This window comes from Dryobates pubescens, chromosome Z, assembly GCF_014839835.1.
Source record: "Dryobates pubescens isolate bDryPub1 chromosome Z, bDryPub1.pri, whole genome shotgun sequence".
NCBI lineage: Eukaryota > Metazoa > Chordata > Aves > Piciformes > Picidae > Dryobates > Dryobates pubescens.
Window position 1 is genome coordinate 140,097,784 of NC_071657.1, and position 59,543 is coordinate 140,157,326.

A 59,543-nucleotide genomic window follows, 5' to 3' on the forward strand; every position below is an offset into this window, starting at 1 on the left:
GTAAGCAAGCAAGCACAAAGAAATGGACATTACTTTATTGCTTTTCTTACCTTGAAACTGCTTCCCTGGGGATGCTGGCACACAAATCCTGCCAGTAGCAACAAACACAGCAGTTTTCACACACAAATAGAATTAATCCGTCCAAAACTATAACACGAGTCAGGAGAGAAATAAAAGCCAGAAAACAGGTACCTAGACGCTATCAATTACAGCTAACCACATCAGATGCCATAATAAACATTAAGAATAGAATAGAATAGAATAGAATTAACCAGGTTGGAAGAGACCTTCGAGATCATCATGTCCAACCTATCATCCGACACCACCTAATCAACTAAACCATACAACCAAGCATCCTGTCAAGCCTCGCCCTGAACACCCCCAGCGTCAGCGACCCCACCACCTCCTCAGGCAGCCCATTCCAGTGGGCAATCACTCTCTCTGTGTAAAACTTCCTCCTAACCTCCAGCCTAAACCTCCCCTGACGCAGCCTGAGACTGTGTCCTCTTGTTCTGGTACTGGTTGACTGGGAGAAGAGACCAACCTCTGCCTGTCTACAAGCCCCCTTCAGGTAGTTGTAGAGAGCAATAAGGTCACCCCTGAGTCTCCTCTTCTCCAGACTAAGCAACCCCAGCTCCCTCAATCTCTCCTCATAGGGCTTGTGCTCCAAGCCCCTCACCAACCTTGTTGCCCTTTTCTGGACACGCTCCAGCAAGTCAACCTCCTTCCTAAACTGAGGGGCCCAGAACTGGACACAGTACTCAAGGTGCGGCCTAACCAGTGCAGTGTACAGGGGCAGAATGACCTCCCTGCTCCTGCTGGCCACACTGTTCCTGATGCAGGCCAGGATGCCACTGGCCCTCCTGGCTGCCTGGGCGCACTGCAGGCTCATGTTCAGCCTACCATCAACCAGCACCCCCAGGTCCCTCTCAGCCTGACTGAGAAACCTATGATACCCAGAGTATTCTTTTTCCTGAGGGGTACTTTCAATTCCCCACAATCAAAAAGGGATGCAACAAATAGTGTAGGAGCCACAAAACAAAATATTGCATAGGGTCATCATGTGGGTACCATCTTACCACAATGATTTTCCTAAGAACCCTCCACTTCAGGTAATATTTTGCAATGTTCTGTGGAAAAAACAGGTTAAGCAGGTCTGGAAGGAAATATTGCTTGCCTCTTCCATTGCTAGAGAGGTCTCACAATGACAACAAAGCCCTGACTGCTTCTCAAAGAAAAAATGGTTAACAACAGGAAAAACAAGTACAGAATTATCTGTCTCAAAGATGCTGAGTATGAAGGATAAATTATTAAAGTAATAAATAGGGGGGGGAAAGTATGTGATTTTCTACCCTTTTCTACCTTTTCTTGCCAGAGCCATTTTCCTGTTGTGGTTTTGTTTGTTTGTTTGTTTTGTTTTGGCTTTTTGTTATTTTTTTCTTTTCCTATGTACTTAACAGACTAACACATAACAAATCAGTTATATGCTTTCTCTTTTACTATCAAGAGACAGCACTCTAAAACACTATCAACAACCAACAAATCAAATAACCAAACCCAAAAAACCCAACAAAACAAAAAAAACCACCAACTCCCCAAACCCCAAAATTGAATAGCACCTCCACACAAATACAGTGGTAGATACATTCTTGATCTTTTGGTTTTTCTGCCCCCAAAGATCCTCTAACTTTGATCAGCTGGCTGTTACAGTTGGAAGTGGGAACTTTAGTCTAGTCCCTGAGAGCAAAGGCTGAAACTAAAATAAATCACCGTTGGATGTAAAAGGAAAATAATGGTAAGGTCTATATAATTAATTGGATTGCTAATGGAGATAGAGAGCAGAGGCAGAAACAGTTCTTTCTCTCTTTTCTTCTTTTGTCACTTCTGCTTGCAACTTCTTTTTCTCTCTTCTATAGCCTTCCCTGGTTTGACTACTGTGTGAAGTACCAGGAGGGAAGGAGGGATTGGGGAAGGAGGTGCATGGATCCCCTGGATCTGTCCAGCAGGGTCTGCGGGGTTTCTGTGTTGTTTATAAATTGTAACAGGATATATGTTGTACATCTATTGTATATTTTGTATATATTCATTGCATTTCATATTTCTTGATTGTAGTCTGCTTGTAAATAGAGCTTCATTTGCTTCCATCCCAAACTGAGCTGGTCTAGCAATTTTATTCTGGGGGTAATTTTTCTCAGAATGACTTGGAGAAAATCCACCACACTGGCAGTGACTCTAACAAAACATAATGAGTTTGAGGGTGTGAATCAGTGAGAATACCTCCTTTAAGCAACAATGCCAGCCAAGGTGCAGATGCTGACAAAGTGCAGCTACCAAAGGTTTGCACATGCAGCCACGCTTTCCTTTTTAATAGTCTCAATCATTCCAGCTAATGTTCCCAGTGCCTATTCATTTGGTGAAGTGGCCACAGACCTTGAGAATGAGGACTTTTATCACTTCATTAATTTCCACTTGTCTCCCAGGAGCATGTGCTCCTAAATAGGACAAAAAACATTTACAGCACAATGTGCTTCTGATACTCTCAGTTACAGAAGGCTGCCAAGACTCATTAACAGAAATGTGAATCAGGATGGCATCAATATCTTTATCAATGATCTGGATGAGGGGATTGAGTCCATCACCAGTAAATTTGCAGATGACACCAAGCTATGGGTAGGGTTGATCTGATAGAGGGTAGGAGGGCTTTGCAGAGGGACCTTGAGAGGCTGGACAGATGGGCAGAGTCCAAGAGCATGAAATTTAACACATCCAAGTGCCAGATTCTGCACATTGGCCACAACAACCCCATGCAGTGCTACAGGCTGGGGTCAGAGTGGCTGGAGAGTGGCCAGGCAGAAAGGAACTTGGGGGTACTGGTTGACAGCAGCTGAACATGAGCCAGCAGTGTGCCCAGATGGCCAAGAAGGCCAATGGCATCCTGGCCTGCATCAGAAGTAGTGTGGCCAGCAGGAGCAGGAAAGTCATTCTGCCCTGTACTCAGCACTGGTTAGGCCACACCTTGAGTACTGTGTCCAGTTCTGGGCCCCTCAGTTTAGGAAAGATGTTGACTTGCTGGAATATGTCCAGAGAAGGGCAACAAAGCTGGGGAGGGGTTTGGAGCACAGCCCTATGAGGAGAGGCTGAGGAAGCTGGGGTTATTTAGCCTGGAGAGGAGAAGGCTCAGGGGAGACCTTCTTGCTCTCTACAACTACCTGAAGGGAGATTGTAGCCAGGTGGGGATTGGTCTCTTCTCCCAAACAACCACCAACAGAACAAGAAGACACAGTCTCAAGCTGTGCCAGGGAAGGTTTAGGCTGGATGTTAGGAAGAAGTTCTTCCCAGAAAGAGAGATTGGCCATTGGAATACATAGAATACATAGAATAAACCAGGTTGGAAGAGACCTTCAAGATCATCACGTCCAACCCATCAACCACCTAAACAACTAACCCATGGCACCAAGCACCCCATCAAGTCTCCTCCTGAACACCTCCAGGGATGGTGACTCCACCACCTCTCCCGGTAGCCCATTCCAATGTGCAATCACATAGGGCTTATGTTCCAAACCCCTCAACAACTTCGTTGCTCTTCTCTGGACTCATTCCAGCAAGTCAATATCCTTCCTAAACTGAGGGGCCCAGAACTGGACACAGTACTCGAGGTGCAGCCTAACCAGTGCAGTGTACAGGGGCAGAATGACCTCCCTGCTCCTGCTGGCCACACTGTTCTTGATGCAGGCCAGGATGCCATTGGCCCTCTTGGCCATCTGGGCACACTGCAGGCTCATGTTCAGCCTACCGTCGACCAGCACCCCCAGGTCCCTCTCTACCTGGCTGCTCTCCAGCCACTCTGACCCCAGCCTGTAGCACTGCATGGGGTTGTTGTGGCCAATGTGCAGAACCCGGCACTTGGATGTGTTCAATTTCATGCCCATCTGCCCAGCCTGTCGAGATCCCTCTGCAGAGTCTCTCTACCCTCCAGCAGATCAACTCCTGTCCCCAGCTTGGTGTCGTCAGCAAATTTACTGATGATGGACTCAGTGCCCTCATCCAGATCATCAAATGTGCTGCCCAGGGAGGTGGTGGAGTCACCATCACTGGAAGTGTTTAAGAGGGGCTTGGATTAGGCACTTGGTGCCATGGTTTATTTGATCAGATGGTGCTGGGTGATAGGTTGGACTCGATGATCTCAAAGGTCTTTTCCAACCTGGTCTATTCTATTCTATTCTATTCTATTCTATTCTATTCTATTCTATTCTTCTGTTTTCTATTCTAATTCTAAAGACAACTGATTTTATGAAGCAGTGAGTTTCAGGAAAGGATCCGCCAGCTTCTGTGAGAACACCACATCTACGAATACTTCCTAAATCAGAAAACATAAGGTAACAAATGTAGAAAAGTTTTTTTTTAAACTTGTTTGAAGACAGCAAACCCCTGAAGACAGCTCCAGAAAGTTTTAAAGCTACAAAGCACTGACCAAAGGAAGGGATTCACGTTAATCAAATGCTTAGAAGTCAATAGGAGCAAATCAGAATGCAATTAATCAGCCTGTTGAGACCACCACTAAGGAAAAGAAGTTGGAGGCCACAGACTGTTTGGAATACTATTTCTGTTTTTCCTCTAACTTTAAGCTTGATGGGCCAGCCTTGAGTACAAGTTGGTTTGAATTCTGTGTCACCAACTTAAATTTAGACAATGAAAATCAGTGGGCAGATGTTCTGAGGCAGCCTGAGGCAGCCAGTGATGCATAGCTGACCACGTAGTTAATAACATATACCTAGCAGGTTTGACATAATTATCAGAGTACCTACTTGTATTTTCAGGCAATTTCTGACCTTCAGAATTTACTGCAGATTACTCTGTTAACTATCTGTCTTCGGATTAAGAAAAAACAGCACTACTACCAAAGCTAAGGAAATAATGTTCCTACTACAGCACCTCATTGTAGTGACAGGAACAAAATAAAGAATGCTTCATTTGCAGCAGATGTGACCTGTACAGCCTCTGATGATGAGCAGGCCAAGAACAGACACATCCACTTGTCATCAGTTTTTCTGTTCCCATAGGATAATGTGGAATAATCTGCCTAAAATCATTGCAAAAATGTTTGGCATTGCAAACAGAAATATGCCAATACTCATTTCATTGAGCCACAATGTTATACATAGTATAGGTGGTGCTTGGAAAAACTAACAATGCCACTTGGTATTTCTGGGCCATTTGAACAGACCCATTAACAAGCAAAACCCTGTAAAAACAGCTCAAGTTGCCCTTCACAGAATCACTGATTCCAAGAACACTTAATTAACAAAAATCTTTCCAGTAAAAGAAATTGCAGCAGGAACGGGCACTAAGAAATCGTAATGAGCAACACCAGAACTCTTGCTTAGAATGAGCACTGACAGAATTTGCCTTTCTGTGCAAACCATTACCTGCAGGTTTTTGCAGCCTCCAATGAACCTCCCCAAATCCCTCACTAGACAATTTGGAGCAGAAACTGCAACTCTAGTTACAACTGAGTACATGGTACAGACAATCAAATCATAACAAGCTGAGAACAAGAAGAGTGTTGCTCTACAACAAAGCAGCCAGCCACAGAGGGATCCAAGTCACACATTTCAAACATTCATTCCAGGACTGCCCTTCAATTTCTAAGAAACACGAATTCTGTCCCAGAGGAAGGTTCTGGTAACCACAGACTATAAAACTGAGCAGACAAGCACAGAGGAAACCAATCTATTTTAATTGCAGAAGCTTAAGAAATGCAGTTCAGTATACAGTTACACTGAAACCAAAGGCTACCTCTCTATATAATTAATATTACATTTTTTATTTCTTACCACAAAAAATTAACAGGATCTGTTACACTGAAAATCAGATCTGGCTAAATGTTTGAAGCAGCAATGAATATTTAATTCGTGGTTTAATTTCTGTGGTGACAGAGGTGGCTTTTTTTTTTTTAATGCACTTCTCTGTTTTATATTTTCAGAGTAGACAGGAAATGCTGTATCTCAGTTTGACAAAGGATACCATTGTTAAGTTTTGGTAAAAAAACCCAACAGCAATAGAAAGTAAAGAAACTAGATGTTTAAATATAAATTATTTTGGAACCCACTTAGCAAAATACAGGAAAAACTTGTATTAGAAAATATGTGTACTTAATGAACCCTTTGGGATTCAATGCTCAGCTTAGGATACCTGACTGAGACAAAAAACAAAGATCAACCAGGACAGTCTGCAGGCCAGAGAGCTAATTGGTGTGAACATCTCTGCACTGTCACTACTGCAAACATCCTCAGAATTGGAAGAGGCTGACGGGCCGTCTTTCAAGCTAAGTACCAGCATGAGAAACAGGGACCAGGGCAAAGAACATTTAAAGAACTAACATATTACTTTTATAAGAAGAAAACTCTCAAGAAAAGCTACTTTTGATATTTCTACAGTCAAATCTAAAGCTTTTCACAATGCACCACCAAAACCAGAATTTTCTCTTGCATTTTCTCTTTCACACATTTTAGTATTCTAATTCCCTCTCATTTTAAAACAGGCCACTTTCTTCTAATGTCAAGCAAATTATACCTTTTGGTATGGGGAGCAGCCTTTATTACTAGCAACGAAAAAGAGTGAACACCATTTATATTAAAAAAGTGGTCAGCATAGCTCAACAGAGGCTGCAAAATTTGCCATGAATTATTCTACAAGCATTTAAAATTTTCAGTCCACAGTATCCATGTAAGACACTAAATATGAAGTAATGAACATCAAAACTCCATTATTTAGCTCACTCTTTGTTTAGAAAATATCTCATCTTCATTTCTGGTGCCTTATGCTCTAAATTCCCCAAGAGTTCCTTAATATATTAACAAAGTCCTCATCATCCATGATTCCAAAACTTAATCCTTCATAGTAATCTTCAAACTTGGCATAGGACACTTCATTGGGGCTGCTGCAGGATTCTCCTAATGTTTCTAGAAAGGATGATTTGATCTCTTCTTCTGTAGCTTTCCCTGGGAGAGTATATTTTTCCATTAAACACATTTTCCAGAATAGTGAATATATAGCATTTGATATAATTCAAGGCAAAAACCTTTCAAATTTCACCTTGCAAATATTTGTTTCTTGAACAAAGCCAATGATCTGACTTCAGATTTGTTATTGGCTCATTTAATACAAGCAGAAATTATCTTTTTTAAGTGACACATGATGACATTAAGTATCAACAGAAACATGAGGGAGGCCACAGTCAATTTCAATGAATTATGAGATCAGGAAGGTTTATTTCTTCAAATGACTGCAAACATGGAATAATGCATTTTTAAACTCAAATATTGGTAATTCAGAAGTTATCTTGTAACAAAGCATATTTTTAATGTAACAGAGGTGTAAAGCTCTAGGAAGACCTTAAGATGCACGTGTGCATTTCAAAAGCGTTCTACAATTTACGTGTGACTTAATCTCCAAATCTTGAGGATTTCCTAGCATTGAGAAAAAGTTTAAAAAAAAGAAGAAAAAAAAATAAAGAGGGGGAAGGCAGGGGTGGGCAGGGCAACAAAATACATCATTATAGCAGTGGAAAAAATTCCATATGTAATATCCCTATACCCCCATGATGTCTTTTCATGTGGTACCATTAAAAGCACTGGCAATGCAAAAAACATCCTCTCCTCTACAGGTAAAGCACAGGGGTCAGGACAGCAGGGATACTCATAATGACTGGTTTGGTATATGGCAATGCTATTTCAGAAACTGACATAGAAATACTTAAATTCCTTTTTTATTCAATGGCAGAAATGGAACGTTTTTGAGAATCCTGAAAAATAATGAAGATATCAACACAGCTTCTGTAAGAATGACAGTCCTGTCCCAGAAATAAATAAATAATTTATTCAGAAGTAACTTCAAGTGCTGAGTACATCAGCTGGAAACACTTCATTTTCATATCACTGTTTTCCATCCAAAGATGCAAGCAGCAGTGAAAACTACTAATACCATATGTGCCACTTGTAACTTGCAGACCAAAGCTGAGAAATAACTGCTTCAGCATAGTCCTACACAGGTAGGGAAAGAAATTACTCAACATGTGCAGCAGTTGCAGCTTGATAAAGCATGAAAATTGTGTATAAGAACTCCACTACTATTTTAAACCATGTTCCAGATAGACACATAATGGCTCATCAGAGGACAAGAAGTTCTTTTGAACAGCCCAAGCCCAAGCTGATATGAAAACTGTTTACACTTGCAACCAGTTTCTGGATCTTGTACCTCTGCTAACAAGATGACTTCAGTAGGTACAGGTATTTTTGTTCATTTTTATTTTATTCATGTGAATTACCTGCCAATACTAGAGGATGTTTCTTGGCACAGTAACATTTCCTGATATCAACCACAGGTACACTCCCAGTTTTGCTGAAATCTAGTTTTATATAAGCCTATAAGGAGACAAGAGTTTCATGTAAGGAAAAAGTGGAAAGCTGTAAAGATCAAATATACTTAACTACTTAGTCCATATTTTTAGATCATGTGCCATGGATTATGTCATCTTGCCTAGACTGAGGGGTGACCTCATTAATGTTTACAAATATGTGAAGGGTGAGCGTCAGGAGGACAGAGCCAGGCTCTGCTCAGTGATGTCCAGTGATAGGGCAAAGGGCAATGGGTGCAAGCTGGAGCATAGGTTCCACAGGAACCTAAGGGAAAAACTTTTTCACTGTGAGGGTGACAGAGCACTTGAATGGGCTGCCCCAGAGAGGTTATGGAGTCTCCTTCTCTGGAGACATTCAGAATCCACCTGGATGCACTCCTGTGTGACCTACCCTAGGTGATCCTGCTCTGACAGGGGAATTGGACTAGATGATCTTCCGAGGTCCCTTACAAACCCTAACATTCTGTGATTTTATGTAAAGCACCAGATACCAAAAAATAATTCCAGATTATAGAGTTTCATGATTATTTCATCTCAATAGCTCTCACATCAAAGGTGGTCACCTCATCAACTCAATAAAACAGTTTTCTCTCCAAAATTTCCAGCTTGCCCTTAGAATCTGAATTTAGGCTGCTTCCCTGATATCTAGTTGCCTCTCTACTGTCTGGTTTGCAATCGGTGTTTGGTACTGCAAACGCTTCCACTTTACATTACAGACATGAACAAATGGCATTTCAAATACCAGAAGTCTCATAAATATAATTATCAATTGTAGGTCTCAGAGGAGGAAAGTATCATAGTCTCCTGGTTTAGACACTGAGGGAAAGAAGCCTGCACCCAGCTATAGTGATCTGCCAAAATGAGGAACCAGACTTCTGGAAGGTGGCAGACGCTTTATACACTGGATTGACATGTAAGAATAGCACACACCTGCATAAACTCAAACTAATAAAGGAATTAATTTTTTAGTTTAAAACCAACTAATTCAACAATGGAACAGCATGCAGGCCTCTAATTTATGTTTATTTTAATAAATCTAAAAAGTCAACTACCAGATGCATAATTTCAGAAAAACAACCACCAGAACATGGTGAATAACGAATTCCAAAGTTAGACTGAAAGATTTGCTGATGACACCGAGTTGTGTAGTGCAGCAGACAGCTGGAGGGAAGGGATGCCATCCAGAGGGACCTTGACAGGCTGGAGAGGTGGGCACAAGCCAACCTCATGAGGTTCAACAAGAGTAAGTGCAGGGTCCTGCATCTGGGTTAAGGCAACCCCAGGCACAAATCCAGGCTGGGCAGTGACTGGTTGGAAAGCAGCCCTGAGGAGAGAGACTTGGGGGTGCTGGTGGATGAAAAGCTCAACATGAGCTCTCAATGTGCACTTGCAGCCTGGAAAGCCAATCAGATCCTGGGCTGCATCAAGAGAAGTGTGGCCATCAGGGCAAGGGAGGTGATTCTCCCCCTCTACTCGGCTCTGGTGAGACCCCACCTGGAGTACTGCATCCAGTTCTGGAGCCCCTATTACAAGAGGGATCTGGAGGTGCTGGACGGTGTCCAGAGAAGGGCCACGAGGATGAGCAGAGGGCTGGAGCACCTCTCCTATGAGGACAGACTGAAAGAGCTGGGGCTGTTCAGTCTGGAGAAGAGAAGGCTCCAAGGTGACCTTATTGTGGCCTTCCAGTATCTGAAGGGGGCCTACGAGAAGGCAGGGGAGGGACTGCTCAGGATTTCAGGTAGTGATAGGACTAGGGGGAATGGAATGAAGCTGGAGGTGGGGAGATTCAGGCTGGAGGTGAGGAGGAAGTTCTGCCCCATGAGAGTGGTGAAGCCCTGGAATGGGTTGTCCAGGGAGGTGGTTGAGGCCCCGTCCCAGGAGGTGTTTAAGACCAGGCTAGATGAGGCTCTGGCCAGCCTGATCGAGTGCGGGGTGTCCCTGCCCATGGCAGGGGGGTTGGAGCTAGATGATCCTTGCGGACCCTTCCAACCCTGACTGATACTAAGATATCTACACTTAATACATCTGTAACAAAACTTACCTTTCTTACAAATGCTTTCCTGTACTCATTCATTTCTCCAAATACAGCACGAGTAAATTCCCCATAGTCAACCTTATCACTTTTGCTCTCATCAAGAGCAAGCCATAAGGATTCAAAGTCCTGCAATTCAAACATATTTTCCCAATGTTCTTCACTCTACATCCCAGAATGAAACAATTGCTACAACAGGAAATTACAGCAGTCACACATGCAAAAAGCCCCACCAAAAAAACCACAAGCAAACAAACAAAACCCTCAAAACCAACTCCTAAATCCAAACTGACTCAAAGATTTGTCAAAATAATGCAAGTCATCATCAGCCACTGCTGGTCATAATTCACATAATTCACAGCTCTGGTAGCGGTGAGCTGCTTTTAAAATAAAATATATAAACCAAATAAAAATATAAGCAGATAAAAACAACTAAATTATTTTTTGAAAGAAGAAATGGACTGCAATCCCACTTGCTTCTTCATGATGTTGAGAGATTGAATACGTTTTATTTTTAATAATTTCACATAAAACTGAATGTAGAAATGCCAACATACCACAAGGGAAACACCCTCCAGCACCTCATCCTGCAGCCTGTTCCCCCACCAAAAAACCCTCACAAAGCCATCCAAAAAAGCCTTGCAAAGAACAGCTATAAAACTTTAGCTTTAGGTAAAGAAGAGATTCCATGAATTAAAGTAAGATAACACTCATTCTTACAGTTTCACCTAGACTTACCCCTTCAGGCACTTCCAAATGGAATACGTTTAGAGCTTCTTTAAAGGCTGCCCGAGAGAGAAAACCATTTCTATTCTTGTCTACTTGTCGGAAATAGCTTCCTAAGCCTGTTAGAACTTGAACTCCTCTTTTTCTTAGTGTCTCTCTGAGACTACCTGAGTATTGAGAGAAATAAAGGACACAATGTTTACCTGAAGGGAGCTACTTGCTATAGAGCTTATACAAAAAGCAAAGAAAAACACAACTACTTACAATACTGCTGGTTAAAATGACACACAGGCTTACATGTCTTTGATGAGAAAATGTCAGTTCAAAATGAAACGATCAGTTACTTGACATCTGAGTTGAAATCTTATAAAGCAGCAGCAACATTTAACAATACCTTTGAGGAGATCACAGAGGAAAAGAAGAATGGCTACCACATTCTACAAGCTCAGATGATAAAACTCTTTTCTTCTGCCAGAACTGATTCCGTGTGATTTAACACACAAAGTAACTGAGGAACACTACTATGGTAATAAAAGCATGGCATTCTGGGACACAGAGCTGTTTCTTCCCTGTACAAACATGTTAAATACATGTGGAAACGAGAACAAACAAAAGTAATGCTGCAATGGTTCCAAAGTCACATGCAGAGAACTATTTCTATGCTAAGAGAGACAGACTTATACAAATCTTTAGGTAACGGGTTTATTTCAGGGATACTTGAGTTTCTCAGCATACTCTGTTAATAGAAGTCATCTGCTATTATTCTGTCTTCAAATTACTTGTATTTACAATTATAAACCAAAACAGGGGGGAAGGTGAAACAAGGAGGTTCTTTCCAGTGAAGTTCAAATTCAGACTTATCTTAAAAGATGTCTTGAAGCACATATATATAACCTTCTACCAGGCCACATGAAAACATCTTAGATGTAGTAGATTTCTCAGGTAACTGAGAAATCAATTTGCATCTGTTATACAAAGGGGGTGGGGGAGGTAATTAATAACGGGAAGATTAAAAAAATTCCCCATTTATTAGTCCAATAATTTTTCTAAAAGTGAAGAATGTGTGAACAGATTTTAGTGACCAGTGTTTGCTGTCATTAACTAAACCAGGTTTACTTAATCACTGAATTATTGAGGCTGAAATAGACCTCTGAGATCAAGTCCAGCCTATGACCTAACACCAGCACATCAACCAGACCATAGCACTAAGCACCACATCCAATCTTTTCTCAAAGACCTTCACAATTATTCTGTACCATCGCCACAATCTTCAGTCAGACTGTTTAATATTTAAAGAAAGAGAGAGGAGAAAGTAATTTTTATGATTGATTTACGGTAGTGTCAGATTCTAACAATAATTTGGCAAATATCTAACTTTTGTTTATAGAAATAAAATCTTTACAACATAGCTATAATTTCTTGTGTTGAGCTGCAAAGATAGAGATACAAAAGTTAAAGTTAAATATGTTCTGGTAGACACAAACCTTGAATCTTCTTGAAAACTCCTCTGTCATCAGCCACTTGCTTTGAACACTCTTGCTTGAATTCCACAGAAGCAGCTCTAAAATAGTCAAAATTAATGTTGATTGGTAAAATTACAGGTAATATCACTGAATTCAAAACAACGGTAGTAAAAAACATATTGAACTTTGTATTTCATTCTTATACTACCAATTGCTTGAATTTGAGACGGCATAGGCAAAAGTCCTTGCTGCGTATCTGCAGAAAAATTCCTTTCTTGCAATAATCCATTAGCAGCTCCTCTACCAATTCACTAATCATGGACAATTCCTCCCGTGTGTAAAGTCTCCAGAAATTTGTTGTATTTCAAGACAGTTCTAATCTTCAGCTCAAGCCAATGGAAGAGTTTAGTAAAGCAATTACAATTAGCTACCAACATGAAAATAATTTGAAGTAGCTACAAATCTCTCTTTAGAAGAGAAAGAGCAAGGTGTAGACCCAAAGCTGCATCTGAGTATCTCAGTGATGATCTAGGAATTATGGTTAACTTTTGTATTTTGTCAGGCAAGTTCCCTTCTAAGAAGGGCTTTCCAGAAGCCCCTATCAGAAACTATTATAAAATAGTTGACAAAATTCTGTGGAAGCATCATTTGGGGTGAGGTAGGGGGAGGAACAACAACAATTGTTTTAATCAGAATAGGAAGGCAAATGGAAAAGAACTACTGTCAACTTTCAATGGCTTACTCACCAGGGCTTTGCCATGGAGCACTCATCCTACTTTCTGAGGCCATAGACCTACCTCTCTGCTGTCTCTTAAGACTTTTGATTTCCACTTTGAGTACCTGCCATTATGAAGTCCCTAAAAGCTTCCCTGTGTCTGTCATGGTTTAACCCCAGCCAGCCACTAAGCACCATGCAGACGCTCACTCAGACCTCCCTTCCCACAGTAGAGGAGATTCAGGTAAAAAGCAAAACTCAAGGGTTGAGATAAGAACAGTTTAATAATTGAAATAAAAAGAAATGTAATCATAGTTGTAATAATAATTGTAGTGAGAAGGAAGATAAAAAAAGAAAGACGTAAAATCCAATTAAAAAACCCAAGTGATGCACAGTGCAATTGCTCACCACCTGCTGACCCATGCTCAGCCAGTCCCAGAGAATGGATTGGCATCTCTGGACAACCCTCCCTGCCCGTCCCCATTCCAGTTTATGTATGAAGCATGGAATATCGTTTTGGCTAGTTCAGGTCAGCTGTCCTGGCTGTGATCCATCCCAGTCTCTTGTGCACCCCCTCACCATCAGAGAATGGAAAACTAAAAAATCCTGGTCAGGAAAAGCACTACTTAGCAACAACTATCAGTGTGCTATCAACATTATTCCCATACTAAATCCAAAACACAGCACTGTGCCAGCTACTAGGAAGCAAATCAACTCTGTCCCAGCCAAAAATGGGACACCATCAGACCACCTAAACTGGAAAGTCAGCAACCACCTACAGAGGACAGCATAGTCTCTCAAAAATACATGTAAAACAGAAGATTCAACATGTAAATCAAAAGATTTGTGGCTTGTAACAGCAGGGCATGGCTGCTCCTGAAAACCTGCAGCAGACCTTTTGGACTGTACCTAAGCAAGATTCTCTGTGAGAACAGTAACAGAGGTAAGACTACTCAATTCATGAGCTTTGCAGCAGACGATACAGAGCTCAGTAACACCCTCAAGAAAAAGAATCTGGAATTTGGCCAGTAATGGAAAGAACAGAGCAAGAGCATAAAAGCTCAACAATCTGTTGCACCACAGGTAGCAGAAAATCCAAAATTACAGCCTAGTGAGCAAGTCTTCTTTCTGGAGGCTTCAGAGATAATATTGGATCAACTCCAAATTTCACAGGTATGAAATATCAACAAATTCAAGAAAAGTTGCTTCTCAGAATGATAAGCTTCTAAGATGTAAAAAGTCTTACATAAACTACCTGAAATTATATTACATTTCACTGAAACCTTGCAGACAGAGAACAATTAGCACAAAGCCTCATACAACTATTTATTATGACCCCGGCCTGTAGCACTACAACCCCATGCAGTGCTACAGGCTGAGGTCAGAGTGGCTGGAGAGCGGCCAGGTAGAGAGGGACCTGGGGTACTGCTCGATGGTAGGCTGAACATGAGCCTGCAGTGTGCCCAGGCAGCCAAGAGGGCCAATGGCATCCTGGGCTGCATCAGGAAAAGTGTGGCCAGCAGGAGCAGGGAGGTCATTCTGCCCCTGTACACTGCACTGGTTAGGCCGCACCTCGAGTACTGTGTCCAGTTCTGGGCTCCTCAGTTTAGGAAGGAGGTTGACTTGCTGCAACGTGTCCAGAGAAGGGCAACAAAGTTGGTGAGGGGTTTGGAACACAAGCCCTACGAGGAGAGGCTGAGGGAGCTGGGGTTGCTTAGCCTGGAGAAGAGGGAAGACCGTCTTGCTCTCTAGAACTATCGGAAGGGAGGTTGTAGACAGGCGGATCTTGGTCTCTTCTCCCAGGCAGCCAGTACCAGAACAAGAGGACACAGTCTCAGGCTGTGCCAGGGGAGGTTTAGGTTGGATGTCAGGAGGAAGTTCTATACAGAAAGAGTGATTGCCCATTGGAATGGGCTGCCCGGGGAGGTGGTGGAGTCACCATCGTTGGAGGTGTTCAGGAGGAGACTTGACGGGGTGCTTGGTGCCATGGGTTAGTTGTTTAGTTGGGTTGGATTGGTTGATGGGTTGGACGCGATGATCTTGAAGGTCTCTTCCAACCTGGTTTATTCTATTCTATTCTATTTCTACAACCAATTGCATTTGAATTTACTGGTTTATTTACTCTCAGCTCACTCTGGCTCATTCCCTATAAAGGGATCTTAAAGTGAATATTATCACAACTGAGAACAAGCTTTATGTGCCTAAACACTTGCAGACAGAAAAAATAACACCAGTTAGATTGTGCTAAGAAAAGTAGTCTTTAGATACTGAGCTTATATAATTGAGATTGTTGTTGCTGTTCCTAGGCAAGAAGGGATTGAAGCATCTGATACATGAGGAGAGGTTGGGAGAGCTGTAGTGGCTTAGGGTAGAGAAAAGAAGGTTCAAGGGATCTTAGCAGTGTGTATAAATACATGACATGAGGGACTAGAGGAGACTGAGACAGACTTGGCTCAGTGGAGTTCAGTGACAGCACAAGAGGCAAACAGCACAAAGTGAAACACAGGAGGTTCCCTCTGAACATCAGGAAGCACCTTCCTACTGTGGGGGTGACTGAACACTAGGATAGATTGCCCACAGAGGTTGCACAGTCTCCACCCTTGCAGATCATAAAAGGCCTAACTGGATGCAGTCCTTGAGCAACCTGCCACAGAACAAGAGTTGGTTGATGGGTTGGACGCGATGATCTTGAAGTTCTCTTCCAACCTGGTTTATTCTATGTATTCTATGTATTCCCTATGATTCCATGACAGTATGAAAATTCCTGCCTTGTAACATCTGCCGTTGGCTAATGCTCCTCACTAAAATTTGAGTAATTAAACTCTGACTGCATTTCCGATACTGTTCTCTGTTCTGGCACCACAGCAAGGCAATAACTTTTGTAACAAGGTTTTATTGTTTTGCCAAGAAGCAGTACACACACAATCAAAGCCAGAAACCCCTGAGAAAGACTCTGCATTTCCTTTACAGTTTACTTCCGTAAAGATACTGAGATGTGAATATTACCTTCAAAAATAACACATACTCAAAGAATAACCATGCACCTAACCATCTGAACAAGCTCTAACAAATCCCCATCTTTAGGACTATGGAACAACATAAGCTACTAAAACCTCTTTTGAAAGGGTAAGTGCACCAATACTGCCCCAGTGCCTCAACCTTCAACATGTGTCAATACCTGGAAGAATGTAGGGATAGAAAGAGGAAGGAGGAAGGAAAAAGAAAATGAAAAAGCAAAAACACAGAGGAAAAACCTCCAATCCTTACCCTGGTTGTGTTCAAACACTTGTGCAATCATGAGGCCGTGCATGCCTCCATCCTGGGGGTGTTCAAGGCCAGGCCTTGAGCAACTCGGTCTAGAGCTGATGTCCCTGCCCATGGTGGGGGTGTGGGAACTAGATGATTTTTAAGGTCGTTTCCAACCCAAACCATTCTATGATTCTAGGACTGATACAAGCTTTTAACTTAAGTTCCACCAAAAAAAAAAAAAAAAATTAATAGATAACGTCGATCACAAAAATAGCATTTTCCCCAAACACAGTATTTTAGTTCATCATATAATGAAAGTTGTAGTATATGATTTGTATATAAACCCATCTGAGTTCAAAGCAAGTAAGACAGTTTAGTAGTTTGATGAATTCTGATTTTAAAATTACTCCTTATCATTCTGGAAAGTTACTGAGTTACAAAACATCCACTGACTTGCATTGTTAATGTCTCCTAACAGCGGCCTAGCTACAGATTATTTTTAGCAGTGTAAGATATGAGAAGCTCTTTACTATACATCTTTTTTGCTTAGGGAAGGAAAGGTAATTTGAAAAATAGGTATCTGTACTTACTTCAGAAAATCCACAGCTGCTTCATCAATACTTATCACACGAAGGGTGAGAATTGGGTTCTTCTTACAACTTTCTGGAAGGTTATGATCAACACTTAGGAAAGTTAGATTAGCTCCCTGTTGGTAAAGCACAAAAATGATGCACAAATAGATTGTATATTTCAGAAAATATGTTCTGCAAGGCTTCCATGTGACTGTTAAAAGCCTTAGTATGAAACAAGGGAGAAAGTTGTGGCTAAGGTCAGTTACTGCTTTCAACAGAGCCTTTCTAGTACTGAGTAAAACCAGCTCCAGGATCCAAGATGGCATATTGTCCTCTACACAGAGGTTTGTCTAGAAGGAGGGCCTACTTTGCCTAATCTACAGCTGAGAAATATGAAAATACCGAATGTTGCTCACTCAGTTTTTCTTCTCCCTTCACCCTTATGGGATACAAAATTCACTGGACCAGAGAAAAGAGCCAGGGAAGGTGGCACACTGATCCCATGACAGGAGAGTTCTCTCAGACTAAAGAAACTCTCCACAGTTATTTTCATTAGCCTAAAATCATGCTTGAGACAAACAAACAACTAAAAAGTAGCATTCCCAAAGTTCACATTATTCCATTGCCAAATTTCACTACTAAATACTGAATAACACCATGGTATTGGTAGTGTCAAGTTCTACTACCCAGTGTAGTTGCTTCTGAGTATTACAAATTCCCCTTCCCTCCCAGTTGAGGACAGAAGACACATCTCACATTCTTTAAAGTTAAAAATGCTTTTTGGTTTGAGAGAAGAGGGAAGGGGAGAGAAAGAATAACAGCAAACTAAAAGCAAAGAATACAGAGAAGAATCAAAAAAAGCAGTAGCTTTAACTGCTTTAACTCATACATTAGGAAGGAGGCAGAGATACTGTTATTGTGGAAGTGTCTCAAGAACTTGGATTTTGTGAGAGATTTGTATATCTTAATGTCAGCCCAGAAACCCAGTTCCCAGGTAGGGAGATACACAGATATGACATCATTCCAATGAACTATCAAACTCAACAGTACGTTTTCTGGATGGCTTTAAGATGCATCTTTATTCAGTACACATTTCCACCTGCAGGTTGCAGAGATACACATGATAATAAACACAGGCACACATACTCAAAAAAAATTTAAAAATAGCTTCAACCTCCTTACCATCAAGAAAATAATCTATTCTATCATGGAAACTCCTGTATTGTAGCTGCATGTAAACAGTTAGGATTAGGCAGGGGACTGGATAAAACACCCTACCAACTAACATTGTCTCATTTACTTTTAATACTCCATTCAAACATGGGGCTTGCTCTAAACAAGATTTGCACAAGGCTGTGAGAAACCCAGTGAAAACACACTTGAAAAATTGTTGAAGCATTTATAGACCAGGAACACTGACTGCAGTACAGAAACACAGCAGTAGAGCAGATGTGGTTTGATTTGTGGTCAGACACCCAAGCAGCTGGCAGATTAAGTTTACCATTGTTTCAAGAGCTTTCTCTAACCAGTGAGAAGAAAACACTTTCAAACTTCAGGTTAACAACAATTAACCTGCAATTTCCTTGTTCCAAAAACATATGTTGTTGTAGTTTGGGCTGGGTGTCCTCTGCTGCGGAGGTGTTTCCTGTGTCCAGAAGTCCAGCCCAGTGGGTGGACACAGGAAATTATGTATTTCTACCATAATCCCTTGCACCACTATAAATTTTACGGCGGGGTCTGGCACTTCCTCTTGTCCTTCCTCTCCGACATCTGGTAACTGGGGGAGAGATCTCCCGGCCATGGGCCTGGCTAGGCCCAAGGCCACGGGGGGATGGGCAGTCTCAGATCTGGCCAGCTGAGACTAGCCTAGCAGTGGGGGTGGGAAGGAGAAGCCCTGGGGGCTTTGGGTGCACCCTCAGGTGGGGATGGGATCTTTCTGGGTCTATTTTGGTCTCTTTCTTGTCACTATGTTTCTTTTTTTGTACACACTCACTGTTCTCTATTTAAACTTTCCATCACTTTTGCAATCTGTTTGTTTGAGTCGTTATTTCTGCATGTGGCGGGGAGGGGGTTTGCCCCAACCCATTACTGACTCATACCAAAAATGCTGGCAGACCTTGCACAGATTATTAAAAGTATTTTGGTCTACTTCATCTTGAGAAGTCTCCTTCCAAAGCTGTTCATTTTGCAAACGAAAAGGTCCATGCTGCCTGCAGCCTTGTGCCCTCTAGTGGGACAATTACAAACAACAGCTTAATCTGAAGCCATCGATGGACTCTCGACAGGAAGCGTGGGACTGAAAAATAACCAAGATTTGCAAAAAAACTTTAATTCAAAAAAGTCACTAAAGAGAACGATTTTCAGTCTTCCCTGAAAGCTACATTACAATTTTCAACTCGATTCCTTTGGCAGTTGCAGAAACTTCCACACCCAGCCCGCCCCCCCACCCCCCCCCACCCCCCCCCCGCCCCGATACATACTCCCAGGCAGGAAAGGCCTCAAGGTGAGGCTTGAAGGAGTGAATCTTATCAGATCTCTAGCATCCCTGAATCTGAGGTCCTTTTGTTTGCTTGCAGAACCCACTAATTAAGCAATTGACCACAGTCAAACCGAGAGGTATAAATGGAGTTACGAGAGGAGTGCTTTGGCTCAGGCATGTTTTGTGTCATCTACTCCAAACAGTTTCTTGTTCACTTCAGTTACTTGTGCAACCATATTTTCCCAACTGATATCCAAACCTGTGTGGTGGGTTGAGAAACAAGTGTGTCCCAGAGTGTCCCAGCACTGTCCCTTCCTTAAAGGCACTGCCTCAAACGGTCACAACCTGTCATTTCATTGTGTTGCAAGGAGAGCAGATTTAATTGTAAGAAATCAGTGTCTGTCAGCCCCTGGTTTTGTCTGTCTCCTTCAAGACACTTCCAAACTTGCCTTAGATTCAAGCAGAAGAATACTTACAACATAGAAGTCACTAACATCATAGGCTTTTCCCTTCCTTTGTCCACGCTGATGTTGATACACTCCCTTCTGAATGAAAGGCAAGACATTTGTTCTAGGGGAAAAAATACGCAAAACTGCTATTTAAACAACTGCATTTATTGGAGTTTCCCAGATAGTGGAAGGTTTTGTTCTAAAACCTTCTAAAAAGTAATTATCCTACCTGTTTTTTCCAAACTGTCGGAATTCATACACAGTAAGGGATCCATCACATGCAAAAAAAAATCCAATCAACTCTCTACAAGCATCACGACCATTTCTAGGAGGAAAATTGAAAAGCACCTTTATATTTTAGCATCTATACAAATCTAATTCCACCCAAACCCACATAACGCTTCACAGAATTCACAAAATCATTTAGGATGGAAGGGACCTCAAAGCTCATCCCATTCCAATGCCCTGCCATGGGCAGCAACACCTCCCACCAGCCCAGGTTGCTCAAGGCCTCATCCAGCCTGGCCTTGAACACCTCCAGGAAGGGGTGCATCCATCACCTGCCCAAGCAGCCTGTTTCAGTGTCTCAACACCCTCACTGGAAAGAATTTCTTCCTAATCTCCAGTCTGAATCTGTCTTCCTCAAGCTTCAATCCATTCCTTCTTGTACTATTGCTACAAGCTCTTGTAAAAAGTCCCTTCCCAGGTTTTTTGTAGCCCACTTCAAGCACTGGAAGGCTGCTATAAGGTCTCTGCTCTTCTCCAGGCTGAACAGCCCCAACTCTCACAGCCTGTCTCCATAAGGCTACTCCAGCCCTCTGATCATCTTGTGGCTTTCCTCTGGACCCACCTCAGCAGTTTGATGTCCTTCTTATGCTGGGGACATCAGAACTGGATGCAGTACTCCAGGTGGGGTCACAGAAGAGCAGAGTAGTGAAGGAGAATCACCTCCCTCATCTTTCTGGTCACACTTCTTTTGATGCAGCCCAGGACACAGTTGGACTTCTGGGCAGCAAGTGCACATTGCTGGCTCATGAGGATTTTCTTATCAGCTGACAGCTGGTCATCAGCTACTGCTCCCCAAGCCTATATTTGTGCTTGGGATTGCCTTGCCTTGGGTACAGGACCTTGCACTTGACCTTGTTAAACTTCATAAGGTTGGCTTGGGCCCACCTCTCCAAGTCCCTCTGGATGGACCCCTTCCCTCCAGCATCTCAGCTGGACCACACAGCTTGGTGTCATCCACAAACTTGCCTTGGGGGCACTCAACCCCAGAGGTTGAGTGGTTGACAGAGGTTAACCAGTACCATATTACACAATTATTTTTTGTTTCTCTGAAAGAAGTATCTCACTCTTTTCTCTACATCACCATGGAATTCAGCTTCTGGATTTGAACACATATTTTAACGCAATATTCTGTTCTCCACAATGTTAAAAACACCTTCAAGGATTCATCTTTTCACATGCCAATACAATTTTCATTCATTAACTAAAAGACTACTTGGCACCAGCACTACTCTGTTCATTATGGTATATGAAGCTATGTTTATTAAAGTGTACAGCTCACTGCTTCAGAAAAGCACCGCTTTCAGAGCTGAATATGTTACTGCTAGTTGGTTCAAAAGAGTTTCAAATGTACCCTAAATCTGCATATTTAATGTCTATGGAGCTACACACAAGACCCAAAGCTGTGTGGTGAAGGCACATTATGCCCAGATATTGAATCTTGTCCCAGCATGTGGACAAGTTCCCCCTCCTTCAGGAGGAAGACAAAAGCCAAGGCATTAGCCAGGCCAGCACGCACCCAGCGCAGGCAGTGCTTGTGCAAATACCAAGTATGGCATAATTCTAGCTTCATGCTTTCTGTAGGCTGAAGCCAGTTGTTTATGAGAGTGCCCATTGGTCAAACCCAGCCTCAAGGACTCTATAAGTATCACCCCAGTTGATAAACAAGTTGCCCTCTCTTTCACTTTGTCTCTCTACTTGCTCGAGAGAACAACTCTTGAGCCATAGTCTCTGCCATTGAGCTCATTGTTATTAGCTTCTCTTACTCATACATGCATGCATACTGAAAGCCTCTGCATCGTGAGAAGGAGCCTGAGAATTATCTCCAGAGGGAGGACCTCCGCTGAGCCTGAGAAACCCAGTGTCGTCACAGCCAGTCGCACTGACCAGGAGAGCCCACAGTGCCACCAGAGGACTGGACCAAATGTAATGGGTTGGGGCAGATCCCCTCCCCACCACAGGCAGAAATAACAACTCAGACAAACTGATTGCAAAAGTAGTGGAGAGTTTAAATAGAGAACAGTGAGTGTGCACAAAAGGAAACATAGTGACAAGAAAGGAACCAAAGTAAACCCAGAAAGACTCCAAACCCCACCTGAGGGTGCATCCAAAACCCCCAGGGCTCCTCCCTCCCCCCCCCTTCTCCTCTCATCTAACCCCCTTACCCCCGAGGGTAAGATCTGCCCAGTTGCTGGGGAGAAGGGACTTGATCGAGACTGAGTCCACTTTCCCTGCTATTGCGGGAAAGGAGTCGCCACCTGTGCCGCTCTGAGCCCTGTAAACCTCAGGGAAGACTAAAGCACCCTTCATGCCTATACTGCTCCAAACCCGGGACCACTCTGAGGGTCCTGCTGTTCCTTTAAGCCAAGTAAACGATAAGGCGCTGCTTAACGCAGCCGCATTCTCTCCCTGAGGCTGTTTACATCAGCCCCGAGAATCACTGTAGCCAGGCCGACCCCACAGCCTTTGTCTGCTGTTGTCCGACCTCCGAGCCCACCTACAGGCAACCGTCGCCCTGCTCTGCTGTGCGAGCCGACTCCGAGGGCCGACCACATGGGCTGACCCCGACCAGGACCAATCCCTAGTGTCTGGAGGGAATCGACCAAGTCCTGAAGGGGACCTGCTCCCGAGCTAAGCCCAGGTTCCATTATTCCTCTCCACTGCTATGGAAAGAGGAGACATCCACCCAGCGCCGCCATCCAGACCAGCCTAGGAACCAGTCCAGCAACAATTGTCTGCCGGACCTCCACCTTTCCATCCACTAGCACTCTGTTCAAAGTATCCGCGTCTAGCAGTGTAATCTCTGACGCACAGAAATATTGTTAATAGCGCTGTCTACAGCTAGAAGCCGCCCGCGTCCTGTTGAGTTGCCATGTAGTGGCCAAGCGGTAGAACTGCACCCTTCATTACATAAATACAGATATAATTCTGTAGATAGTTCAATTGAGTTCTAATCATAACACTAAGCCACTTATGGAATGTATTTCACGAACGTGCACTAGAACATGTATATAAGTTAGTGATTCATTGGTTATTAATAATATTATAATTAATAAAAATAATATTTTCAGAATTCCTATTTCATATTAGTAAATGTAATAACCTCTTCATCACAAGCTGTCCTTTCCATCCACAGTGGTTGCCATTACCAAGACAAGACTACAGTAATTTTTAATCAGCTGAAGCTGATGGTTGGATTTGATGATCTTGGATAACTTTTTCAAACAAAAACAATTCTCTTAGCAGTGGCTAAGAGCACTATTTCACACAGTCCCTGTGCTAACTGACCTGCACAGAGCTAGTGGTGTGATGGCAACGCAGCGTTACTGACACACCTCAGCAGCGTGCAATGGGACTGTAAAGCCATTATTAATCAGTTAGGTCAGAATTGCGTTATACACACATGCACATACATACTCACACAACACAGAGAACTTAAAGGCTCGGTGCAATTCATTATTTCAAGAGGATAAAGATCATCATTCAGAAATTCACAAAATTTAAAAGCTTCAAAAAATTTGTGATTACCTTGATAAAATTCTACTATTAAAGCACAGCTTGTTAGAGAGCATGTTTGCAGTTAATCCTGATTTGGTCCTTATTCTGTGGAAATAATGCAGCATCTTAATGGTAGCTCAGAGAGAAATGTTACATAAAAATCAACTGTTTCAAAACAGCAAAAACAGTGACGCGTGGTATCCTTGGCAACTGGCTGATCCCTTCTGGTTGAATTCAGAAGAACTCAGAGCGGTAATGTGGAAGGTATTCTGTAAGTAAGTCCTTTGAAAGCACAGTCACAGAAGGCATAGTTATGGAGGAGGTATTTTGTTTACATACACTTGAGTATCAAGAATTAAATGTCTACCACTCACCATACTTCCACCCATGTGTTTTCTTGGAAAAATACCTGGGTTGGAGCTTTTTTTACTGACCCAGATATTTTATTACTATCTCCAGAAATGGACATTTGTCCATGTGATGGGTAAAAGATAGGCAACAAAACCGGTCTCCCTTTTAGAAAAGAATGCAAAGATGACATTTGTTGAGAAAGAATTTAGAGCAGGATGCTAAACTGCACAAAGCAGAGATGCTGGCCTGCATGTTGAGAAAGATTAATAGAACAAAACAGATCTGCAGATTCATTTAATTTTATGGATCACAACATCTTCTGTTTTCCTTGGAGCTACTATTTCAATGCTCACAGGCCATGAATGACATTTAAATGCCAATACAGTTAATTTCTGCAGCAGAAATCAAAACATGACAGTACACTTATGATTTGAAGTCTACATTAGCATTTACAGAGATACATACTTATGCAATGTTATGCACCTCAGGATAGGAATCTCTGCAAGGATACGACAAGACTGCAAGCATTCAACACCTCAGAAAAGCCCGGCAAATTCCTGTGATGAATAATATCAACACAAGCTTAAGTATCTTCTTCCAGGTTCTACAAATTCTGTGAATCAATCATTATACACAGAGAATCCACACAAAAAAGGTCCCACTAAGCAATTTTAAGCATGAGGAGGCTACAAAATAAGCTTCATGTGGGGATCCAGGCCAGAAATAGAACACCTGGAAAGGGAAACAGACTTCACAAAGTAAAAATACATCAGGAAATGTATTTCTGGGAGGAAAAAAAAAAGGACTAGAGAAACTCACTTTGTTTCATGCAGAGTTCTTTGTCTGTGATGCATTGGTGCTGGCCCAAGTCCCACAAGCCCAGGAGCTTCCTCGCAAACACCAGCAGGTGTGGATTGCCCTGGGTCACTTATAACAGCTCTGAACAGAAAGAGCAGGGAGAAGCTCTCGGGACTGTTAGCAAGTTTGATTTTCAGAGCTTACATATTCTTATTCAAGAAAGAACACCCCCAAGAATAATAGAGCAATAGAATCTTGGACTTAGCCATTAAGGTTAAATTTGAGAGTTTCCCTTTTTTTGGTTGCTTTTACAGATTATAACTCGAAATCAGATATATGCTATAATATTCTGTTGTGTACTACTACCTTACATGTGTATAAATATATTATTTTAAATGTATTTTATATACATATATACACACACATATATAAAAACAATCTTAGAGTTACAGGGGGGTGGTTTTTTTTCCCCTCATTTCCCCTATTTCTGTAAAAATTTCATCACTGATTTTCTTTATCCATAGTTCACTCCAAAATCAGGACAAGAGTTACTAGTACTGGACAGTGATATCATCCAACAAGAACATTGTCCTTTCCTCTCCCAAAGTACTGACTACATGGTACATAGGATCTCAAAGTCCTGTCATGCGGACAAGAAATAAATGGGCTGGTTTCCAAAAATTTTGATATTCCCTACATCAGTTTAAGAAGCAAACAAAAGAAGCATTTCGGAATACATTACACTCTTTTTACATTATTGAAATGGCTCATAATTAAAAGGAAATAGTAATGCTGCATGGCCAATACAGTAATATAAACTTGCTCTCTGATCTACCTAGATCCATCTTGGCATACCTCAGTTACACTGACTGAACTGCAAGGTTGGCTCTACTAAGAAATAAAATAATAAAAACCAAACTAAAATTCCAAATTACCTTTGTATTTCCTGATCTTTACCTGCAAGGGGTTGTTTTGGTTGTGTTTCCCCCCACACACACACTCTTCACCTATAAAGGGATTTTTCTACCTAGAAGCAAATTTACTCAGAGCTAAAAGGATAGCAATGAACCTGGGACAGCCTTCCTGTAGAACCTTGAACACCTTGCTTCATCACTGTGCCATTTTTAACTACCTGTCCAACACTGGTACAATGCTCATTTCTTCTCGAGGGATGTTGCATCAATATTAATAAAGGAATATTAATCAAGCTAAGATTCTTAGAAAAGACAATAAATACTGGAGAACTGCAATTTTTAACAGAGGGAATTTGTGTATTTTGATGAGGCACAAGAGGATTAGTTCTATTGCTATTTCAAAGCTCTTAAATTAGGTTCAAGCACAGCATTTAAAATTATTCTCAGAAAAAAAAATATGAAATTACACTTTGCATTTTAAAACAACCTTTTAAGTTAAATTAAAAAGATTTTTCATTTAAGGCATTGTGGCCATTAACACTATATAGGACTGCATATGACTTGGAATGAGATGGTCAAAACATCTGCTGGGCAAGGAAGGCCATACACTCAGAGATCTAAATTCCTCTGCAGAGCAAACTGACATTTGAGATGATAAATTCACTTACCTAGATAACTGATCTGCCATCACTTGTTCTACTACAGCGTGTTTTCTCTCTGCAGCAACATCCTCCTGCAATGCAAAACTGACTGACAACACATGAAATGTTTGACACCAGACACTTCAAATAACAAATTATCCTCTAAGATAGCATTCAGAGGTCACAGTCTTACTGATGTCACAATTAATCTTGTTTTTATCCATCTGTGTTAATACAGCTCTATTTGCATAACAAATAGACAAGTAATATTCTCTGCCACACAATCCAATTATCTGTGCATATTAGCGGTCAATAAATATGAGAAATCCAGTATTCCTGGCAGCAGGCAGCATTCCTTATCTTTGTAATGTTTCCAATAAATCCACTAAGTACAGAAAATTCTGTAAGTAGGGCCTGAGGAAACTCACCACTACGCCAGGTTTTGTTTGACACACATTCCAACTCAGAGAATTAAACTTTCCCTCCAGCAACACTTAGACAAAAAAGTTCTTGTAAGACTCAGCCTCAGTGCACCAGTATTATTTGCTCCACACCACAATAATTTTCTTCAGAGGCAGACCAAACTGAAAAACCTTTCAGGAAAAGTCATCCTAAGGGGGATGGGGATTTAAAATTATCTTATTACTACTTTTATTAAGGTAACATCAAACCATAACCTTGAGCCAATCACTGTGAAGTGCTCAGGCGTTGACCATTCGTTTCACAGAAAGAGAAACCAAATCACAAAAGGATGCCCTATGGAAGCCACTGGCAACAACCAGATCTCTGAACTTTTCCATTGCACTTAAATTTTCCTTAGATGGGCAAACTCTTCTTGCTCACTCCTAAAATGAGTAAAAATCATGCATATGTAAGAAATTTAAGACATATATTGGTTATGTCCATATAAGAAAGGTTTTAATTCCCTTCAACACATGCTAGTGAGGCCAACCTTGGTTTTAGTTTTCAAGGTTCCCTCCTTCCCAAGATCAATACAGATGAGAGCAACCTGGAAAGGATGCAACAGAGGATCAGAGCCAAAGCCATTAAAAGAAGAGGCTAAGGGAGCTTGGGTTTGTTCAGTTTGCAGACGCAGCTGCTATGAGGCATTCTGAAAACATCCTATAACCAAAAGGAAGTTACAAAGACAGAATCAAACTTTTTTGGACAGTGGCCAACAGTATAACAGGAGGTAAAAGTTATACATTGAGTCTTGGCAGTCTTGTAGGTAGGGGTTGGAAGGGAGCTCCAGAGATCATTGAGTCCACTGCGCTGCCAGAACAGGATCACCTAGGACAGTCCACACAGGAACACATCCAGGTGTGGTTTGAAAGTCTCCAGAGGAGACTACAACCCCTCTGGGCAGCCTGTTCCAGTGCTCCATCACCCTCACTGTAAAGATGTTTCTCCTCATGTTGAGGTGGAACCTTCTGGGTTCCAGCTTGTACCAATTGCCCCGTATCCTACCACTGGGTACCACTGAAAAGAGCTTGGCACCTTCATCCTGACCTACCCCTCAGATATTGGTAGATGTTGATCAGATCCCCTCACAGCCTTTTCTTCGCATGACTAAACAGCCCCCGGGCTCTCAGTCTCTCTTTAGAGGACAGACTTTATTATGCAGTTTTGTATTTTATTTTGACTTCAAACTGACTACTTCAAATTAATTTCAATCAGAACCATGGCACCAAGCGCCCCATCCAGGCTCTTCCTAAACACCTCCAGGGATGGTGACTCTACCACCTCCCTGGGCAGCACATTCCAATGGCCAAGCTCTCTTTCTGGGAAGAACTTCCTAACATCCAGCCTAAACCTTCCCTGGCACAGCTTAAGACTGTGTCCCCTTGTTCTGGTGCTGGTTGCCTGGGAGAAAAGACCAACCGCCACCTGGCTACAACCTCCCTTCAGGGAGTTGGAGAGAGCACGAAGGTCTCCTCTGAGTCTCCTCTTCTCCAGGCTAAGCAAACCCAGCTCCCTCAGCCTCTCCTCACAGGGCTTGTGCTCCAAATTCCTCCCCAGCTTTGTTGCCCTTCTCTGGACATGTTCCAGCATCTCAACATCTTTCCTAAACTGAGGAGCCCAGTACTGGACACAGTACTCAAGGTGTGGCCTAACCAGCGCTGAGTACGGGGGCAGAATGACCTCCCTGCTCCTGCTGGCTACACTGTTCCTGATACAGGCCAGGATGCCATTGGCCTAGACAAAGCAAAGCCAAAGCACACTTCTGAACTATACCTAACAGACTTGTGAATCAGTCTGAGGGTACTACAGAAATACCTCCTACTTGAAGGGCACAAAGAAAACGCACAAAGGAGAGTCTGTTTATGAAAGTCAGGAAGGAGGGAACGTGGCAAATCAAAAGAGTAGGATATGTTAGCTATGTTCTTTTAGTCTTGAGAAGGCTGAGAAGGGATCTGATCAATGTCTATAAATGACTAAGGGGTGGCTATCAGGATGACAGTGATAGGCTCTTTTTGGTGGTGCCCAGTGACCGAACAAGGAACAACAGCTCCAAGCTGAATGCAGGGGGTTCCACCTCACCATGAGCAGACACTTCCTTATGGTGAGGGTGTTGGAGCACTGGAACAGGCTGCCCAGAGAGGTTGTGGAGCCTCCTTCTCTGCAGACTTTCAAAACTCACCCAGATGCATTCCTGTGTGGCCTGCCCTAGGTGATCTGTCTCTGCCAGGGGGGTTGGAATCAATTTCTAGAGGTCCCTTCCAACCCATAACATACTGTGATTCTTTTCAGAGAAGAAAAGTTATTACAAGTTCCACTAACCAGATCAAATAATGAGTATATTGAAATCTAAAGAGGTTTTGACGTATTCATTTAATCAGGCAGTGATAATATCTAACACAGAAAAAACTGTTCTGCTAGGCATTATACTAAAATCTGTCATAACAACTAACACAGGTGGCTTGTGGCGCTTAGCAAGTATTTTTCTGGGACCCAAGATCAAAAGGATAAGCCAGTCTTTCTTTTTCTCTCCCTATATATCCTTGCCAACTATTTCTTCAGTGTCAGATTAATTCCACTGCTCCTGTAAATACCCTTCTGATAAGCCTGCAGTGGAGCATGTAAAAGGAGTCGGTCCTTGGAAAACAGATCACACAATGTTGTCAGCCCAGTATGTTAAGAGCAGAATCATTAACAAAAATAATACTACAACAAATCCACAGAACTGACAATGTTAACCACCACCAAACATAAAGCTAAACTGAATAACCGAAATGATTTTTTCACTGAACTCAGTTACTCGAAGAGTATTTACTTAAAGGTACTTGCAGGTTCTCCAAGTTTATCTGAAGGCTAGAAGTGAGACCATAAGAAGAGAAAGTCCCTTTAAAAGTAGAATAGAATAGAATAGAATAGAATAGAATAGAACAGAACAGAACAGAACAGAATGGAATAGAATAAACCAGGTTGGAAGAGACCTTCAAGATCATCGCGTCCCACCTATCATCCAACACCACCTAATCAACTTAACCATAGCACCAAGCACCCCATCCAGTCTCCTCCTAAACTCCTCCAGTGATGGTGACTCCACCACCTCCCTGGGCAGCCCATTCCAATGAGTAATCAATCTAAAAGCTTGTGGCTGGTCTAGTGAATGAAAATAGCATTATTGTAATTCCCACCCAGTGTTAACTTCTGACACTTCTTGACACTATGTTTCATGATAAGAAAAACGTAAATCTGGTTGTATATTCAGGTTTAATTTCACGGAGTCCTTCATATTCTGTCATGTACAAAGTACACGTACAAGTACACAGGCAAATGGCTTGACATCACTTTGACAGAGAATCCAAGATTCAGCCCTATAAGGTAACATTGTAGCTCACCAAAATGGGAATTCTGAATTTGGGATGTCTGAAAACAGGATGATGGATTTTTTTTTCCAGTCAGAAGTTCTGATATTCTTGGATGGCAGATTTGTATTAATTAGTAGTGGGACTTCCTTCCCTAAAACTGTATCAGCTGAAAAGCACCTGCTATACACAATGGAGTCTGGGTCAGTACAAACAGCAGCAATGACAGAAGGTCAAGACTCCTTTCTGCTTCCTCTGAATAACCTACACCTTCAATGTCCAAGTGATATTCCTCCAATGCTAACAGAACTAAGCTGTCTTATCTAGCATCATTATCTAGCATCTCATCTAGCAACACGAGTCCCATTGTAGAAAACAACTTCTCACCAAGCTGGGGGCAGGAGTTGATCTGCTGGAGGGTAGAGAGGCTCTGCAGAGGGACCTCGACAGGCTGGACAGATGGGCAGAGTCCAATGGCATGAGATTTAACACATCCAAGTCCCGGGTTCTGCACATTGGCCGCAGCAACCCCATGCAGAGTTACAAGCTGGGGTCAGAGTGGCTGGAGAGCAGTCAGGCTGAGAGAGACCTGGGGGTGCTGGTTGATGGTAGACTGAACATGAGCCTGCAGTGCGCCCAGGCAGCCAGGAGGGCCAGTGGCATCCTGGCCTGCATCAGGAAGAGTGTGGCCAGCAGGAGCAGGGAGGTCATTCTGCCCCTGTACACTGCACTGGTTAGGCCGCACCTCGAGTCCTGTGTCCAGTTCTGGGCCCCTCAGGTTAGGAAGGAGGTTGACTTGCTGGAGCGTGTCCAGAAAAGGGCAACAAGGTTGGTGAGGGGCTTGGAGCACAAGCCCTATGAGGAGAGATTGAGGGAGCTGGGGTTGCTTAGTCTGGAGAAGAGGAGACTCAGGGGTGACCTTATTGCTCTCTACAACTACCTGAAGGGGGGTTGCAGTGAGTCGGAGGTTGGTCTCTTCTCCCAGGCAACCAGTACCAGAACAAGAGGACACAGTCTCAGGCTGCATCAGGGGAGGTTTAGGCTGGAGGTTAGGAGGAAGTTTTACACAGAGAGAGTGATTGCCCATTGGAATGGGCTGCCTGAGGAGGTGGTGGGGTCGCCGACGCTGAGGGTGTTCAGGGCGAGGCTTGACAGGATGCTTGGTTGTATGGTTTAGTTGATTAGGTGGTGTCGGATGATAGGTTGGACATGATGATCTCGAAGGTCTCTTCCAACCTGGTTAATTCTATTCTATTCTATTCTATTCTATTCTATTCAAAACCCTGAAGGATTTATGTTCTTGCAAAGGGCAGTTTTCTCTTTCAAAGAAGATCCCTAGCTCTTCACTGGTTAATTCCTGAATTACAAGACTGTATTTGAATTATTCTCCCCAAAGTGACCTATTCGGGGAAGTTTTACTTACACAGTCTGATAATGAAGAAGCTGGAATATATCTTGCTAAAGGAATGCACGGTCAGGGCCCCAGAAGAAAGCAATGCAGAAATAAAGGCCGCTCAGAGGAATACATTAAAACACTCTAGAACTGCTTAAAAATCCTCTCCACAGAAAAAAGGGGAATAAAAAAAAAAAAAATCAAGCAAAAAGAGAGGGAGAGCAGAAGAGAGTAAGCAAACAGACGATACTTTCCCACACATTCAGCATGTCAGTGTTTAAGACATAACGAAGGCATAAAAGAAGCAAAAACAGATAAAGGAAAGCAAAGAATAAAGGGCAAAAGACCCTGAGAAACAGACAAAGCTGTATCAACCTTCCATTCACCTTCCTGCAGCCAGACAGAATTATAGGTATGAACTTCATATATATAGCTGTTTTTAAAATGGCAAAGCAAGCAGTAAAATTACAGCCATTCAGACATAAACAGTACAGCAAATAAGTACATTTGCACTCAACCAAGTGTACGTGTGCTTAACCACTTAATAATCCCAGGTTTTATTTACATTTTCATTTTAAATGCCTTTCTTTTTGTCAAGTCAAGAAACAACATAGTTACATATAGAGAAACATATAAAATTATGATATTGGCAGATCCATCTCAAGCTCCAGTCAGTTTGAACTCCTACCCTACAAGTCACTATATTATTCCTTTCAAGGGGCCTAGGGTACATACAAATTAATTAATAATTGTGTTTTTTCCCTCTGGTTATACTTCTGTTTTAAATATATTCATTAGAGCATTTCTTAGGTTTGCATAAGTGAAATATTTTTTAAATAATGGATTTTTCAACAGTGTATTTTCCAATTCTTCCCCAAAGACATAACATTGGTAAGATAGAATAGAATAGAATAGAATAGAATAGAATAGAATAGAATAGAATAGAATAGAATAGAATAGAATAGAATAGAATAGGATAGAATAGAATAGGATAGGATAGAATAGAATAGACCAGACCAGGTTGGAAGAGACCTTCAAGATCATCACGTCCAACCCATCAACCAATCCAACCCACCTAAACAACTAAACCATGGCACCAAGCACCCCATCAAGTCTCCTTAGCTTATCTCCTGCATCATAACCAAATAAAAATGTGCTACGAGTAAGATTTTTACCACGATTATGTATGGTGTATGATTATGACAGAAAATACTTGCACAGGTAACGTTTTTTCTGTATTAAACCACTTCCGTATGTAGGGACTACAAACAGTAGACTACTGTTTGCTGTACTTGTCATTTTCCCTTTAATTATCCCATTTGAAGGACTTAAAATACTGATGGAATGACAGTAGATTAAAAAGTCTCTCCAATAAGCTAGCTCCTGTCACACAAAAGTTAAAATATTACATTTTTATACCATTACTTGAAGATGAGTTTAATCAAAAGAAAAAAATAGGTAACTTGTACAATAAAGCTAAGTATGTTTTTTCTAAATTACTGCTGAAGGGACTTGTAGCAACAGACTGACCTGTTGAGCTTGATGATGCTGTGCATATGGAATTGATAATGATGAAGATGAATCTAGAGGGTATGTATGAGGATAACTTCCACTGTATGGTATGTAAGAGTCTCCATCCTAACATTTCAGGGGGAAAAAAGGACAAGCAATTATAATTGTTTTATATTCAGAATGATATTTTTACAGACTTCTGCAACATGCAAATTCTAAAAATTATTCAAGGCAGAATTAATTCTTAATTACCTCTTCATCAGAATCTCCCAGACTCCCTAGATCTAGGCATGGCACACTGTAGGAAGTCAAAACAATTTTTAGTAGTAATATGTTATCTTTTCAAGTACAGTAAAAACAAACTGCTTATTAGCGACTATTATCAGCTCCTTCACAAGCGATTATCTGCTATGAACAGTTTCACTAGAACTGAAGATGCCTTCTTCAGCCCCTCTTGTTTCATCTCTGGAACTTGCCACAGACCTTTTCCTGTTCCCCAGTTGCAGGGCACCCTGGTAGTTGAAGGGCCCTTGCAAGGTCTTTCTTCACTGCCAGCGTGCCCTTCCTGGTTTCACTTCTCTCTCCAACAGGAGCTGCTGCAAACAGATCATGAATCAGAGATTCCTTCCTTCTGTCTCCTACAGCAGGTCTGTGTGCCCAGGCAGCCAAGAGGGCCAATGGCATCCTGGCCTGCATCAGGAACAGTGTGGCCAGCAGGAGCAGGGAGGTCATTCTCCCCCTGTACACTGCACTGGTTAGGCTGCACCGGTTAGGCTGCACCTTGAGTGCTGTGTCCAGTTCTGGGCCCCTCAGTTTAGGAAAGATGTTGAGATGCTGGAAGGTGTCCAGAGAAGGGCAACGAAGTTGGTGAGGGGTTTGGAACACAAGCCCTATGAGGAGAGGCTGAGGGAGCTGGGGTTGCTTCTCCTGGAGAAGAGGAGACTCAGGGGTGACCTTACCGCTCTCTACAACTACCTTAAGGGAGGTTGTAGACAGGCGGATGTTGGTCTCTTCTCCGAGGCAGCCAGCACCAGAACAAGAGGACACAGTCTCAAGCTGCACCAGGGGAGGTTTAGGCTGGATGTTAGGATGAAGTTCTATACGGAGAGAGTGATTGCACATTGGAATGGGCTACCCGGGGAGGTGGTGGAGTCACCATCGTTGGAGGTGTTCAGGAGGAGACTTGATAGAGTGCTTGGTGCCATGGTTTAGTTGATTAGGTGGGTTGGATTGGTTGATGGGTTGGATGCGATGATCTTGAAGGTCTCTTCCAACCTTGTCTATTCTATTCTAGTCTCCAATTCATCAAAGCATCTCTGTACCTTCTGCCTTTATGCCAGGTATGCTCCACAAATACATATTTTTTATATTTTACCACCAATACTTCCAAACAACCCCATGATAACAAGATTAATTCTTGGAATAAGAGAGCACATTAATTTCCAGTCTTTCCTCACAGAATGGTTGGAAGGCACCTCTGGAGATCATCTAGTCCAACCCCCTTGCTAAACCTAGATCAAGGGTTTGACAGTCTCCAGAGAAGAAGGCTCTGGGCAGCCTGTTCCAGTGTTCCATCACCCTCAAAGTAAAGAATTTTTTTCCTTACATTTAAATGGAACCTCCTGAGTTTTAGTTTGTGCTCATTGCCCCTTGTCCTATCACTGAGCACCACTGAAAGGAGTCTGGTCCATCTCCTTGACACCCACTCTAGGTATTTATAAGCATTGGTAAGATCCCTCCTCAGTCTTCTCTTCTCCAGGCTAAAGAGCCCCAGGACCTTCAGTCTCTCCTTGTTTTTATTACAAATTGACTGACACTACAAAGAAACTGACGTTCTTTTGACTTCAACCAAGGTCACGGTCACACATACTTGTAAAATAATGTAGAAAGATACATTGGCTGTAAGGTATTCCAGTAAACAAAAAAACCTAAACTCTCAAACATGGTTCGTGGAATAGCAGGTGTTGCTTATCTGCCAAAGTCACTGTACAAAACACTTCAGAACCATTTTGCTGTAATTTCTACTGTAATGCCTGTAAAGAAGCTCAGTAGTTTAAAAAAATAAATAAATTTGGTTTTTGCTTTTTGCAGACTATTAAATCAAAAATATTCAAGAAAGACAAGGTAAAAATATGAAAGCTGAGTAAAACTCTACCGTTAAGCTCAACCAAATGTAAATCACCTTAATTCTAATGCAAACAATGCATTACAAATTCTATGCTGAATATCAATAATAGAAAATAAACCTGTGATGATAAATGGTATGTAACACTGAGCTGCACAGCAATACAAATGTATTGTGTTCATAATGCACAATTAAACAAACTGATCACAAATGGAAGCAACTTACTCTGCTGGGCGAGGACCATGAAAAGCCCGCGTATCTGGTCTCCAGCCCTAAAAATCACACACACACACAAAAATCATACCCGCAGGGATCATGGTTAAAATACATAGTTCTCTTTTTCAACTTCCCCTAGAATATTTAAAATTAACCCCCTCAAGCTGTCTGTTCAACATAGTTGACTGAGCTGCTACTAACAAAAGGATAAAACAAAAAGTTTTCATTGAAAGTTGTAACTATGGATCACAAGACTAAAAGACTGATTATTCCTCATGAGAAAAAGATTTCTAGACAGTAACAATCTAGACAGCATCCACATCAGCTATTATGAATACATTAAAAATAAACCATATTCCTGGGAATTTGTAGTCACTGCTTAGAAGATCACATTGTCCTTGCTGGTTGGGAACCAACCCCTCAGCCAATTCTTAAACCGAAACTACAATACCAACAGCCAGCTGGCTCACAAGGAGCTAGCTTAGATCCCAAAGCCCTGATATTTGGTCTAGCTGTATCATCTGAGTTTTAGTACAGCAGCATACAATGATGACTATGCAGCTCTGTATTCACAGTTTATCTTGCATGGCTGTGTACCACACAGATCTCCAAGTTCAACTGCGCTAGAACGTAGCAAGCAGACTCAAGACAAAGCTCCATTTACCCCACTACAGCTTTCTGAAAACAGCCAAAAGCAAATCCCTAGGGAAGAATGCTTGACTGGGGTAAGCACAACTCCTCCCAATTGACCTGCCAAACTGAAGAAAAAAGTGGTTCACGGGCAGCATCTTTATTTTCCACACTCTTCAGCATCACAGCTTGAACTGAGCAGACATCCTAACTCCAGAGATGGCCTGACACCTTTTATGATTTGAAAGCAGTCACAAAACTATTAATTCCATTCTGGCTACACAGACTTGCAGCCTGTTCCTGAAAAGTTCATAGTTCAGCGAGAGTAACCTCTGGCACCTTCACAAAAGGTTTTAAAATAAATAAATAAATAAAACAATAAATAAATAAATAAAACGAGCGGAGCGCCGGCAAGGCCGCGCTTGAGCAACAGCGCCACCGTGTGGTCAGGTATGTAAAAAAACACAGTAAGGGCTCTTACTGTTCAGTCTTAAGACTAAACGCAATACGTTAAATCCTGAGTACAGAATTTCTCTGCACCGTTTCAACTGTCGTAAGACAAAGACTATTCCACGATTTATATGTTAGTCTTAATACAATTCCTTTTCCAGTAGTCATTGAAAAAACAAAAGTTCTCCTGAAGACCATCCACATTTACAGGATGAAGCACAGTATCAACCTGATTTTAATCTGTGATTTATTTTTGCAAGCCACGAAAAATTAGACAGACTATGGAGTCTAAATTTGGAAAATGAGGGGCATGAGAAAGAGAAAAAAAGAATGATAAATTGAAAAAACCACACCATTTCTTTTCTTTTACAATTTACACTTGATGCCCCAAACATTCCTCCTGTACACAGGTCCTTCATTCCCAAATGGCTGGTGAAAAGGTAACATTGTAACATTGATAACCTTTACAAAAGCTCCTTTTTCATTCTGCATCAGACAAAAAAAAAAAAAGAGAACAGCAACTTAGAGGACACAGTCTCAGGCTGCACCAGGGGAGGTTTAGGTTGGATGTTAGGAAAAAGTTTTATACAGAGAGAGTGATTTGCCATTGGAATGGGCTGCCTGGGGAGATGGTGGAGTCACCATCATTGGAGGTTTTCAGGAGGAGACTTGATGGGGTGCTTGGTGCCGTGGGTTAGTTGTTTAGGTGGTGTTGGATTGGTTGATGGGTTGGACACGATGATCTTGAAGGTCTCTTCCAACCTGGTTTGTTCTATGTATATGTATTCTATGTATAACTTGTCAGGCAAATTCCAGAAACTCCTAAAGGATTATCTAACAAATATAGAATAAACCAGGTTGGAAAAGACCTTCAAGATCATCGAGTCCAACCTATCAACCAACACCATCTCATCAACTAACCCATGGCACTAAGTGGATGTGAACAGGAAGTTCCTCACCATGACAGTGGTGAAGCCCTGGAATGAGTTGTCCAGGAAGGTGGTTGAGGACATCTGGCCAGCCTGATCTAGTGTGGGGTGTCCCTGCCCATGGCAGGGGGGTTGGAACTAGATAATCCTTGTGGTCCCTTCCGACCCTGACTGATACTATGATACTAAGTGCCTCATCCAGTCTCTTTTTAAACACTTCCAGGGACGATGACTCCACCATCTCCCTGGGCAGCCCATTCCAATGGCCAGTCTCTCCTTCTGTGAAGAATTTCTTCCTAATATCCAGCCTAAACCTTCATGGCTGAGGGAAGATTACCAATTAACTCCATGGACACAAAGCACACAGTAGCTGTGAGAAAGCCCAACTGTTGTTAGCAATATTTACTTTAGCTGTAACAAAAACAATGACCTTCAGAATCCAAGATCATATTGGTACTGATCAGGCTTTCACAAGTTAAGCAAACTGAGTGAGCTTGTGAGGGCTGCACAACAGCCTTATCTCAAAACTTAGACCAATAGGAATGTCTGAAAACAGATTTGCCCTTCATACTGAATGCAGAGCACCGAGATTCATTTCACACATCAGTTCAAAATCATGGCTTTTGAAATTATGTTTTGGGGCCTGCTTTACTTTATTGCTGTCTTGCAAAATAAAAACATAGACACATTTCTTACCAATTTCACAGACAGCCTGAGACAGCACACAGTGCAGATTCAAACCTCTGTTTCTTGTGATTGCGAACAACAGTTTTTTCCCAAGTCCTCCACATCCCAGTTAAGCACCCAGAATATCAGTTATTTTAGGACAGCTGTTTTGATTGGAAATTTTCACTTTCACTTGAGAAGCTATCATACTAAACTATCACTTTCTGACAAAATTACTTCTTTGCAAGTTTCCTTCTCCACATAATGCACTAAATACCCAAATTAAGACTTCTGAAGTATAATTAAATGATTTGTTTAAATGTCAAAGCAAGGAATGAAAATAACTACAAGCTTCCCATTAATATACCTGACATTTCTTCCCCTTCAGTGACTGCTGAGCCTGCCTTTGAGGGGATGCAGCCACTCGTTTAACTTCCAAATCCATGCAGCCTCAATAACAGTCTTCAGGATAAAGTGAAAACCAGAAGACGCTATTAAGAAAATAATGCACTTTTAATGTAAGTATTTCTGGGGGGAAGAGGGAAAACCCACACACAAAAATAAACAAAAAACCCCAATGCATTACAAAGAATGTCTCTATCGCCAATAAACAACTGAGCTGTCTTCAGCTAGCTATGAAGTGTTGCTGGCATTCCTTTTTCACCACCTCTTAATTGCAGTCTTACCTTACTAATGCTTAATCTGATTCCTGTTCAAATGTACATCTTTGCCTCAAGTTTACCTTCCTCTTTTTCTTATGCATTTCAATACCTTCTTATACCAGCATTATAGATTTGCTACCCCTTGACATCAAACCTTTTCTACTCTTCATTTACAGCCACTGCCTGTCTCTCAGCTGCACCATGCCCTGGCACCAGGTTTTTCGGGAAGATAAAAAGGGCCCTCCTGGCACACAACTGGTTTCTGAGAAGTCTGCATCAACATTTTATCAGCACACTATCTCCTGCTCTGCTGGTTTCTCCTTCTGCCTGGCCAGTATTGAACCAAACCCCTATCATTTAGTTCCCAGAACTCAGAAGCTCCACTTCCAACTCACCATGCACAAAAGCTGATTCTGTCTGCTGAGTTGGGGTTTAATTCCCACATATCACGCAGAACAGCTGCAGGGCCTACTTGGAGATGGCCCCACAGCTGCTCACCCACGGAGTGGTCTCCCAGCCATTTCCATCCCTTTCTGCGGGCCCTTCAGAGCCGCTGTCCTCACTCGACCTCAAGCCGCTGACTGCAATGCTGCATGCTTCCAGCTGAAGCCCACGGGGGCAGGCAGCATTGCTGCACTTTAGCCGTCAACAAGCTGAAATAACTTTGACACATCAACGCTACAAAGGAAGAAATACACATTAAGGGTTCCGATAGCTCCACGTAAACGCCGTATTCTCCCGGAAGCGCAGCGAGGCAGGCCCCAGGAAAAGTCCGGGGAATCGCAGAGGGGCCTCACCGGAGCGGTCTCACGGAGCGAGCACGACGAACGCGCACGGTTGACGGAAGAGACCTACACGTCTCCGTGGTAACCGCGCTCCGTCGCCGGCTTCCTTGTCACGGCTGCCGCCACCCAGCCCCGCCCCCGCCCGCCGCCTCGGGGCCTCGCCAGGTACAGCAGCGCTCTGAAAGCTGGGCGCTTAGGGCGTGCCCGGAATGGCGTCCTCAGCAGACGCGGACAGCTGGTCACAGACCCGAACAGCACCGAGAGGGCTCACGGCGAATGGCTGTAGCACCGCGTCAGGAATACAGTTGCCCCAAAGCATCTCGAAGCGAGAGGCCTCAAGCGGCAGCAGCATAAAGCTTAGTAAAGGTGAAAGCCACAGCACCAATGATTCAAACGCTGTCCAAAGCAGGGAAATCCTGCAGGTGGGGTTACCGGTGATAGTAACCGTGTCTGGAAAGCAGCAATACCGATCTGCATCCACAGCAGCTTTCACAGCAGAACAGCGATGGAACCAGAAACCGCAAACTCACCTGGCTCCCATTCCTTCATTCCCTCTGATCAAAGGCTTTGAAATTACTTTCAGTTCAGTTCAAATAGCCTTACTGGTCATGTCAGAGGAGAGCTTCTATGCAGTTACGACTTTCACAGACAATTCCAGTTGTCCTGAGTGACCAGATCTACACCAGTTATTTTTAAAAGTCAAATCGTGCAGAAGTACTAGATCAGAAGAAATTTTTGGTTAGTCAGTTTTCCTGAGTTTAGCAAAAGCTCACTTACTCCAAAACTACAAATATACCAAGGATGTACTTCTGGATGCTGCTACTTCCAAGCCTGTGTGATCTGGTTTTAGAACCAAAGATGTATCACGTTTCTACACAAGAGTGAACAATTCATTCCATCTCAGTGAGTGACACTAACAGTTTTGATCCCTTTACAGTACATTTCCTCCATAAAAAACAAATTCACATGTAAGAAAAAAGATGGCAAAGGAGTTCAGGCATAACTGGCCTACTTAAAAGCTATGCAATTTTAAACCAGCAAATTTTAACTGCATTGTACTGTCAAGACTTATCTCTAATGTAATTCCTCTCATTAAAGGGTGGTAGTTCCATAAGCATTAAGTAAACAAGAGTAGAAAATAAAAGTATGGACAAAAGTTATTCTAGCAAACAAAAAAATACTCGACCTAAACCAAACACTGTCAAGTTGTGCTAATATATTGTAAAGAGAAACCTGTAACCCCCCACAGTTCTTATATAGTGCTACAACTGTTAATACTGATGTCAGAAAGTGTGTTACAGTGAATGAAAGGGCCAGATTCTATTGTGTTAAAATAAATAGGAAACAGGGATACAGTAGCAAAGGGTATCGATCATTAGGCAGCTTTTGAGTTTGACCAATGACAGGTGGGAATGAAGTAAAAGCGGTCTAGTGTAATGCATTAAGGTTTACATTAACGTAACAAAACTATACATCATTCCTGAGCAGAAAGCACACTCAGATAAAATAATTGTAAAAGAGTGTCTGTGGCTAAATTTTTCTCCAAATAAACAAACCTGACTGTGAATGCATCCCTAAGACTTATGCACATGCCTTTTCATTTTCCCCACACAGAGAAGTTTTTCACAAAGAGCTAAATTCATCAGAGCATACTCTTTAATGAACTCAGGAGTCAACAGTTCCAGGGACATCATGCTCATGAAGGAACATCTGTTTTTTATAGTCTTAATTACAAGATATTCTAGTATTTTAGTGAAGCATCAGATGTAATTACAGTGTATTATATAGAGAGTACAGAAATATTTTTATAGGAAAAAATAAATAGAAAAAGTATGTAAACACTCTGAATGAAATTCTGTTGCCACTAAAGTCAGATACAGAACTGTCATATACACAAGCAGAGAGTATTTCACTTCTTTTTAAAGCATATACCAGTTCTCATAACCTCATTCCAAACAGTTTAAAGTGCACACAACATTATAAAAAAGCCCCGCTAGGTTTTTGAAAGCTTTACTTGTGCAGTTTTCATTCGTATCTATTGCGTCTCCTCAATCCCACCTCTTCTGACTCAATGGAGTCTTTGTTTATCATTTCTTGCTCTTCTACTGTATCTGGTTCAAACTGATGTACTTCACATTCATCACATAATTCATGCTTTTCTATTTTGTAATCATTATCAACTTCCTCACATGAATCTTCATTGCTGTCATCTTCTCTGTCATCTGTTTCTTTCTCCTGAGAATGTTCAGTGAATGACTGAATGAGATCTTCAAGTTTCTCATTACAAATGTGGCCGACATCTTACAATTCACAATTAAAAAAACAACAACAAAAAAAATTCAACCGTAAGTTTAAATTACTAAAAGGCTCCAAATTTCAAGGTCAGTTTAGAAAAAGAATATTTATTTTTAATTTTTTTCTCTAAGACTCAACTCATAAAAACATTTCCCAAACTTCTAGTACACCATTTTTAACATGTTAAGATTTCTCTGCTATGTACATCTTGGCAATCTCCAGTTGCAACTAATAACCACTTTGCTGTTTAGTTTAATTATGCAAGCGTTATCCACAGCCTCAGAGCTCCCTTTCTGGGAATCCTCAGACTAAAGTTAGTCCGGTACTAACAGTCTGCAGAGAAACTCATATCCAAGCAGCCCAATTTTAACAAAGCAGAATGTGATAACGCTGTCTGTCCTAGTTCAACATCTTTTAGTATCAATTCTTTACAAAAAAGTAACTATAATGTATCAAAAATCTTAAATTGGACACACCCTGAACAGGAAAATAGTACTCCTCCAGAAAGAAATGAGCTCTGCACATGTCACCTAGGGTGCAGGAACTGAACATTTTTATAGTAAGATGTATTTATTCTTTTAAAATACAAACTAGTTATGGATCCTACCAGAAATCAAAATACCTTTCATCTTGTCTTCTGATTTATCCAACCCGCTTTCTTTCATCAGTCGTCTAATTGATTGGAGCTGTGTCATTATTTCATCTTTCTGCTCACAAGCTAAAGCGTTAACACTGGAAAACCAGATACATATCAACAGCTGAAAGATAACCTTGTGAGTGCCTGATAATAAATGCATAAGCTCACATTATTTCTTTCAGTGGACAAATGCCATAGTTAAGTCAGCAGTATGTTTAGGTTGAACTCTTCCTTGAGACCTGTCTCTTGAGAAGTAGAAAGCACCTCACTTCCACTTACTTCATCATTTAGTAGCAGAATTCTAACACCGGAGCCCCAAAGGCCAAAGACAAGTGGTAACTAATGAAAGAAACAATAATCCAAAGCAGCTTTATTTTTAAGACAGGAATGCCTAATAAAGAACTCCACGGTCAGACTCTTTTCTCATTTATTTAGAATAGAATAGAATAGAATAGAATTAACCTGGTTGGAAGAGACCTTGGAGATCATCATGTCCAACCTATCATCCAACACTACCTAATCAACTAAACCATACAACCAAGCATCCTGTCAAGCCTCGCCCTGAACACCCCCAGCGACGGCGACCTCACCACCTCCTCAGGCAGCCCATTCCAGTGGGCAATCACTCTCTCTGTGTAAAACTTCCTCCTAACCTCCAGCCTAAACCTCCCCTGACGCAGCCTGAGACTGTGTCCTCTTGTTCTGGTACTGGTTGACTGGGAGAAGAGACCAACCTCCGACTCACTGCAACCCCCCTTCAGGTAGTTGTAGAGAGCAATAAGGTCACCCCTGAGTCTCCTCTTCTCCAGACTAAGCAACCCCAGCTCCCTCAATCTCTCCTCATAGGGCTTGTGCTCCAAGCCCCTCACCAACCTTGTTGTCCTTTTCTGGACACGCTCCAGCAAGTCAACATCCTTCCTAACCTGAGGGGCCCAGAACTGGACACAGTACTCAAGGTGCGGCCTAACCAGTGCAGTGTACAGGGGCAGAATGACCTCCCTGCTCCTGCTGGCCACACTCTTCCTGATGCAGGCCAGGATGCCATTGGCCCTCCTGGCTGCCTGGGCCCACTGCAGGCTCATGTTCAGTCTACCGTCAACCAGCACCCCCAGGTCTCTCTCAGCCTGACTGCTCTCCAGCCACTCTGACCCCAGCCTGTAGCACTGTTGCTGCGGCCAATGTGCAGAACCCGGCACTTGGATGTGTTCAATCTCCTGCCCTTGGACTCTGCCCATCTGCCCAGCCTGTCGAGGTCCCTCTGCAGAGCCTCTCTACCCTCCAGCAGATCAACTCCTGCCCCCAGCTTGGTGTCATCAGCAAATTTACTGATGATGGACTCGATGCCCTCGTCCAGATCATCAATAAAGATGTTAAAGAGCATGGGGCCCAGCACTGATCCTTGGGGCACACCACTAGTGCCTGGCTGCCAGCTGGATGTGGCACCATTCACCACCACTCTCTGGGCTCGGCCCTCCAGCCAGTTCCTAACCCATCGCAGTGTGCTCCCATCCAAGCCATGGGCTGACAGCTTGGCCAGGAGCTTGCTATGGGGAACGGTGTCAAAGGCCTTGCTGAGGTCCAGGTAGACTACATCCACAGCCTGCCCCGCATCCACCAGGCGGGTCACCTGATCATAGAAGGAGATCAGGTTGGTCAGGCAGGACCTGCCCTTCCTAAACCCATGCTGGCTGGACCTGATCCCTTGGCCATCCTCCAAGTTCTGTGTGACTGCACTCAGGATGACCTGTTCCATAATCTTGCCTGGCACTGAGGTCAGGCTGACAGGCCTGTAATTCCCTGGCTCATCCAACCGGCCCTTCTTGTGGATGGGCACCACCTTGGCCAGCTTCCAGTTGTCTGGGATGTCTCCAGTGAGCCAGGACTGCTGAAAAATGATGGAGAGCGGCTTGGCCAGCACATCTGCCAGCTCTCTCAGCACCCTGGGATGGATCCCATCTGGTCCCGTGGACTTGTGGGGATCCAAGTGGCTAAGCAGATCACCAACTACCCCATTCTGGAACAGAGGAAAACTATGCTGCTCCCTGACTCCTTCTGCCAGCTCTGCAGGCCAGCTGTCTGGAAGACATTCTGTCCTGCTAGAAAAAATTGAGGCAAAAAAGTTGTTAAGTAACTCTGCCTTCTCCTCATCCTTTGTTACAACATTCCCCTCGGTGTCCACCAAGGAGTGGAGGTTGTCCCTGCCCTTCTTCTTGCTATTAATGTATTTATAGAAGGACTTTTTGTTGTCCTTCACAGCAGAGGCCAGTCTATGCTCCGAATGTGCTTTTGCCTCCCTAACTGTCTTCCTACAAGACCTAGCAACGTCTTTAAACTTTTCATGGGTTGCCTCCCCTTTCTTCCAAAGGTGATACACCCTCTTTTTTTCCCTTAGTTCTTTTAGAAGCTCATCACCCATCCAGGCTGGCCGTCTGCCCCGGCGGCTCCTCTTCCGGCACATTGGCACAGCCTGATCCTGTGCCTTCAAGAGTTCCTCCTTGAAGTGGTCCCAGCTCTCCTGGACCCCTTTGTTTCTAAGGGCTGTCTCCCAAGGAACCTTCTGAGTTAGTTCCTTGAGCAACCTGAAGTCCGCCCTCCGGCAGTCCAGAGTGGAGGTCTTCTTGCTGCCCCTCTTAACTTGACCAAATACTGAAAAGTCAATTATCTCGTGGTCGCTGGCCCCTAAACAGCCTCCGACCACCACATCACCCACCAGCCCTTCCCTGTTGGTGAAAAGGAGGTCTAGCATAGCCTTACCCCTGGTAGGCTCACTCAGCACCTGGGAAAGAAGCTGTCCTCCATGCATTCCAAAAACCTCCTGGACTGTCTCCTCTCTGCTGTGTTGAGTTCCCAGCAGATGCCAGGCAGGTTGAAGTCGCCCATAAGAACAAAGTCAGGCGATCTTGAGACAGCCTTAAGTTGCCTAAAAAATGCTTCATCAACTTTTTCTTCCTGGTTGGGTGGTCTATAACAGACTCCAACCAGGATGCCAGCCCTGTTAGCCTTCCCTCTAATTCTCACCCATAGGCACTCAACCTGATGATCCCTAATCTCCATCTCAATGGCATCTAGTGCCTCCCTGATGTACAGGGCCACTCCTCCACCCCTTCTTCCCTGCCTGTCTTTTCTGAAAAGCCTGTAGCCATCAATTGCAGCGCTCCAGTCATGTGAGTCGTCCCACCACGTCTCTGTGATGGCAACTACATCGTAACTTTCCTGCTGCAGCAAGGCTTCTAGCTCCTCTTGTTTGTTACCCAAGCTTCGTGCATTAGTGTACATGCACTTCAGCCGGGCTGCTGGTTTCACCTCTGGCTCAAGCTTATCACCCCCAGACTCCTGCCTGGGGGGACTGGTTTCAGCCGCTTCCCCCTTCGAATCTAGTTTAAAGCCCTATCTATGAGACCTGCCAATTGCCTTCCTAGAATCTTTTTCCCTTTGAGGGATTTCAGATTTTATTTACCCTTTCTCCTTCCAATCACTAGTAGAAATTTGGTTTGCAAACTGGTTAGTGAATTTACTGCTTAACAGTTTCAGCACATACTAAGTTCAAAAGTACACTGAGGGAACAACCATGAAATTCTGCATGTTTTAATGTAGGCTTCATGAAAGATATAAATGCACACAAAATGGACTGCAGGGATACTTTTATTTCCAGTAGACTGGTAAGGCCCTAGCTCCTCAAAAAAAAAGAACATTTGCAAAACTACAAGGTTGTATTACTTACTCTCTTGTTACAGCGCAACAGAGGAGTTCCATTTCCTCAAAACACACACACTCACTTAACAGGTTCATTTCAAAACACAAACACAAGCTGCCATCCCTTGATAACTAGTTTTGTCTTCTATCAAAAGGAAAAAATGCCTTCTGCTATCAGAAATCTAATTCCTACATCAGCTTTCAAATGCTACTGAGCTGAGGTATTTTTTTAGTATTAGTCTCCTCTGCCAACACTGAGGTTTAACTTTTTAAGCTACAGTAATGTCTGAACTTTTGCATTTATGTTTGGTGAACAAGAGACAGGAGGTGGAGGAGATCACAAACTGAAGAACTATTTCATACAAAAGGCTACAGGAACAGTAAGTAATTAAAGATGGTTCCTAAACACTATTCCCTACATCTATATACAGCACATTGTAAGAACTCTTCGTTAACAGTTCAGAGAATTTCAATTTACAGAAAACAATACTAACTGAGATATTTTAGAAACACTCACCAGTTTGACAATGGATCCAACTGAGTCAATAAAGAATTTAACATTTTCTCTGTCTGTGCTAGATGCTTCTCTAGTTCCAAAAGCTGATGCTCTAACAAAACCAAAGGCAAATAAAAAAAAGAGAGACAGAGGAAAGAGGAGAGACAGAGCATTCTTAGAAATGTGTTTACAATACTGATACCAAAAGGACATTAGATTATATTTTTGATTGAGCAGATTCAAACACGGGTAGTCTTTTTCTCTATAAAATTCTAGAATAGGAAAAGGGACATCCAACGCCTAAGGTACTATTGCTGAGAGAAGTAACTGCTAACTACTATTATTCTGTAGTTTTGAAGAAAGAAGAATGCAACACACAAAGATGGTGAGCAGGCAGCGCAGCAAATCATTACTGAGCCCAGCTGCAGAGCGGGTGTACAGGGATGCTGAAAAAGGCTGCTACTTTCACAATTAACTAGAAATGTGTCTACCCAAGGGACAGGAAAAGAACAAAACCAGCTCAACTTTGATACGCTGTAACTTTCTGTAAGGGAAAGTTCATTTCTTAGCACATGCCAAATACACTGAATCGGATGGTCAAGAATATTCTGTATCATGAAAAAAAAATGTTATTTTTGATCTCTTGTACAACATCTTATATTTGCAGGTCTCAGGTTTGGCCTAGAAATGCAACACTTTCTATAATTGCTCATCCATGATGTTCCACTAGCAATACAGTTCAATTCTAAAGCAGACCATTATACTCTTTTTAAAAAACACACTATTCATCTCAGGATTATTATATCCTATTCAAACATCCTATTCTACTGATGAAAAATGAACAGGTCTTAAGTGAGAAAAACATCATACATTAAAAGGCTGAGAATCGTACTGTATTACTACACCTGTTATTTCCAAGAATATTTCCATCTGGAGTTTTCAAAAGAACCTCTAATTAAGGTTTCAAATACAAAGAATATTATTTATAAAGGTTCCTAGCTGCACTTGAGTAAAATAATTGTTCTCGTTTAGCTGGATTGCATCGATGACAATATATAGCTTTGTTCCAGCAGGAAACACATTTTTGGTGAATATATGCATTCTGAATGGGTATCTTACCAGTTTCCTTTGCCTTGTCTTCTGTACTTTTTTCGTTTTTGGAGAGACCTTCTTCATGTGACCTCATCTTTAATAAACACAACCATGTTAAATGACTTCAGCACTATTTGTGTATTAAAAATAAAAATACATTTAGAATTTTACTGAAAGAAAATTGCAACCACAGAGATGTGCTCCATCAATGAAACTTTTTTCCGCCATGCCTTCTTCCTATAGTAAACTAGCACTTCTGCTTTTAGGCAGTAACATGACCAATCAAAGTTGCAAAAGAAAGTAGCTGCTTTTTCAACTCCAGCTTTCAACAAATGAACAGAAGGAACCTTATAGGTTACTGGATCATGTTTCCCACCATTCATTAGGAGGTAAAACTTCTTTCTTAAAGTAATAAAGATGCTATTATAAAGATATTAGCACTTCAATCACATAAGCACACTTGTAAAGAGATGGAACACTCAAAATATCGTTTTCGTGACATTTACATCTTTCTTACAACCTAATTAAACTTGTATTTAACTGGTCAGCCCCTGAGTTTGTTTTGCTAAGATGTGGAATTTTTCTCATATAGGAGAGGGTATGAAACTGACTACAGAGAAGATCCTGCCTCTGATCCTCTTCAGGTTTAAGTCTTTTTCCTGAAGGCAAGCAAAAATATTCCAGGTGCACTCTGAGCATTGCAAGTGCTGTAATAGCTCTTGCTGCAAACGATACATTTGGGTTTTTTTTTCACAAGAAACAACTGAGCCTGTGTTCCCCATTTTTAACTTACAAATGCTACAAAAGGTCTAAGTTTCAGTTTTATGACCAAATCAGAAGTACAAATTAAAGGTCACTACTCATTATTCTACCTAATTGATTATTTAAGATTATTATTCTGCAGGAATTGTCCACCTCCTTCCCATACCCCACCTCACTCTGATGAATGAAAAGGAAGTGAAATACTGATGAGGCTTAAGTTACAGCTTCAGGTAACATAGCTGTTTAGGCTCTCAGATGCCTATTTCAGACCAGGGCAGGTCAGACTCCCACTTCTTTAAGCGTCAAAGAAAGGTAGGTCAGAAACATTCGTAAGGAATAATGAGAAATGCTAAAATTTGAACTTTGGAGTAAAAATTTCAAAGCCAAACACAGCAAGAAATGGCTTTTGGATAACCATATACATCGTCTCAGAAATGGGAAAACAAAACAAGATATATACAAGATAGATATCTGTATCTATATATACACCTATATTTCCTTCTAATTTCAATCATTTGATGGGTTGGTTTTTATACAGCTTACCTTAAGAAATTTGTATGCTGCAAACACTCCCACTCCAAGTGCATACAATGGCATGAGGGTGAATGCTAATTCTCTACCATTTCCTCTTGTTCTCTCACTCTTTATCTCTTTTTCCATTGCATTTCTCATCTGCTGAATACTCTGGTATGTATCACTGTCAGAATTTTCTGGATTGAGGTGAAGCCGATGAAGTGTCTGAGGACTACCTTAAAAAAATTACATTCAAAGAACAAAGTTAAAAGGGAAACTAACAGTCCTGCTAGTTTCACAGCTGGAATTAAATTGTTTTCCTTTCTGACAATCTTTGTTTATTACTCTTCTAAGATGGTATGGTCAGCCCTGCATCCAAATAATGGTACCAAAAATAAACCAAAAAAGCCACAAATAAAAATCACCTTTTCATTACAAGAATGCAAAGTAAAATGTAATTAGCAGAGTTCCAAATTAAGTTTCTATACTTCTTTGAGATACAAGTATTAAGTTTCTTCCTTCACAGCAACATTGACAAAACCACAGTAAGCCACAGAAAGATAGCTGTGACCAGAAACAACTTGAATCCTGAAATTAAAACACACTTGGAGAAATATTGATAATGCTGAGAACAGTACAAATTACTAACCTTCCCCAGAATAAAGAAAGGAGTTAAGTACAAACTGAACTGTGTAGTCCCAGCGGGGAAAAAAAGCTTATTGAAACAGACATGCTGTCTTGCTGTTTTCCTTACACCGCCAGTGAATTCAGTGTTACACAGATATTCCCACAGCCTTCGATGTGCTGTGCCTCTGTAAATGAAGTATTTAGCAGAAAAGGATTACACAATAGCAGAAAGATGCAACCTTGGAAGTTTGAAATATTTTTGCATGTAATTTGCCTGCCAGAACAGGAAGCAGATGAAAGAACAGCTAGTGTCATTGTTTGACTTAGGGATTGGGTGAATTGGTAGTTAAATCTGGGGTTCACGGGACAGGCACATGAAAAACAGATGCTTCCAGAGACAGCAGGTGATTGCGGAGTTTGAAGTATCAAGTAAGCCTGGCTAGGCTTACACTTACAAACCCCTCTGAATGCCTCATGACCAAGCTGTCAGCTCCTGGCTTGGACAGCAGCATTCTGTGCTGGGTTAGGAACTGGCTGGGGAACCAAGCCCAGAGAGTGGTAGTGAATGGTGCCACATTCAGGTGGCAGCCTGGCACCAGTGGTGACCCCCGGGGATCAGTGCTGGGCCCCACCCTGTTCAATATCCTTATTGATGACCCAGATGAGGGGGTTTGACGAGAACGGAGACAGGGACGACAGCACTCAGTATGAGTGATAATAATCATCCAACTTTATTGATCCACACTTCATTACTTATAGTCTTATCTTATACATAGTTAATTCTATTCTAATTTAACACATGCTATTGGTTACTTTCTAAAAGGTTACATCATTGTTTTCACTACTCTGTGGAATTTCCTAATTGCTCTTTTTCCCAGATCTTCACCTACTTCTTATCTTGTTTGCCTCCCTTCTCAAGGGCAGCTTGACTTCAGCATACCAAGCATCAGACTTTTCCACAACTCCTACTCCATTGCTATATTAACAACAGAAAGTCCTTCAAGGCCTGGCTTGCACAGGTGTTCCTGGGACTCATGTCCCCTCTTGCTCAAACCAAACCCCAACAGGGATTGAGTCCATCAATAAATTTGCAGATGACACCAAGCTGGGGGCAGGTGTTGATCAGTTAGAGGGTAGGAGAGCTCTGCAGAGGGACCTTGCCAGGCTGGACAGATGGGCAGAGGCCAAGGGCATGAGATTGAACACATCTAAGTGCCAGGTTCTGCACCTTGGCCACAACAACCCCATGCAGTGCTACAGGCTGGGGTCAGAGTGGCTGGAGAGCAGCCAGGCAGAAAGGGACCTGGGGGTACTGTTTGACAGCAGCTGAACATAAGCCAGCAGTGTGCCCAGGTTGCCAAGAAGGTCAATGGCATCCTGGCCTGGATCAGCAATAGTATGGCCAGCAGGAGCAGGGAGGTCATTCTGCTCCTGTATTCAGCACTGGTTAGGCCACACCTTGAGTCCTGTGTCCAGTTCTGGGCCCCTCAGTTTAGGAAAGATGTTGACTTGCTGGAACATGTCCAGAGAAGGGCGACAAAGCTGGGGAGGGGTCTGGAACACAGCCCTGTAAGGAGAGGCTGAGGGAGCTGGGGTTGCTTAGCCTGGAGAGGAAGAGGCTCAGAGGAGACCTTAATGCTCTCTACAACTACCTGAAGGGAGGTTGCAGCCAGGTGGGGGTTGGTCTCTTCTCCCAGGCAACCAGCACCAGAACAAGACAATACAGTCTCAAGCTGCAGCAGGGGAGGTTTAGGCTGGATGTTTGGAAGATGATCTTCACAGAAAGAGAGATTGGCCATTGGAATGTGCTGCCCAGGGAGGTGCTGGAGTCACTGTCACTGGAGGTGTTTAGGAAGAGATTGGATGAGGCACTTGGTGCCATGGTTTAGTTATTTGATAGTGTTGGGTGATAGGTTGGACTTGATAATCTCAAAGGTTTTTTTCCAACCTGGTCTATTCTATTCTATTCAATATAGTTTATATATATCAGAACTGAGTATGGGTAAAATGAGATTCAGATTCTATAAAAAATCCCCCAAAAAGCCATTATGCAAGTACCAATACACTGGCCTTTCAAAAGTCTACAGTAACACAAGAGTGCTAAACACAGCTACAATCACATGGAGGAAAAAACCAAAACCACCTCAGTTATAACTCTCAGTGAAGCAACTGTTTGGATACAGTTTCTTCCAAACACAGGAGAAAAATAAAAATTAATTCTACTAACCTAAACTGGTATTTTGTGGCAGCAGACCTTGACCACTGTTTTATAATTGTCTAAACTGTATTAGTCACCAAAGTTTTTCAGACTTACAGGGATGTCCCTTGTGATAGTGACATTTACTATCAGCTCTGCAGTCGTGACAGGCACGTCTGCAAGTTCTTCCACGTCTTTGATCATGCACATGTCTTTGCAACATACACATTTGGAGTAGACCTTTTATCTGTGCGTTTGCTCACTGAAACTCAGAACTAGACAGTTATGCAAAAAAAAAAAGCCTTCATTTCCAGAAGCAAAACTGAAGTTACCTTAATCTTTTAATGCACGTTCAGGCAGACACTGTCCTTCAAGGCAAGCAGGTTTAGACTTAGTACAACTACACTAACTAATCTGGAAAACACTTTTTATCTCCCGTAGTTTCCCTCCTTTCAGAATACTTCCCACTTTACTTTCAGTTCTGTTTAGGTTTAATACAAATAAAGAGATTTACTAGAACACCTATTAGTACAGATGAAAAACTTTCCACAGGTCACACTAATAAGAAATGTGGTCATGGGAAAAACACACTCTCCCGGCACAGAGAAATCCTAATGGAGTCCAGTGTCCTGCACCAGGTTTATCCCACAGAACAAACAGTAAGTTAGTGGCCAAACAGGAGAAAATAAGAACCTAGAAAAGTGACAGCATATGTGCCTGTGATCTATTTTATGCAGCGACGACTATTTATTTTATTTTATTGCTAGGCAAATATATCAGTAAATCAGAAGCAGGTGAAGTGTTGACTTTTTTTTTCCCCTAGGTTTTGTTTTAGAAGAATTTGATCTATAGGAAAATACAGCTACTATATAAATTATAATTAGTCAGGCAAAACAAGCAGCATTAGTGCTTATGAAGCACTCTAAGTTAGACATCAGCAGGGAGGCACATGATAGCAGCTCAGGCCTCACTTTTCTACCTTTGAAAGGTACTCCTGAGCAAAAGCACAGGCACATTTTACTGCAACTGTGTACCTCTTGGTTTATAACGCCTTGGAAGACATCAATGAATCACTGAGCTACATCAACAAAGCATGCTTTTTGTTGTTTTCTAAAACAAGAGTGGACCTTTGGACCCCGGGCAAAATCCTCTGCTGACATACACAGTGTGTGTGGGTGATAGGTTGGACCTGATGATCTCGAAGGTTTTTTCCAACCTGGTCTGGTCTATTCTATTCTATTCTACTCAAATCTTAAAGGAGCAGTAAGCTCTCTAGCCCACTCAGCGACAGCTTTTCTAAGCAGGCATCTTGGACTCTCTCCAACATGCTACCTGACATGCATTTCTGTGCTAACGTTACCAACAGTAACCCTTGGCTTCCTTACTGCAATTCTTACGTGCCCAGAGACCTTTTTCTTCTGCCACCTCAGAGCTGCTGTCTGTGCCCCGCAGGCATTACTCGTTAAACAGCCCCGATAAGAAACGCTTCCAGTAACAGGCTGTAATTTTCCTAAGACAACAGACAAAAATCGGAACAGTAATGAACTAGAGCAGCAGAACACAGAGCGGGGAGGCGGGGCGGGAAGGCAAGGCCCGGAGCTCTGAGCACGCCCGCCAGCCGCCTGACCAGGCCCCCCATCAGCACAGGCCGTGCGGAACACCCAGCGCCTCCCGTCTGACGAAATGGAGCCGCAGTACAGCCCTCTCCATTCCCGGGGGCTCCCCTCAAGCTCGCCCGAGACAGAGGCCGCGCCCGAGATGCTCTCGCAGAGGACGGCGCGGCCGCACGCACCGCCCCGGGCCTACCTCTGCGAGGCTGACGCGGATCGTAATGGCCGGGGACTGTCTTGCCGCCCCGCGGAGACCGGCCGGCTCGCCCGCCGCCTCCTCCCCCGAACATCCTGGGCATGACGACGAAAACGCAAAGCACCAGCACCGCCGAGACCACGACCTGCTGCAGCGCCGAGAGCACCATGCCTGCCTGCCGGCCCGGCCCGGCCCGGCCCCGCCCCTCCCCGCCGCTGCCCTCCCGGCAGCACAGCGCCCCCAGTGAGAATTCTTTAGCTCGCGCTCTCCCTTTTTTTGCCTGGATGCACTTTGTCTCGCTTGGCTTTGAGTCACAACTGTGACATTCAATTACGTGGTGAGTATGTGCTGGTTAGTATGACACCAAAAGAAGAAAAGAAAAAAAAAATTGTCATAAAAATACAGTTCCTGCAGGATTTCGAGTTCCTGCTTAATAACATAAAGCAGTTTGTGGTTGGTTGGTTTGGGTGGGTTTTTTTCTGTTGTCCTGCAAACATTTTGATGGGAATGTATATGTATTACACACAGCCAGAGCAAACCTCTAATAGTCCTAGGAATGCAGTGAAAATTTCTTTGTTGCTCCTAAAGCTATGAACACACACAGAGAGTCACGCACAAAGTTAACCGAGTTTCTTCGTGCATTCCAGGTCTTCTGTGTTCAGACTCACAGTATCTCCTTGGCCATCCAATTACAATTTCTGTTGACAATTTTCAACTTTTACATCCAGTTTGCTGACAGAGGATGTTGGGTTTGTGGGGCCTGGCAGCGATACTTTTCCAAAGAGGAGCTCTAAGGCCAGCTACAAGGTTAGGTTTGGATTCGCCTGGGGTCTCACACAGAATGAGTCTCAGGATTCAAGTGGTCTGATTTCATAGCTGCATTTTCTTCTCTCTGCGTAGATGACAGGATGACCTCACTAATGAAGAGAGATACCTTATCAGAAGAAGAGACACAGTTTGACAGGCCTGGAACTGTGTTGGCCACTGATGCTGTTCACCATCTGGGAGTCATCCACAGGGATGTTACACCAGAGAGCCTTCTGCTGTGTGCAAGGGTAAGGCTCTGCACGTGAAGTGCCTGTGCTTGAAACCCCACAGTCTGCAGCTGAGGCCATGCGGGGTCGCTCGAAGTAGCTCTGTGCAAGTCTGCCATGGCCTCAGAAGGCTGTGCATCTGTTAAACCTTTTGTTTTGTTCCAAGCACAATCTTTCTGAATTGTTTTCTTTGATTGCTTTTTTTTTTTTTTTTCCCCAGGGTCATGTGAAACTGTCTGATTTTGGGCTAAGCACAGCTGTAAAGAAGGCTCAGAGACCTGAGCTCTACAGGAACCTCACACACAACCCAACAAGTGACTTCTGTGAGTACAAACTGTCCTTGTTCAATACGGAAATAGCTGAGAGCTGAAGCCAGGCCACACCGTAATTCCCCCAGCTTCCTCTTCTACAGATTAAACAATCCCAGTTCCTTCAGCTACTCCTCATAAGGCTTGTTATCCAGACCCTTCACCAGCTTTGTTGCCCTTCTCTGGAAACACTCTATCACCTTCATGTCTTGCTTGTAGTGAGACGTCCAAATCTGAACAAAGTATTCAAGATGTGCCCTCATCAGTGCTGAGTACAGGAGACAATCACTTCTCTAGTACTGCTGCCAACATTATTTCTGATACAAGATAAGCTGTTGGTGGCCTTCTTGGTCCCCTGAGCACACTGTGGCTCATGTTCAGATGGCTGTTGACCAACACCTCCATTTCTTTTCTGCCCAGCAACTTTCCAACCACTCTGCCCCAAGCCTGCAGTGTTGCATGGGGTTGTTGCAATGAAAGTGCAGGACCTGGGCACTTGGCCTTGTTGAACCTCATGCGACTGACCTCAGCCCATCAATTTAGCACATCCAGACCCCTTTGCAGAGCCTTCACACCTTCAACACTCCTACTGAGTTTTATGGCATCTGCAGATTTAAAAAGGGAACACTCAATCCCCTCATCCAGATCATTGATAAAGACATTAAAGAGAACTAACCCCAAAACTGGGTCCTGGGGAACACCACTTGTGCCCGGCTGGCCACCGGCTGGGTTTAACTCTGTTCACCACCGCTCTGGGGCCCAGTCATCCATCCCATTCTGTTATCCAGCAATCCTTTTGAAAAAAAAATCCATCTGAAAAAAGAAGGAGCAGAGAAGGAAAGTTGAAGCTGCAAACATTGCAGTACACTCAGTTCTTGTGGTACCCTCTGTGAGATCCTAAGCCATTTGACCTGAGCCGGTCAGGCAGCCGAGGTAGTGCAGCAGTGTCTTCTGGAGAGTTTATAGGAGCCAATTCTATGGAGTTTGTTTAAGAGAGTGGCCGGTAGTTCTGCATGAACAATTGTCTTAGTGCTAGTAAGTAGGAGGCTCTGAAGTGTGGTATTTTGAAAGATCCGTTCATACTTGCCCTTGAGGAGGAGCCAGATCTTTCATTGAACTCAGTGCTTCCACACCAAAAGAAGGGAACTCACAGTATCACAGTATCACCAAAGTTGGAAGAGACATCAAAGATCGTCGAGTCCAACCTGTCACCACAGACCTCATGAATAAACCGTGGCACCAAGTGCCACGTCCAATCCCCTCTTGAACACCTCCAGGGATGGTGATTCCACCGCCTCCCTGGGCAGCCCATTCCAATGGTTAACTACTCTCTCAGTGAAGAACTTTCTCCTCACCTTGAGCCTAAACTTCCCCTGGCACAGCCTGAGACTGTGTCCCCTTGTTCTGGTGCTGGTTGCTAGAGAGAAGAGACCAACCCCTTCCTGGCTACAACCACCTTTCAGGTAGTTGTAGAGAGCAATGAGGCCACCCCTGAGCCTCCTCTTCTCCAGGCTAAACAATCCCTCTCCCCAGCCTCAGTGCCCTTCTCTGGACACGTTCAAGTGTTTCAATGTCCTTCCTAAACTGAGGGGCCCAAAACTGGACACAGTACTCAAGGTGTGGCCTAACCAATGCGGAGTACAGGGGCACAATGACTTTCCTGCTCCTGCTGGCCACACCATTCCTAATGCAGGCCAGGATGCCCTTGGCCTTTTTGGCCACCTGGGCACACTGCTGGCTCAACTCTTCTTAGTCCACAGAGGACATGGGCAGGGGAAAATGGCTTTAGCTGGTGAGATGGCTTCTCACCAGAAGTCCATCTTCTTAATATTATTTTGGGACCTGCTGAGCAACTTGGACACTCACAAGTCCATGGGACTGGATGGAATCCATCCTAGGGTGCTGAGAGAGCTGGCAGATGAGCTGGCCAAGCCGCTCTCCATCATTTTCCTCCATTCCTGGCTCACCAGTGAGGTCCCAGATGACTGGAAACTGGCCAATGTGGTCCCTATCCACAAGAAGGGTCGGATGGAGGAACCCGAAAACTCCAGGTCAGTCAGCCTGACCTCAGTGCCAGGGAAAATGATGGAGCAGATCATCCTGGCAGCAATAACTGCGCACCTGAAGAATGGCTAAGGGCTCAGGTCCAGCCAGCATGGATTTAAGAGGGGCTGGTCCTGCCTCTTCAACCTGATCTCCTTCTGTGATCAGGTGACCTGCCTGGTAGATGTGCGGAGGGCTGTGGAGGTGGTCTACCTGGACTTCAGCAAAGCCTTTGACGCCGTCCCCCCACAGCAAACTGCTGGCTAAGCTGTCAGCTCGTGGCTTGGACAGCAACACTCTGTGCTGGGTTAGGAACTGGCTGGAGGGCAGAGCCCAGAGAGTGGTGGTGAATGGTGCCACAGCCAGCTGGCGGCCAGTCACCAGTGGCGTCCCCCAGGGATCAGTGCTGGGCCCCAGCCTCTTTAACATCTTCACTGATGATCTGGATGAGGGGGTTGAGTCAGTCATCAGCAAATTCGCAGATGACACCAAGTTGGGAGCAGATGTTGGTCAGTTAGAGGGCAGAAGGGCTCTGCAGAGGGACCTCGACCGACTGGACAGATGGGCGGAGTCCAACAGGATGGCATTCAACGAATCCAAGTGCCGGGTGCTGCACTTTGGCCACGGCAACCCCAGGCAGAGCTACAGGCTGGGGTCAGAGTGGCTGGAGAGCTGCCAAACAGAAAGGGACCCGGGCATGCTGATTGACATCCTCCTAAACACGAGCCAGCAGTGTGCCCAGGTGGCCAAGAAGGCCAATGGCATCCTGGCCTGTATCAAGAACAGTGTGGCCAGCAGGAGCAGGGAAGTCATTGTGCCCCTTGTAGTCTGCATTGGTTAGGCCACACCTTGAGTCCTGTGTCCAGTTCTGGGCCCCTCAGTTTAAGAGGGACATCGAGACACTTGAATGTGTCCAGAGAAGGGCAACGAGGCTGGTGAGAGGTCTTGAGCAGAAGCCCTATGAGGAGAGGCTGAGGGAGCTGGGATTGTTCAGCCTGGAGAGGAGGAGGCTCAGGGGAGACCTCATTGCTCTCTACAACTAGCTGAAGGGGGATTGTAGCAAGGAGGGAGTTGGTCTCTTCTTTCTAGCAACCAGCACCAGAACAAGTTTAGGCTTGAGGTCAGGAGAAAGTTCTTCACTGAGAGAGTCGTTAACCATTGGAATGTGCTGCCCAGGGAGGTGGTTGAGTGTTGTGAATATGCCCTCAGAAATGAGCGGCAGATATACCAACGAAAATATATGTTAAATTTATTTTATGTATATATACACAAACTCTGTAACGGGGTATTTACAGTCACCCTTCACAGGTATCAATATCCGGTTAGTGAAACAATCTTTACAGAATGTTTAAATATGGGCAATTGAATCAAACAATTCACAGAACTTAGAATCAAAACTAATTCAGAAAGCGGCGGGGGAGGGGTTGGTCGGTGACCGGCAACCCTCCACTCGGAGAAATCTAAACGCTACCTTAACTGGAAACTCTATAAAGAAAGGTTTGACTTACAAGCTGAGAACTTCGTGAGGTCTCCCCTTAATAATATTTATAGTCCAGAAACGTGACACGGATATGGCGTAAGACGGAGACGGGAAATGGCGCCGGCCGCGTGGCTGCACCGCGTGGCTGCTGCTCCTCCCAGGACACAAAGGTCTCCCGCTCGAGGGGGGGCTGTGGCAGGGCAGCGACGCTGGCTCACACGGGCTGCTGGCGTTTCTCCTGCGGCAATGGATCGCGCTGTGGTCGATCCCACGGGCACCGCACGCAGCTGGGTGACGGTGGCAAAGGAGCGTGAGGTCTCTTGGGGCACTGGCTTGAGTCTCGGGCAAGGTGGACCACGGCAGCACTGGCACGCACACACTCACAGGCTCCAACACGATGTGGGGGGGGCCCATTTACCAAACGACCCCTATTTACCATTTGCCCCAGTGAATACTGGTCCAATGAGCAGTCTGTTGCTAACGCAAGGTTAACCAATGGACTAACACCTACCAAATACGGTGTAAGTATATGCTATACCCAGGCTGTTTACCTGGACTCAGTGGCGCCAGGATCCCCCCTGTTGCCCCCAGAAAGGAGAGGGGAAACAAAGGAGGGTTAACACTCAGAAGAGTATGTTCCAGAAATGTTTGGGGCACAATCCTGACCATAAGCATCCTTCACTACATTGAGTCACCATCCCTGGAGCTGTTCAAGAGGGGATTGGATGTGGCACTTGGTGCCATGGTCTGTTCATGCGGTCTGTGGTGGCAGGTTGGACTCGATGATCCTTG

General features: G+C 43.3%; 2 protein-coding genes across 2 annotated transcripts; both read right to left on the reverse strand.

Moving 5' to 3' along the window:
• Positions 1-4,267: 4,267 nt before the first annotated feature.
• Positions 4,268-38,807, reverse strand: CAPS2 (calcyphosine 2). Its single transcript, XM_054177876.1, has 15 exons — positions 38,689-38,807; positions 35,656-35,702; positions 33,558-33,603; positions 33,324-33,431; positions 26,616-26,680; positions 25,055-25,174; positions 23,915-23,989; positions 20,331-20,426; positions 20,129-20,222; positions 17,192-17,307; positions 12,659-12,735; positions 11,187-11,341; positions 10,458-10,577; positions 8,327-8,423; positions 4,268-7,001 (listed from the first exon to the last, which is right to left on the reverse strand). The coding sequence occupies exons 1-15, from the start codon at positions 38,764-38,766 to the stop codon at positions 6,826-6,828; spliced, it is 1,470 nt and encodes a 489-aa protein (XP_054033851.1). The 5' UTR covers positions 38,767-38,807; the 3' UTR covers positions 4,268-6,825.
• Positions 38,808-41,402: 2,595 nt separating this feature from the next.
• CCDC107 (coiled-coil domain containing 107) lies at positions 41,403-54,060 on the reverse strand. The gene is made up of 6 exons (XM_054178649.1): positions 53,887-54,060; positions 49,287-49,492; positions 48,009-48,075; positions 46,911-47,001; positions 42,686-42,795; positions 41,403-42,068 (listed from the first exon to the last, which is right to left on the reverse strand). The coding sequence occupies exons 1-6, from the start codon at positions 54,053-54,055 to the stop codon at positions 41,794-41,796; spliced, it is 918 nt and encodes a 305-aa protein (XP_054034624.1). The 5' UTR covers positions 54,056-54,060; the 3' UTR covers positions 41,403-41,793.
• Between the last annotated feature and the right edge of the window lie 5,483 nt (positions 54,061-59,543).

Coding starts and splice junctions, on each gene's coding strand:
- CCDC107 (XM_054178649.1), bottom strand. CDS start 54,055: ATGGTGCTCTCGGCGCTGCAGCAGGTCGTGGTCTCGGCGGTGCTGGTG. Junction 48,076..49,286: donor CAGCATACAAATTTCTTAAG/GTAAGCTGTATA, acceptor TGTTTATTAAAG/ATGAGGTCACATGAAGAAGG. Junction 42,069..42,685: donor ATCAGAAGACAAGATGAAAG/GTATTTTGATTT, acceptor GTGAATTGTAAG/ATGTCGGCCACATTTGTAAT.
- CAPS2 (XM_054177876.1), bottom strand. CDS start 38,766: ATGGATTTGGAAGTTAAACGAGTGGCTGCATCCCCTCAAAGGCAGGCT. Junction 23,990..25,054: donor AGAACTCTGCATGAAACAAA/GTGAGTTTCTCT, acceptor TTATTTCCACAG/AATAAGGACCAAATCAGGAT. Junction 11,342..12,658: donor AGTTTTCAAGAAGATTCAAG/GTTTGTGTCTAC, acceptor CTCAATACTCAG/GTAGTCTCAGAGAGACACTA.